Consider the following 65,978-nt stretch of genomic DNA (forward strand, 5'->3'; position numbering starts at 1 on the left):
GGTGCCATAGTTTCGGTGCCAATCTTGCAGTTCTGGCAGCGCTGAAATTTGAAGTTTACATTCAGTCATATTGTGTGTAGCAGAGAGATTCTTGCCATTGTGACGGCCATTTTGGCTCCGCTCTGGCAATTATCAGTTTTTATTCGGTAATTTGAGTATCGCTGCTTGATATTGGTGGCCGCACGTTAATTGGGGCTTCTCTGCGCTCTTTTACCCTTCGTCAATCTACACTTCACCACGTTCAATTACAATTTTACACGTTCAGTTGTGATATTTTAGGAGCAACTCCGCTCTTTGTTCGCCATTTATACCAAAAATGTGCAACTTTTATTTATCCGTTTTGTGTAAAAATTTCTCGTATAATAATCTTACATGTTTCGATAAATTTTCAAATTTCACTCTTATGATATACATAATATGCAAATGTCAATATTGGTACTAAACGGCCATTGTCTTACTGCACTTTATTTCTCGCACAGTTCCGCCATTTTGAGCCCAATGTGATAATGTTGGTTTGTGATATGAAGGTGTTGGTGAGGAATATGAAGGTGTTTGTGAGGAATATGAAGGTGTTTGTGAGGAATATGAAGGTGTTTGTGAGGAATATGAAGGTGTTTGTGAGGAATATGAAGGTGTTTGTGAGGAATATGAAGGTGTTTGTGAGGAATATGAAGGTGTTTGTGAGGAATATGAAGGTGTTTGTGAGGAATATGAAGGTGTTTGTGAGGAATATGAAGGTGTTTGTGAGGAATATGAAGGTGTTTGTGAGGAATATGAAGGTGTTTGTGAGGAATATGAAGGTGTTTGTGAGGAATATGAAGGTGTTTGTGAGGAATATGAAGGTGTTTGTGAGGAGTAGTGTGAGGTGGCGTTACCACAGCTGCCCCTCCTCCTGTCCCGTCAGGATCTGGGGGTTGTATTTCACAATGGCAACGCTCTTGTGCGTTTTACGGGCTATTCATGCCCGTGCCACCTCTTGGGTGGCTTAATCAATCTCGCGACTTATATTATGACAGATTGTGATTGAGAGATGCACAAGTATGGGGAACTGAATGGCCCTATAGTTGCCATTCAGCTGACTTTATAGTTGTCATTCAACTTGGCAACCTCAGGAACAACATGGGTTCCTCCATTAGTTCCCATAAGGTCATTTTGGGTCACTACCAGCATACTAAACTGACAGAACTTACAGCAACTGTTTGGTCAAACGTAACCACCTGCTCAGTCCGACCTTTAAAAGTTCACGTTTTGCACAACTGAATTAGCCCAAGTACCATTCTATTACATTGGAAATGCCGCTGAAGAACCTCCATAATCTATCCAAGCAATCCCAGGCCTCATTTAGGCATAATAATATAGTACACACATCTGCTATACTAGACCTGGGAATGTTTATGATATTTTATAGCATTTTTCTGGGACCGTGAAATTAACAGCATAGACGTGAACATTTTGGGGAGTCCAGCATTACAGATAGAAGGTATGTGGTGTAGGGACCCAGTAGGGAGGACGGGCTGAGTGGTGGCATGACACCACTGTGTCCGCAGGTCTCTGGCTCTCGCAGCTCACTGTGGCACTCTCTCACCATCCACACTATAACCTATGTTACAATATTCCTTACTGTCTCTATTCCACATTGTTTCTCTTCCATACTGTCTCTCTCTATTCCAGACTCTCTCTCTCTATTCCAGACTCTCTCTCTCTATTCCAGACTCTCTCTCTCTATTCCAGACTCTCTCTCTCTATTCCAGACTCTCTCTCTCTATTCCAGACTCTCTCTCTCTATTCCAGACTCTCTCTCTCTATTCCAGACTCTCTCTCTCTATTCCAGACTCTCTCTCTCTATTCCAGACTCTCTCTCTCTATTCCAGACTCTCTCTCTCTATTCCAGACTCTCTCTCTCTATTCCAGACTCACTCTCTCTCTCTCTCTCTCTCTCTCTCTCTCTCTCTCTCTCTCTCCCATACTGCCTGCCTCTCTTCCATACTGCTTCTCTCTCTCTTCCATACTGCCTCTCATTTCCTCCTGTGTGTGTGTGGTAACTGGCAGCGCCGTTTTTTCAGTTAGCTGATGTTTCCTGTGTTTCGAGCTGGATGCTTTGTGACAGGTGTGTGTTCCTCATCAACCAGTGGTGACAGGTGTGTGTTCCCCATCAACCAGTGGTGACAGGTGTGTGTTCCCCCATCAACCAGTGGTGACAGGTGTGTTCCCCATCAACCAGTGGTGACAGGTGTGTGTTCCCCATCAACCAGTGGTGACAGGTGTGTTCCCCATCAACCAGTGGTGACAGGTGTGTGTTCCCCATCAACCAGTGGTGACAGGTGTGTGTTCCCCATCAACCAGTGGTGACAGGTGTGTGTGTTCCCCCATCAACCAGTGGTGACAGGTGTGTTCCCCATCAACCAGTGGTGACAGGTGTGTGTTCCCCATCAACCAGTGGTGATAGGTGTGTGTGTTCCCCCATCAACCAGTGGTGACAGTTGTGTCCCCCATCAACCAGTGGTGACAGTTGTGTCCCCCATCAACCAGTGGTGACAGGTGTGTGTTCTCATCAACCAGTGGTGACAGGTGTGTGTTCCTCATCAACCAGTGGTGACAGGTGTGTGTTCCTCATCAACCAGTGGTGACAGGTGTGTGTTCCTCATCAACCAGTGGTGACAGGTGTGTGTTCCCCATCAACCAGTGGTGACAGGTGTGTGTTCCCCATCAACCAGTGGTGACAGGTGTGTTCCCCATCAACCAGTGGTGACAGGTGTGTGTTCCCCATCAACCAGTGGTGACAGGTGTGTGTTCCCCATCAACCAGTGGTGACAGGTGTGTTCCCCATCAACCAGTGGTGACAGGTGTGTGTTCCCCATCAACCAGTGGTGACAGGTGTGTGTGTTCCCCCATCAACCAGTGGTGAACGTTGTGTCCCCCATCAACCAGTGGTGACAGGTGCGTGTTCCCCATCAACCAGTGGTGACGTTTGTGTTCCTATCAACAAGTGGTGACAGGTGTGTGTTCCCCATCAACCAGTGGTGACAGGTGTGTGTTCCCCATCAACCAGTGGTGACAGTTGTGTCCCCCATCAACCAGTGGTGACAGGTGTGTGTTCCCATCAACCAGTGGTGACAGGTGTGTGTTCCCCATCAACCAGCGGTGACAGGTATGTGTTCCCCATCAACCAGTGGTGACAGGTGTGTTCCCCATCAACCAGTGGTGACAGGTGTGTGTTCCCCATCAACCAGTGGTGACAGGTGTGTGTGTTCCCCCATCAACCAGTGGTGACAGTTGTGTCCCCCATCAAACAGTGGTGACAGGTGTGTGTTCTCATCAGCCAGTGGTGACAGGTGTGTTCCTCATCAACCAGTGGTGACAGGTGTGTGTTCCCCATCAACCAGTGGTGACAGGTGTGTGTTCCCCCATCAACCAGTATCAACTGTTAACGGTAACAGTTAACGCAACACCGTTAAAGTATCAAGTGTTGCCTAGAACCAACTTTACTTTACCGAGTTACTCATCAACCTGCTTCCTAGTGGAGCTACACCCACCGTTGTCACACTACAGACACACGCTACACCCTCCGTTGTCACACTACAGACACGCTACACCCACCGTTGTCACACTACAGACACGCTACACCCATCGTTGTCACACTACAGACACGCTACACCCACCGTTGTCACACTACAGACACGCTACACCCTCCGTTGTCACACTACAGACACGCTACACCCACCGTTGTCACACTACAGACACGCTACACCCACCGTTGTCACACTACAGACACGCTACACCCACCGTTGTCACACTACAGACACGCTACACCCTCCGTTGTCACACTACAGACACGCTACACCCACCGTTGTCACACTACAGACACGCTACACCCACCGTTGTCACACTACAGACACGCTACACCCACCGTTGTCACACCACAGACACGCTACACCCACCGTTGTCACACCACAGACACGCTACACCCACCGTTGTCACACTACAAACACGCTACACCCACCGTTGTCATACTACAGACACGCTACACCCACCGTTGTCACACCACAGACCACACACACTACACCCACCGTTGTCACACTACAGACACGCTACACCCACCGTTGTCACACTACACACACGCTACACCTACCGTTGTCACACCATAGACACGCTACACCCACCGTTGTCACTCCACAGACACACGCTACACCCACCGTTGTCACACCACAGACACGCTACACCCACCGTTGTCACACTCCACAGACACGCTACACCCACCGTTGTCACACCACAGACACACACAAGCTACACCCACCGTTGTCACTCCACAGACACGCTACACCCACCGTTGTCACACCACAGACACACACAAGCTACACCCACCGTTGTCACTCCACAGACACGCTACACCCACCGTTGTCACACCACAGACACACACAAGCTACACCCACCGTTGTCACACTACAGACACACACATGCTACACCCACCGTTGTCACACTACAGACACACACATGCTACACCCACCGTTGTCACACTACAGACACACACATGCTACACCCACCGTTGTCACACTACAGACACACACATGCTACACCCACCGTTGTCACACTACAGACACACACATGCTACACCCACCGTTGTCACACAACGGTGGGTGTAGCGTGTGTCCCCTGAGAGTGTACTGGGCGTGACTACTGTGGAGGGAACAGTAAGCTTTATTAAGCTGGAAATTAGTGAATTGTAGGAAACGAACATTCCTAAATTGTGATCATCGTTAATGAGTGTTTTGTCTCGGTCTCTGCCGTATGTGGACAAAGACTTATAAACACAATGAGGTTGTTCATACGGTCTCTTCTGCCAGACTTGATTCCCACTTGGAGATTTTCTTGCGATTGAAAAGCATCAGCGAAAAAATTATTTTATACATAAATCAATAAAATAAAATTGTGAATTGAAAATTAGTTGTATTATTGATTTTGCAGACATTTATGTATGAAAATGTACGTATTAGTAGTTTTATAGATTTTTTTTACCCCAAAACACACGCGACATCACTCTAAATGTCCATATATGTATTTTTCGAGAAAGTCCACCATTTTGAAAATGGCCGCCATCTTGTATCCTAATCAATTTTCGGGAGGGATCGTTATCCGCAGTTACTTGTATAGTCATAAAGCACAAGTGCGAAAAGTGACACCCTCTTGTCACAAATTGCCGCATCTTGGCTTTTGTCATGTGACCAAACCCAACTATACAGATTAAGGCCGCATGCCAGCGAGGTGCCGTGCTAAGAGCCACTTACGAGGAGAGTGAAGGTAAGGTGCCTGTCCTAGACCTTCGGAAAGGAATGGTGGCTTTTACACTATACTTTAAACTAAGTTAACACAGGACTGTGTCTTAATGCTGCAAGTGAGTGTCCTGATGGGTACCAGCGGAGTGTTGTCAGTGACTGTCAACCGCGCCCTCACACACAGCTCCACTATTAAGCAGGTTGATGAGTAACTCGGTAAAGTAAGGCTGGTTCTAGGCAATAATTAATACTTTAACGGATATGTCAAAGAAATCATTAAAAGGAAGGTGAGCCGCCATGTTACCTCTGACGAAACAGACATTACTGGTGGCAACAGTAATGTATTAGTGGTGGGATACATTACTGGTGCCACCAGTAATGTATTAGTGGTGGGATACATTACTGGTGCCACCAGTAATGTATTAGTGGTGGGATACATTATTGGTGGCAACAGTAATGTATTAGTGGTGGGATACATTACTGGTGGCACCAGTAATGTATTAGTGGTGGGATACATTACTGGTGCCACCAGTAATGTATTAGTGGTGGGATACATTATTGGTGCCACCAGTAATGTATTACTGGTGGGATACATTACTGGTGGCACCGGTAATGTATTACTGGACGGATACATTACTGGTTCCGCCTAGTAAAATATTCTACAGGAACTACTTTTCTATGATTCACAAAACGGAGGAGAGGGTCCTGAAAATCATATATGGATAGAAACGTAATTCCTCCCAACACACACCAGAACATTGAATTAATCTATTACCTATAAGTGAGAATGTGTCTTTTTTTTTGCAGGGATATTCCTGCGCGGGCCCTAAGCCTCTGGCTGGCCCACTAAGTGTTGCTTGTTTCTGTTTTACTTGGGCGGAGTATGAGTATTTATGACTCGTAAGGTCGCTTCACTAAGATGTGTCTGTATAAATTTAGAGGCCAGTCGCTTGGGCCTGGCTGTCGCCTCACCCAACTTGGCAGAGGGAATAGTCTAAGGTGCGGGGTGAACACAGGCTGGTCGGGGTCGCCAGAACTCAAAACAAGAAGAGCGTGCCAGTCACACTCACACCGCCACAACAACTGTTGGCACTGTACACCGTTATGCCTACGAAATATTAAAAGAAAAACAATTTTTTTTCTTATAGAAATATACACCATTATTCATCGATCTTTGGAAAATGAACATAAATTTTCTGTTATTTAAACTAAGGCCATAATCCCATACACCGTGTGAATAATATTGTGACCCTCCCACTCCCAGAGAAGACTGACGACAACTCTCACATTAGAAACTGGGAACTATTATATTGTGTGAATGTCACTTAATATTACAGTGACGCTTGTTCTGTAATTACCGGGTAGTGAAGCGGGTGTGAAGGGCAGGGGGGAGGGAAGTATCAGGTGAAAGCACCAAGCCATTACGATTATACAGCGCATGGAAGGGGTCAGGATAAGGATTTGGGATGGGACGTAGGGGGGGGGGGTAAGGAATGTTGCCCAACCACTTGGACGGTCGGGGATTGAACGTCGACCTGCATGACGGGAGACCGTCGCTCCGCCGTCCACCCCCAAGTGCTTAGGTAAGGGGGAGAGGGAGAATGGTGTGAAGGGGTGGGGGGGAGAACGGGTGTAAAGGGACAGGGAAGAAAGAGGAGGGAGGGAAGGACGAAAGGGGGAGGTGACCAAGATGGTGGGGGAAGTAGGGGAGGAAAGAGACGCATATATTTCCTGAGAGAAGGGGGGGGGCGAGGGGGGTAAACTTGGGGGTAAGGGGTGAGGACCAGGGGGGGGACAGGGGAGCGGAGGAAGTGGTAAAGGGGGACGCGGGGGAAGGGACAAAGGAGCTGGGAACGAGGGGGTGAAGAGGGAGAGAAGAGGGGGTGAGTGGAGGGCCAGAATATCCCGAGCCCCACCGGAACCCTTCCTTAAGATACGTAAGAGAGGGACATAAACAGACCCGGGCGATGCCGGGTACCTCCCTAGTAATCTATACCTATATGCGAGATTGACTGATACTGTCTTCCTGCCTGCCTGCCTGCCTGCCTGCCTACCTGCCTGCCTACCTGCCTGCCTACCTGCCTGCCTACCTGCCTGCCTGCCTGCCTACCTGCCTGCCTACCTGCCTGCCTACCTGCCTGCCTACCTGCCTGCCTGCCTGCCTACCTGCCTGCCTGCCTGCCTGCCTGCCTGCCTGCCTACCTGCCTGCCTACCTGCCTGCCTACTTGCCTGCCTACCTGCCTGCCTACCTGCCTGCCTGCCTACCTGCCTGCCTGCCTGCCTGCCTGCCTACCTGCCTGCCTGCCTACCTGCCTGCCTACCTGCTTGCCTACCTGCCTGCCTACCTGTCTGCCTGCCTACCTGCCTGCCTGTTTATCTATATGGTCAAAGTTGGAGAGCAGGCTCTTGGGGTCCGCCTCATCCAAAATTTTAGGGGAAATGATGTGTGGTACTAGCTGGACACTGACTGTGGTAGGCCTAAGTTGAATACTTAAATATAGTGTGTAACCGCAGCGATTTTCTTGAAATTAGTTGTAAATCTGGGATGAATGTGGGATGTGTTGTCCATAGAGTGTGAAGTTACTGTTAAATACTCCTGCCGCTTATCCGGCCAATTTCTTGATAGTATATTTTCAGAGGGGGGAAGAGGAGTGAAGTGGGGTGACGGGGGAAAGCTAGGGTCTGAGGTGGACAAAGGAGGTGACCAAGGTGGTGGGGAAGAGAGGGGAGGACGAAGGGGGAAACCAAGGTGGTGGGGACAGGGGGGGAGAAATGGTAGGATGGGGGAATGGTGAGAAGATTCACAATGATTTCAGCCCTTATTAATAGCCTTATTAATAATATATTTTCTGAAAGATAGGGGAGGGGGGAAACAGGTGAGGGGCGTGTGAGGAAGGGGGAAGGTGAGGAGGATGCAACGAACTGAGGACAAAGCGTGGAATAAGAGACCCATACAGTTGTTTCAGTCCTTAATAATACATTTTCTGAGAGAGAGGGGGGAGGGGGAAGACGACCGTGGATGGGGGAGAGGGGAAGAAGCTGGAGGGGAAGGGGAGGACTGGGGAATGGATGATGTGGGGGGACCAAAGGGATGGGAATGATGGGGGGAAGAAGAGGGGTGAAATGTGTGGTGGGAGGAGAGACTACCCTGGGCATTGCCACCATAGGTACACTATTAGAGCAAAGGAACTACCAACTTCCTCATAAAAACTTTTCAAACACCAAACGAAACATCTTGAAAAAGACAAATGTTGTCTATGCCTTCACATACCCATTTGGAGGCTATCAGCCATGCACAACGATCTCAGTGTACAGGCAAGACAACATCTCTTTCAAAGTGCTGGACAATGCGCAAACAGCAAGGGACCCATGAAGGAGCGTGTGGTCTCTACACACAACCAGATCACCAGAGATATCCTGACAAGCACTAAAATAATCGGCAGATACAACGACAATATAAGATTGAACATTGGCGAGGAACTGCACATCAAACAAACCCAGTCAACTTCAACAACCAGTTAACACCCGGTTACACACTGCCATCTTCAAAATCAAGACGAAACATCCAACATACTCGCCCGGCCATCATTGAATCATAGGGGATTGGTAACCTGCACCTGGGCCTAATTGATCCACAGTGAGGTACTTCACCTCACTCTCGGTTATATATTCCGCTGCTCCAACCATGTTGTATCCACTTATACTCTGCCTTTGAAAATGTTGACAAGGATCAACGAAACGCATCCCTTAGCGCGGGGGTGGAGAGAGAGGCTATTACAGGTAAGAGACGTGTTGTAAAGGAGTGTGATGTGTGTTGTAGTGTGAGGAAGACTGAATTGTGGTGTTGTGTGAGAGGGTGAGACTGTTTATATTTTATGTTTTTTTTTATAACAGAGATAAATGTTAAAATTATTATTATCTTGTTATTTCTATCTCTTCCTTTTTCTCTTTTCCGCTTTCTCCCTCCCTCTCTCTTTCTGTCTGTCTCTTTCCCCTCTCCCACCTTCCCACTGTCCCTGTCCCTCAGGCCTAGACATGTTGTGCATGGGAGTGGGTGGCATGATTGTTTTTGCCACACGCGTAGCTAGTTTATTAAGCATGTTGTGTTCCCGGTACTGCTCAAGAACACACAGTTCTTGAGCAGTACTATTACCATTAAGGTATAATGGTAGAATCTATATTTAGGCATCATGAGCAAATAACGTTCGATGATATGGCAAAAATAATACTTCACAAATGAGTCAAAGATATTCTGAGGTGTCTCACAGAGGGCAAGTTTGGCATAGTGTCACATGCCACCATTTTAGTTTAAGATTATACCGACCGTCCCATGTTGGGCATGGACCCAAAAATATTTACCTTGACAAATTTTGGTGAAACTAGCCCCAAGCGTCTGCCCCCCAACCTCAGATGAACATATATTTCCAAATATGTGAACTACATAGGTTACCCAGTTGTGCCCAGCTCTCTCTCCACCTTCCCCTACCCTCTTACTCCTCTCTCCCAGTCTCCATACCTATCTTATTTCTTTCCACCTGTCCCACCCTCTCCATCTCCCTCCCCCTCATCTTCCCTTTGTCTTTCCATCTCTTCCCTCTCCATCCCAATGACCTCTCTCAACGCTATTCTTACCTCCCCCTTTCTCCATCTTTGTCCTCTCCTCTTCTCTCCTTCATTTTCTACTAATATTCTCCCCTCTTTTTCATTACCTTTCTCCCCCAACCCGAATGATTACTTTTTTAGTTAACATATTTAGGTACATCTTCATTTGTGCAGCTACCCTAGACTATATGAAGGGGGGAGTATACTGTGTCAACTACCCTAAATTATATGAAGTGGAGTACAGTGTGTCAAAAAAGGCTAACTAGGTGATGCTAAAAAATCCCCATCACACAGGATGGTTAGTCATACAGAGGCATGTGATAAGCGGTCTGCACTGGCAGACTCCGGATGCATTTTGAGAATATCAACAACACAAGATTGAATAAGGAAGGCAGTGGTAATACAAGTCCCCATCTCGCAGGATGGTTAGTCATACAGAGCCATGTGTTTAATAGCCTAACAGAGTACTTTTTTATTTTTTTTTTATTTACATATTAGGTACATCTGCATTAGTGCAGCTACACCATGAAAGCAAGCATCAAAGTCTACGGAAAACACGTACCCGATTTAATTTCAGGCTTCATGAAAATCATAGGATATGGAACTGAGAGTCTGGGACTACCCTGAATGACCTAGGACGCTCAGATACCCTACATGTTCCACGAGTCAAACTTGGGTGAGACTGGCCTAGGAGTCTTAACTCATACTAGTGTGATTACTCTGTGTATCTGAAGTTGGAGCGTAAGGTGGATAAACTACGTTGCTTACACCCGAGTGCTTGGCGGTTATACGTCAAACTTGGACTGGCTTCAGTAGCGGCCTCCAGATTTCCTGTGAAATCAATAAAAAATCCGGTTATATAATTTTTATCAAGTCAGAGTGGTCAAGCGGCTGAAAGTCTCTGTGTCGCGGGTCCGAGTCACCTCAGAGCTCCAGTTAATTTTCTCAGGAACTAGATTGTTAAGTGAGGAGAGGAAAGACCGGAAAAGACTATTCATGAAGCAACAGAGGAAAAATATCAACATAGCGAAGACAGCGACAAGGACGAGTATAGTAGTGGGAAGAAGAACAGTTTCAAGATACTCTATATAGAGACGGCAAGATCAGGAGAAAGGGAGGGAACCCATAGCGACTCCGAAAGTTGGAGAGATGTGTTTTCCAGTGAAAGAGGAGTTAAGAGCTCTTATGAGCTCGACGAAAATTTCAGTAGGACGCGGGACATGAACAAGGCCCTTAGTCAACTACTAAGGAAAGAGAGATCATCATCAAGGGGAACCTAGATAAAACAAAAGTTGTGACATGAAGATTAAGCATCCTACAAGAGGACTGCAGGCTCAATCTTTCGATGAAGTGACGGAGGTGGGCAGGAAAAAAATACCAAGGAGTAAGAGATTTTTTACAGAACAGGAGGCAAGAGGATTGCCAATATAGCCTCTTGGAGAAACGATTATACGAAGAACTCCAACAAGCATTTACGGGAGAGCTCTTCCCCCTCGTCCATGGGCTCGTCACCATTCTCGACTCATCGACACGTCATCACTCATTTTCGGACTGGACAGCCCTGCCTGGCTGCACATCTCCATCGCCTACGGTTGGTAGATCCCCCAACACTGCCAGTGGTGTCCGACCCAGGAGGATACCGTGGAACATCTCCACTGCCCACCATTTCATAACGCTCGCGTCAGACTACAGAGTGCCGTCCGAAGGCTGAATATTCCCCCCTCACGGTTACCATTCTCCGTGACGGGGCCGGTGTGAAAGACGAAACACGTCCGTCATGACATCCTTCAACCATAACTTCCACTGCATTTGTCATGTCTGTGGCCTGAAGAGACTATATGGATCCCATACCTCTTTGCAAATTCCCGGTATCAGGAACCGATCCCTCGATCCCTCAACATTTACGCATCTACTTACGAACCTGTACATATTCTCAATCTTTGGTGGCTGTATGTACATTTATTAAACAATTTACGAGCATCGAAACTTCCCATTGAATTTAATATATTTATAAGCAACTTCCAAGTGCTTCGGAAGCTCATAAAACTGCTCAATAATTGTAAACGAAGCCGCACAGATTGAGAAAGATGTACAGGTTCGTAAATAGCCTGAGTAACCAACTGCTTGATGAACCCGGTCCCTTCCCCAACCGTACAAATACGGCAGAGAAGGGCAAGTGACATGGAAACCTTTAACGAGATCAAAGTCTGGAGGACAGAGACAAGAGAGCTGTCTTAGTTACGGTTAAAGAAGTACCCGAGTGTATTGGTGTTCTGCGGGTGTGCTAGTGTTCTACGAGTGTTCTGCGAGTGTGCTAGTGTTCTTCTAATGTTCTTCGAGTGTACTGGTGTTCTACGAGTGTTCTTTGATTGTACTGGTGTTCTACGAGTGTTCTGCGGGTGTACTAGTAATTTGGAAGCTACAGTAGTGTTCCTGTTGTCACACCAGTACCCAGACTGTTCTACTTGCGCCACTGGCGTTGATCATGCGCCCCTGGCGTTGATCATGGCGCCCCTGGCGTTGATCTTGCGCCCCTGGCGTTTGATCATTCGCCCCTGGCGTTGATCATTCGCCCCTGGCGTTGATCATGCGCCCTGGCGTTGATCATGCACCCCTGGCGTTGATCATGCGCCCCTGGCGTTGAATCATTCGCCCCTGGCGTTTGCCCATACGCCCCTGGCGTTGCACCCGCGTCCCTGGCGTTGCACCCGCGTCCCTGGCGTTGCACCCGCGTCCCCTGGCGTTGCACCTGAGCCCTTATCGTTGCACCTGCGTCCCTGGCGTTGCACTTGCGTCCTGGCATTGCACCTGCGCCCCTGGCGTTGCACCTGCGTCCTTGGCGTTGAATCATGCGCCCCTGGCGTTGATCATTCGCCCCTGGCGTTGACCATACGCCCCTGCGTTGCACCTGCGTCCCTGGCGTTGCACCTGAGCCCCCGGCATTGCACCTGCGCCCCTAGGCGTTGCACCTGCGCCCCTGGCGTTGCACTTGAGCCCCTGGCGTTGCCACCTGCGCCCCTGGCGTTGCACCTGCGTCCCTGGTGTTGCATCTGAGCCCCTGGCGTTGCATCTGAGCCCCTGGCGTTGCACCTGCGTCCCTGGCGTTGCACCTGCGCCCCTGGCGTTGCATCCTGAGCCCCATGCGTTACACCTGCGTCCCTGGCATTGACACCTGAGCCCCTGGCGTTGCACCTGCGTTCCTGGCGTTGCACCTGCGCCCTGGCGTTGCACCTGAGCCCCTGCGTTTCACCTGCGTCCCTGGCGTTGCACCTGAGCCCCTGGCGTTGCACCTGCGTCCCCTGGCGTTGCCACCAGCAGCCCTGGCGTTGATCATGCGCCCCTAGCGTTGCACCTGAGCCCCTGGCATTGCACCTGTGTCCCTGCGTTGCACCTGAGCCCCTGGCATTGCACCTGAGCCCCTGGCATTGCACTTGTGTCCCTGGCGTTGCATCCGCGTCCCTGGCGTTGCACCTGAGCCCCTGGCGTTGCTCCTGCGTCCCTGGCGTTGCACCCGCGTCCCTGGCGTTGCACCTGTGCTCCTGGCGTTGCACCCAAGCCCCTGGCATTGCACCTGAGCCCCTGGCATTGCACCTGCACCCCTGGCGTTGCACCCGCGTCCCTGGCGTTGCAACCTGAGCCCCTGGCGTTGAACCTGCGCCCCTGGCGTTACTCCTGCGTCCCTGACGTTGCACCTGAGCCCCTGGCATTGCACTTGCGTCCCTGTCGTTGCACCTGCCCCCCTGGCGTTGCACCTGCATCCCTGGCGTTGATCATGCCGCCCCTGGCGTTGATCCATTCGCCCCTGGCGTTGACCATACACCCCTGGCGTTGACCATACATTCCTGGCGTTGACCATACGCCCCTGGCGTTGCACCTGCGTCCCTGGCGTTGCCCCTGCATCCTTGGCGTTTGCACCTGCGCCCCTGGCGTTGCACCCGCGACCCTGGCGTTGCACCCGCGTCCCTGGCGTTGCACCTGCGCCCCTGGCGTTGCACATGAGCCCCTGGCGTTACACCTGCGTCCTGGCGTTGCACCTGAGCCCCTGGCGTTGCACCTGCGCCCCTGGCGTTGCACCTGCGTCCCTAGCGTTGCACCTGAGCCCCTGGCATTACACCTGCGTCCCCTGGCGTTGCACCTGCACCCCTGGCGTTGCACCTGCACCCCTGGCGTTGCACCTGCGCCCCTGGCGTTGCACTTACGCCCCTGGCGTTATACCTGCGCCCTGGCGTTGCACCTGAGCCTCTGGCGTTGCACCTGAGCCCCTGGCATTACACCTGCGTCCCTGGCGTTGCACCTGCGCCCCTGGCGTTGCACTTACGCCCCTGGCGTTATACCTGCGCCCCTGGCGTTTGCACCTGCGTCCCTGGCGTTGCACTTGCGTCCCTGGCGTTGCACCTGAGCCCCCTGGCATTGCACCTGAGCCCCTGGCGTTGCACCTGCGTCCCTGGCATTGCACCTGCGTCCCTGGCGTTGCACCTGCGTCCCTGGCGTTGCACCTGTAGCCCCTGGCGTTGCACCTGAGCCCCTGGCGTTTCACCTGAGCCCCTGGCGTTGCACCTGCGTCCCTGGCGTTGCACCTGCGTCCCTGGCGTTGCACCTGCGCCTCTGGCGTTGCACCTAAGCCCCTGGCGTTGCACCTGCGTCTCTGGCGTTTCACCTGCATCCCTGGCGTTGCATCTGCGTCCCTGGCGTTTGCACCTGCGTCCCTGGCATTGCATCTGCGGTCCCTGGCGTTGCACCTGCGTCTCTGACGTTGCACCCTGCGTCCCTGGCGTTACACCTGCGTCCCTGGCGTTGCATCTGCGTCCCTGGCGTTGCACCTGAGCCCCTGGCGTTGCACCTGAGCCCCTGGCGTTACACCTGCGTCCCTGGCGTTGCACCTGCGCCCCTGGCGTTGCACCTGCGTCCCTGGCGTTGCACCTGAGCCCCTGGCGTTGCACCTGCGCCCCTGGCGTTACACCTGCGTCCCTGGCGTTGCACCTGCGTCCCTGGCGTTGCACCTGCGTCCCTGGCATTGCACCTGCGTCCCTGGCTTTGCACCTGCGTCTCTGACGTTGCACCTGCGTCCCTGGCATTGCATCTGCGTCCCTGGCGTTGCACCTGCGTCCCTGGCGTTGTACCTGCACCTCTGGCGTTGCACCTGCGCCTCTGGCGTTGCATCTGAGCCCCTGGCGTTGCACCTGCGTCCCTGGCGTTGCACCTGAGCCCATGGCGTTGCACCTGCGTCCCTGGCGTTGCACCTGAGCCCCTGGCGTTGCATCTGAGGCCCTGGCGTTGCACCTGAGCCCCTGGCGTTGCATCTGAGCCCCTGGCGTTGCACCTGCGTCCCTGGCGTTTTCACCTGCGTCCCTGGCGTTGCATCTGCGTCCCTGGCGTTGCACCTGCGTCCCTGGCGTTGCACCTGAGCCCCTGGCGTTGCACCTGAGCCCCTGGCGTTGCACCTGCGTCGCTGGCGTTGCACCTGAGCCCCTGGCGTTGCATCTGAGCCCCTGGCGTTGCACCTGCGTCCATGGCGTTTCACCTGCGTCCCTGGCGTTGCATCTGCGTCCCTGGCGTTGCATCTGAGCCCCTGGCGTTGCACCTGCGCCCCTGGCGTTGCACCTGAGCCCCTGGCGTTGCACCTGAGCCCCTGGCGTTGCATCTGAGCCCCTGGCGTTGCACCTGCGTCTCTGGCGTTACACCTGCGTCCCTGGCGTTGCACCTGCGCCTCTGGCGTTGCACCTGAGCCCCTGGCGTTGCATCTGCGTCCCTGGCGTTGCACCTGCGTCCCTGGCGTTGCACCTGAGCCCCTGGCGTTGCACCTGAGCCCCTGGCGTTGCACCTGCGTCCCTGGCGTTGCACCTGCGTCCCTGGCGTTGCACCTGAGCCCCTGGCGTTGCATCTGAGCCCCTGGCGTTGCACCTGCGTCCCTGGCGTTGCATCTGCGTCCCTGGCGTTGCATCTGAGCCCCTGGCGTTGCACTTGCGCCCCTGGCGTTGCACCTGAGCCCCTGTCGTTGCACCTGCGTCCCTGGCGTTGCACCTGCGTCCCTGGCGTTGCACCTGCGCCTCTGGCGTTGCACCTGAGCCCCTGGCGTTGCATCTGAGGCCCTGGCGTTGCACCTGAGCCCCTGGCGTTGCATCTGAGCCCCTGGCGTTGCACCTGAGCCCCTGGCGTTGCATCTGAGCCCCTGGCGTTGCACCTGCGTCCCTGGCGTTTCACCTGCGTCCCTGGCGTTGCACCTGCGTCCCTGGCGTTGCATCTGCGTCCCTGGCGTTGCATCTGAGCCCCTGGCGTTGCACCTGCGTCCCTGGCGTTGCACCTGAGCCCCTGGCGTTGCACTTGCGCTTTTCCACTTCCCCAGGTGTTACTTGGGTGATAGTAATGATACCGAGTCATCTGGCGTTTATACCAATCGTTACTTTTTTCTTTTGTTTATTAATACATTAGGTTCATCTATATTTGTACAGCTACCCTAAACTATGTGAAGGAGAGCAGTGTCAAATGTAATTCTGATCAGCTTCCACATATACTTTATACACATACGTACATATACATACGCACACATATACATACACACACACACACACACACACACACACACACACACACACACACACACACACACACACACACACACACACACACACACACACACACACACACACACCTGACACACCATAACATCATCATATGGGGCCTCGTAGCCTGGTGGATAGCGCGCAGGACTCGTAATTCTGTGGCGCGGGTTCGATTCCCGCACGAGGCAGAAACAAATGGGCAAAGTTTCTTTCACCCTAAGTGCCCCTGTTACCTAGCAGTAAATAGGTACCTGGGAGTTAGTCAGCTGTCACGGGCTGCTTCCTGGGGTGTGTGTGTGCGGTGTGGAAAAAAAAAAGTAGTTAGTAAACAGTTTATTGACAGTTGAGAGGCGGGCCGAAAGAGCAAAGCTCAACCCCCGCACAAACACAACTAGTAAACACACACACACAAAAGGAGGACTGCTTGAGGCTTCAAGAAGACCTAGACAAGCTGAATGAATGATCGAACAAATGGTTGCTAGAGTTTAACCCAAGCAAATGTAATGAAGATAGGCGTAGGGAGCAGGAAGCCAGATACTAGGAATCATCTGGGAGATGAAATTCTTCATGAGTCAGAGAGAGTTACATTTTTACATACAAGAGTTTTTACATTCTTGTAAAGCCACTAGTACGCGTAGCGTTTCGGGCAGGTCCTTAACATTAATTTCCCCGGAATACGAACCCGCCGAATCGTTTAACAAGCAGGTACCCATTCATTGAACAGAGGCTACAGTTAAGAATTGGCGCCCGGTCAATCCTCCCCCGGCCAGGATTTGAACCCAAGCCATAGCGCTTGCGAAACGCCAAGCGAGTATCTTACCACTGCGCCACGGGGACTGCAAAAAAAGAGAAAAGACTTGGGGGTTGATATCACGCCAGACCTGTCTCCTGCAGCCCATATCAAGAGGATAACATCACCGGCATATGCCAGGCTGGCCAACATACGAACGGCATTCAGAAACTTGTGTAAGGAATCATTCAGAACTTTGTATACCACATATGTCAGACCAATCCTGGAGTATGCAGCCCCAGCATGGAGTCCATATCTAGTCAAAGATAAGACTAAACTGCAAAAGGTTCAAAGGTTTGCCACCAGACTAGTACCCGAGCTGAGAGATATGAGCTACGAGGAGAGACTACGGGAATTAAACCTCACTTCGCTGGAAGACAGAAGAGTTAGGGGGGATATGATCACCACATTCAAGATTCTCAAGGGAATTGATAGAGGTAGATAAAGACAGTCTATTTAATACAAGGGGCACACGCACTAGGGGACACAGGTGGAAACTGAGTGCCCAAATGAGCCACAGAGATATTAGAAAGAACTTTTTTAGTGTCAGAGTGGTTGACAAATGCAATGCATTAGGAAGTAATGTGGTGGAGGCTGACTCCATACACAGTTTCAAGTGTAGATATGATAGAGCCCAATAGGCTCAGGAACCTGTACACCAGTTGATTGACGGTTGAGAGGCGGGACCAAAGAGCCAGAGCTCAACTCCCGCAAGCACAACTAGATGAGTACACACATACATTTTGGCTCGTGGTTGTGTTGGTGCTGTACTCCCGTCACTGTGTAGTGTGTCACTGGTGATGGCACCGCCACTGTGTAGTGTGTCACTGGTGATGGCACCGCCACTGTGTAGTGTGTCACTGGTGATGGCACCGCCACTGTGTAGTGTGTCACTGGTGATGGCACCGTCACTGTGTAGTGTGTCACTGGTGATGGCACCGTCACTGTGACGAGTGTCACTGGTGATGGCACCGTCACTGTGACGAGTGTCACTGGTGATGGCACCGTCACTGTGTAGTGTGTCACTGGTGATGGCACCGTCACTGTGGCGAGTGTCACTGGTGATGGCACCGTCACTGTGTAGTGTGTCACTGGTGATGGCACCGTCACTGTGTAGTGTGTCACTGGTGATGGCACCGTCACTGTGGCGAGTGTCACTGGTGATGGCACCGTCACTGTGTAGTGTGTCACTGGTGATGGCACCGTCACTGTGTAGTGTGTCACTGGTGATGGCACCGCCACTGTGACGAGTGTCACTGGTGATGGCACCGTCACTGTGACGAGTGTCACTGGTGATGGCACCGTCACTGTGGCGTGTGTCACTGGTGATGGCACCGCCACTGTGTGGGTGTGTCACTGGTGATGGCACCGTCACTGTGTAGAGTGTCACTGGTGATGGCACCGTCACTGTGACGAGTGTCACTGGTGATGGCACCGTCACTGTGTGGGTGTGTCACTGGTGATGGCACCGTCACTGTGTAGTGTGTCACTGGTGATGGCACCGTCACTGTGGCGAGTGTGTCACTGGTGATGCCACCGTCACTGTGTAGTGTGTCACTGGTGATGGCACCGTCACTGTGACGAGTGTCACTGGTGATGGCACCGTCACTGTGTGGGTGTGTCACTGGTGATGGCACCGTCACTGTGTAGTGTGTCACTGGTGATGGCACCGTCACTGTGGCGAGTGTGTCACTGGTGATGCCACCGTCACTGTGTAATGTGTCACTGGTGATGGCACCGTCACTGTGACGAGTGTCACTGGTGATGGCACCGTCACCGTGACGAGTGTCACTGGTGATGGCACCGTCACTGTGACGAGTGTCACTGGTTATGGCACCGTCACTGGTGATGGCACCGTCACTGTGACGAGTGTCACTGGTGATGGCACCGTCACTGTGTGGGTGTGTCACCGGTGATGGCACCGCCACTGTGGCGAGTGTCACTGGTGATGGCACCGTCACTGTGACGAGTGTCACTGGTGATGGCACCGTCACTGTGTAGTGTGTCACTGGTGATGGCACCGTCACTGTGGCGTGTGTCACTGGTGATGGCACCGTCACTGTGGCGGGAGTATCACTGGTGATGGCACCGCCACTGTGTGGGTGTGTCACTGGTGATGGCACCGTCACTGTGTAGAGTGTCACTGGTGATGGCACCGTCACAGTGTAGAGTGTCACTGGTGATGGCACCGTCACTGTGGCGGGAGTATCACTGGTGATGGCACCGTCACTGTGTAGTGTGTCACTGGTGTTAGCACCGTCACTGTGTAGAGTGTCACTGGTGATGGCACCGTCACTGTGTAGTGTGTCACTGGTGTTAGCACCGTCACTGTGTAGTGTGTCACTGGTGATGGCACCGCCACTGTGTAGTGTGTCACTGGTGATGGCACCGTCACTGTGACGAGTGTCACTGGTGATGGCACCGTCACTGTGTAGTGTGTCACTGGTGATGGCACCGTCACTGTGGCGAGTGTCACTGATGATGGCACCGCCACTGTGACGAGTGTCACTGGTGATGGCACCGTCACTGTGGCGAGTGTCACTGGTGATGGCACCGCCACTGTGCAGTGTGTCACTGGTGATGGCACCGTCACTGTGACGAGTGTCACTGGTGATGGCACCGCCACTGTGTAGTGTGTCACTGGTGATGGCACCGTCACTGTGTAGTGTGTCACTGGTGATGGCACCGTCACTGTGGCGTGTGTCACTGGTGATGGCACCGTCACTGTGACGAGTGTCACTGTGACGAGTGTCACTGGTGATGGCACCGCCACTCTGTAGTGTGTCACTGGTGATGGCACCGCCACTGTGGCGTGTGTCACTGGTGATGGCACCGCCACTGTGGCGAGTGTCACTGGTGATGGCACCGTCACTGTGACGAGTGTCACTGGTGATGGCACCGCCACTGTGACGTGTGTCACTGGTAATGGCACCGTCACTGTGACGAGTGTCACTGGTGATGGCACCGCCACTGTGACGTGTGTCACTGGTGATGGCACCGTCACTGTGGCGACAGTGTCACTGGTGATGGCACCGCCACTGTGACGTGTGTCACTGGTGATGGCACCGTCACTGTGGCGACAGTGTCACTGGTGATGGCACCGCCACTGTGACGTGTGTCACTGGTGATGGCACCGTCACTGTGACGAGTGTCACTGGTGATGGCACCGCCACTGTGACGTGTGTCACTGGTGATGGCACCGTCACTGTGGCGACAGTGTCACTGGTGATGGCACCGCCACTGTGACGTGTGTCACTGGTGATGGCACCGTCACTGTGACGAGTGTCACTGGTGATGGCACCGCCACTGTGACGTGTGTCACTGGTGATGGCACCGTCACTGTGGCGTGTGTCACTGGTGATGGCAACTTTCTCTAATGCCTAAACTAAACAGTTTCCAAAGCAATAAATCACATTACCGTGGTTCAACACTGGCAAACATTGACAGCTTTAGCGGCCGCTTGTAAGCTGGCCAGCGGTGGTAGTGTGACGGAGCACAGCTGTATGTGACGGTGGTGACGGAGCACAGGAGCTGTATGTGACGGTGGTGACGGAGCACAGCTCTATGTGACGGTGGTGACGGAGCACAGGAGCTGTATGTGACGGTGGTGACGGAGCACAGCTCTATGTGACGGTGGTGACGGAGCACAGGAGCTGTATGTGACGGTGGTGACGGAGCACAGCTCTATGTGACGGTGGTGACGGAGCACAGGAGCTGTATGTGACGGTGGTGACGGAGCACAGCTCTATGTGACGGTGGTGACGGAGCACAGGAGCTGTATGTGACGGTGGTGACGGAGCACAGGAGCTGTATGTGACGGTGGTGACGGAGCACAGGAGCTGTATGTGACGGTGGTGACGGAGCACAGGAGCTGTATGTGACGGTGGTGACGGAGCACATGAGCTGTATGTGACGGTGGTGACGGAGCACAGGAGCTGTATGTGACGGTGGTGACGGAGCACAGGAGCTGTATGTGACGGTGGTGACGGAGCACAGGAGCTGTATGTGACGGTGGTGACGGAGCACAGGAGCTGTATGTGACGGTGGTGACGGAGCACAGGAGCTGTATGTGACGGTGGTGACGGAGCACAGGAGCTGTATGTGACGGTGGTGACGGAGCACAGGAGCTGTATGTGACGGTGGTGACGGAGCACAGGAGCTGTATGTGACGGTGGTGACGGAGCACAGGAGCTGTATGTGACGGTGGTGACGGAGCACAGGAGCTGTATGTGACGGTGGTGACGGAGCACAGGAGCTGTATGTGACGGTGGTGACGGAGCACAGGAGCTGTATGTGACGGTGGTGACGGTGGTGACGGAGCACAGGAGCTGTATGTGACGGTGGTGACGGAGCACAGGAGCTGTATGTGACGGTGGTGACGGAGCACAGGAGCTGTATGTGACGGTAATGACTGTGTATATCACTATGTTTAGTGATCATCTGGTTATAATGACCCTCCGTTTATACCACTGTGTGTAAACATACTAAACGGTCCCAATGATATGCAAGTTTCACTGATCATTCACACAGTAAATGATCCCTTCATTCTGGTGACCTGATCCCTTCAGGTCTACACTTTCCCCAGCCTTAAGTGGGGCTGTAAGTGTGCACCAACTCCACTAGTGACTTATAAAGTACCATCCTTGGCTAAGCTTGTGCCAAAGGTTCTTCTTAAACAGAAACTGTACTATTCGTGTTAAGATGTTTAGTGTCTATGGACTGTGTGTGCCAGGTGTAATGAACGGTTGTACATTGTGATACCTTGTTGGTAGAGGCTAGTTCGGTGGGGCGCCCACCTGTTGTTAGTGACTGCTGTTAAACGGTCTTCGAGTGATGTTTACAGCTTGGCACCACACCACAGCTGGGTGCTATAACACAGCTTGGCACCACACCACAGCTGGGTACTATAACACAGCTTGGCACCACACCACAGCTGGGTGCTATAACACAGCTTGGCACCACACCACAGCTGGGTGCTATAACACAGCTTGGCACCACACTACAGCTGGGTGCTATAACACAGCTTGGCACCACACCACAGCTGGGTGCTATAACACAGCTTGGCACCACACTACAGCTGGGTGCTATAACACAGCTTGGCACCACACCACAGCTGGGTGCTATAACACAGCTTGGCACCACACCACAGCTGGGTGCTATAGTACAGCTTGGCACCACACCACAGCTGGGTGCTATAGTACAGCTTGGCACCACACCACAGCTGGGTGCTATAACACAGCTTGGCACCACACCACAGCTGGGTGCTATAGTACAGCTTGGCACCACACCACAGCTGGGTGCTATAACACAGCTTGGCACCACACCACAGCTGGGTGCTATAGTACAGCTTGGCACCACACCACAGCTGGGTACAGCACCACAGCTGGGTAACACACCACAGCTTGGCACCACACCACAGCTGGGCACTATAACACAGCTTGGCACCACACCACAGCTTAGCACCACACCACAGCTTGGCACCACACCACAGCTTAGCACCACACCACAGCTGGGTAACACACCACAGCTTGGCACCACACCACAGCTGGGCACTATAACACAGCTTGGCACCACACCACAACTTAGCACCACACCACAGCTTGGCACCACACCACAGCTTAGCACCACACCACAGCTTGGCACCACACCACAGCTTAGCACCACACCACAGCTGGGTACTATAGCACAGTTTGGCACCAGAAAACCTCACCTCTGAGCTCACCAGAAAGACAAAACTAGACGATATCCAAACGACTGCTCCTCGGCCATTTTGTAGAACAATTATTACCAATAAACACAGCAGGTGCCAGAGAATGTCACAGAAAGGTTACCGTGTGGTGCCATTTACACGTATTAATGTTTCATTTCAGCCTCATTGTATTTGAAAGTGAAGAGAAGGGAACTATCAGGAGAAGCGCCTGATAGTTCCCTTCCATTCACTTTAAATTACAATGACGTATTTCAAAGTGAATATAATCTGATTCTGGATGCGAACGTTGAGGGTTCGTACAAGACTCTCCCATTACAACGCTGTCAGCGCTGGAGATTTTATAACTATTTCTGCTTATTACATAACGATGCCCCGGTGGACGTCAACAGTGATATAGCAATACCCTGGTGAAAGTCAACAGTGACATAACAATACAAGACCACCACATATACAGCCAGTGACTTCGCTCGACCTGTGCAGTGCTCGGAGACGCCACTGGTACTCACACCACCACTTCCGAGTTAATACTTTTCACACTCTACAGGTAGCGTCACAAAGCCCCCTGACCCCCGTCACCTGACCCCTTCCCCTGACCCCTAGCCCCTGAACCCGTCCCCTAGCCCCTACCCCTTGAGCTACAAAAAAAAACATTTCGCGACATTGTCTCAAGAGTTCACGAACGCTCAGAGCACGTGGCGCTTCTCGTGCTCACTCCGGGCCGTCTTACGGCGAGACGCAACCACTTAATATAACCGGTTAATCTTGTTAAAGGTCTTGCTGGTAAGGTCAACCTGGTTGGTGTAGGCCTAGTTGACGAGGTCAACCTGGTTGTATGAGAGTCAGCAGAAAGAGTACTCACCAAAGGAGAGGAAGCAGGCGACGGTGGCGGCGAAGCAGAGGGCGGCGAGGCCTTGTGTGGGCCTGCAGGCGCCGCGCCCCTGCAGCAGCAGCAGCATGGTGGACGACACCTGCGTCAGGAGGCCAGGTACACACACCTCACTGTGTCAGGAGGCCAGGTACACACACCTCACTGTGTCAGGAGGCCAGGTACACACACCTCACTGTCAGGAGGCCAGGTACACACACCTCACTGTGTCAGGAGGCCAGGTACACACACCTCACTGTCAGGAGGCCAGGTACACACACCTCACTGTGTCAGGAGGCCAGGTACACACACCTCACTGCGTCAGGAGGCCAGGTACACACACCTCACTGTGTCAGGAGGCCAGGTACACACACACCTCACTGTCAGGAGGCCAGGTACACACACCTCACTGTGTCAGGAGGCCAGGTACACACACCTCACTGTGTCAGGAGGCCAGGTACACACACCTCACTGTGTCAGGAGGCCAGGTACACACACCTCACTGTGCCAGGAGGCCAGGTACACACACCTCACTGTGTCAGGAGGCCAGGTACACACACCTCACTGTCAGGAGGCCAGGTACACACACACCTCACTGTCAGGAGGCCAGGTACACACACCTCACTGTGTCAGGAGGCCAGGTACACACACCTCACTGTGTCAGGAGGCCAGGTACACACACCTCACTGCGTCAGGAGGCCAGGTACACACACCTCACTGTGTCAGGAGGCCAGGTACACACACCTCACTGTGTCAGGAGGCCAGGTACACACACCTCACTGTGTCAGGAGGCCAGGTACACACACCTCACTGTGCCAGGAGGCGAGGTACACACACACCTCACTGTGTCAGGAGGCCAGGTACACACACCTCACTGTCAGGAGGCCAGGTACACACACCTCACTGTGTCAGGAGGCGAGGTACACACACCTCACTGTGTCAGGAGGCCAGGTACACACACCTCACTGTCAGGAGGCGAGGTACACACACCTCACTGTGTCAGGAGGCCAGGTACACACACCTCACTGTCAGGAGGCGAGGTACACACACACCTCACTGTGTCAGGAGGCCAGGTACACACACCTCACTGTCAGGAGGCGAGGTACACACACACCTCACTGTGTCAGGAGGCGAGGTACACACACACCTCACTGTGTCAGGAGGCGAGGTACACACACACCTCACTGTGTCAGGAGGCGAGGTACACACACACCTCACTGTGTCAGGAGGCGAGGTACACACACACCTCACTGTGCCAGGAGGCGAGGTACACACACACCTCACTGTGCCAGGAGGCGAGGTACACACACACCTCACTGTGCCAGGAGGCGAGGTACACACACACCTCACCACTACTCTTTACGACGCCTCACACACACGTTCACTACCAACATTTTCTACACTTCCTACTGACCACTTCGATATGTCTCGTATAGTTCTTTTTTTATCCCAATGGCAGTAATTTGTCTCGGGGCGCTGGTAATATTCTTTGTAAATCACCGGATATTACCCTGGCTTGGGAATATTAATAATCAAGAAAGTTTGGTGCTAAGAAAGCGAAGGTAATTGCTTATACTTTTCAATTTAAGAATTACGTATATTTTTTCTCCTCCTGGAGAAGTGATTTGCATTTAATAATCCATAATCTGGAGGGTTGCCAACTTTGTCATAATACTACATTTTCCACAACGACATCTGGACTGAAAATGAAGCTAACTGTCATTTTCGTTAGTGAGCTAACGAAGAGCTAGAGAGCTAAACCACCATTTAAACACTAGTTCAAACTATTAGAAATTAGAAATTCACACGTTTAGGAATTAGTAAATTTTAAGATATTATTCCAGAGCGCACTTTGTGAACACCTCAATAATTAACCCAAATGATTCAGGACAAAAATTATCGCCGAGCTGCTGGCTTATATTGGTGGACGCTTGCCAGCGGCAGCTACGCAACACACCGCACCCCTCACTAACGACACAATCACCCTACGTCGTTTGGTGCTCTAGGTTAGGGCACCGACTCTGGCACCGTAGCTGGAGGCATCGTCTTGTGTGGCGGCGGTGTGTGGTGGCGGAGGAAGTGGGTTCTTGGCGGCGGCCAAGACGGCCAGCACAGGTGGAGGAGTTGGAATCGCGGTGGCGCCGCCCTGCCACGTGGCTGCCACTGCCGCCGCCCGCTTGCTCTCCAGCACACAGCTGCTCCTGCTGGGGTGGTGGTGCTGGTAGGCGGGCTCTACTCCTCCCTCTCTACCACTAATGCTCACACTACTCCCTGCACTGTTCCCCTGCGCTCCGCAAGCTGTTGTTGCCATAGTGTGGTGGTGTACCTGCCTCACACACTCATCATACATCACTCACACTACCACGGAGACACCACAGCCTCTTACAACCACCATTCACTTGACTATCGTCTGTGTCTTCACCATCACGCCAGCTCCAAGCAGGTTTCACTCCATATACAATAAACAATTCTTCTGGCTCACTATCACCGACCATTAGCTTGTTCCGACGACCAGTTCTAACCCTGATATTATCGTGGTCCCCTCCAGCACCACCACTACACCACAGTCACTACCACCAACACATCACACCTAAAGCCACACCACCACATCAAAACCAGCCCCACCACTCTCATATCAAAGCCACCTTCACCACAACAAATCCAACAAGACCAAATCACCCACAGCAGAACCAAAACAACAAAATCAGCCCCACAGGAACACCACCACCACAGCAGACCCGCCACCACAACAGACCCACCACCACAACAGACCCACCACCACAGCAACACCACCACCCCCACAGCAGACCCGCCACCACAACAGACCCACCACCACAGCAACACCACCACCACAGCAACACCACCACCACAGCAACACCACCACCCCCACAGCAGACCCGCCACCACAGCAACACCACCACCCCCACAGCAGACCCGCCACCACAGCTTCAACACTAAGCGTCACCAGTCACCCACTCTGGACTAGCGAGCACGTGGTGGGAGGTGCAGCCGGACTAGGGAGCACGTGGTGGGAGGTGCAGCTGGACTAGCGAACACGTGGTGGGAGGTGCAGCTGGACTAGGGAGCACGTGGTGGGAGGTGCAGCTCGACTAGCGAACACGTGGTGGGAGGTGCAGCTGGACTAGCGAGCACGTGGTGGGAGGTGCAGCTGGACTAGGGAGCACGTGGTGGGAGGTGCAGCTCGACTAGCGAACACGTGGTGGGAGGTGCAGCTGGACTAGCGAACACGTGGTGGGAGGTGCAGCTGGACTAGCGAACACGTGGTGGGAGGTGCAGCTGGACTAGCGAGCACGTGGTGGCAGGTGCAGCTGGTGCAACTGTTGATTGTTGACATCGGGTTCTCATCAGCCCACTCGCAAAAGTCTTGTGTCCCGGTGCACGGCGCTAACTTCATCTTACGCCTACAACTACAGCTTAATTATATTGGTTAAATATATATTTTTTCAAATCCGGTTAATATTAGGACCAGATGATCTTGGTCGTCACATAAGTTTTCATCACTAGCCGGACAACACACACTGCCAGTTGGTCGGTTAGGTTCCGTAGCCTGGCGCAGGCCACTTGTTGACATGTGAGCAACACTGCCGCGGGAAGAGTTCGCGAGTGAGACAATCTACGAGTCGTCTGTGTAGGCTAGCGAGCCTTGCCTCACTCCACGTCTCTTAGTGAAGCATGTCTCCGTTAACGTGCTCATTTAACTGGCGGCTGAGGCACTGCGCCCAAAGTTAGGTGGGAGAGAGGCAGAGTGTGGGTATTGTGGGAGTTCTGTACAGTAAGGGTGGGTATTATGGGAGCTTTGTTGAATAACTGTATGTATTGTGGGAGCTCTGTAGAGTAAAGGTGGATATTTTGGGAGCTCTGTTAAGTGTGGGTATTGTGGGAGCTGTGTAGAGTAGGTGTGGGTATTCTGGGAGCACACTGTTAAGTGTGGGCATTGTGGGAGGTGTAAGAACGCTGGCTCTGAACCTCAAGAGAACTACGCTAACATTGGCAAACCAAACATATAATCAAAATCAAATACTACAGACTGGAAGGTGGCTAAAAATAATGTGAACTTAATTGCCAGCCTTAGAAAGTTAGATTATAATACTGAAAAATATGTGCATGGTTCTCGTGGGTTAAGATGACGAGCATCCAGTAGCATGTGGAAATTAAATATTCAAAGATAAGAGAGTTAGCTTGATATAAGTGCCGGGGGGTGGGGGGGGGGGAGAGAGGGTTATGTCAGGAGTAGTAGGAGTATGGGCGTGTGTGTGTGTGTGAAGGAGAGCATGAGATGCTAAGACAGCTGGCGAGGGGGGATGAGAGAGGCTGGAGACAGCAACGGTCGGCACCAGTGTCAAGGGGAGAGTGCCGGACCAGCGGCCTGGCGCCCGAGTCAGGCGGGAGATGAGCAGTGCGCGTGCAGACTCCACCGACTCCCCCACAATACTACCGCTGCTCGCCTCTACTGCTGCTGCACCCACACGCCCGCCACACGCATCCTGCCCTCACACACACACACTCACGGGTGCATACACGCGCACACATGCACGGGTGCATGCACGCACACACACGCACGGGTGCATGCACGCACACACACGCACGGGTGCACACACGCACGGGTGCATACACGCGCGCACACACGCACCACGATCAGGTGACAAAGATTAAGCAAGAAAGAGATGCATGGGCGGACTGCATTTTTTGGGGGGACTGTCGGAAAGCCTTTGACACAGTACCCCATAAAAGGTTGATGCATAAGCTGGAGAAACAGGGAGGAGTAACTGGTAGGGCGCTCCAGTGGATAAGGGAGTACCTAAGCAATAGAAAGCAGAGAGTTACAGTGAGGGGTGAGACCTCAGATTGGCGTGAAGTCACCAGCGGAGTCCCACAGGGCTCTGTACTCTGGCCTATCCTGTTTCTGATATACGTAAATGATCTCCCAGAAGGTATAGACTCATTCCTCTCAATGTTTACTGACGACGCCAAAATTATAAGAAGGATTAAGACAGAGGAGGACACTTTGAGGCTTCAAGAAGACTTGGACAAGCTGCAGGAATGGTGGAACAAATGATTGTTAAGAGTTTAACCCAAGCAAATGTAATGTAATGAAGATAGGTGTAGGGAGTAGGAGACCAGATACAAGGTATCTTTGGGAGATGAAATACTTCAAGAGTCAGAGAGAAAGACCTGGGGGTTGATATCACACCAGACCTGTCCCCTGAAACCCATATCAAGTGGATAACATCAACGGCATATGCCAGGTTGGCTAACATAAGAACGGCCTTCAGAAACTTGTGGAAGGAATCTTTCAGAACTTTGTATACACATACGTCAGACCAATCCTGGAGTATGAGACTCCAGCATGGAGTCCATATCTAGTCAAGCATAAGACTAAAATGAAAAAGGCTCAAAGGTTTGCCACCAGAATATTGCCCGAACTGAGGGGTATGAGCTACGAGGAGAGACTACGGGAATTAAACCTCACGTCACTGGGAGACAAAGGAGTTAGAGGGGACATGATCACCACATACAAGATTCTCAGAGGATAGGATAGATAAAGACAGGCTATTTAACACAAAGAGCATACGCACTAAGGGACAAAGCTGGAAACTGAGTGCCCAAATGAGCCATAGAGACGTTAGAAAGTTTTTATCAGTGTCAGAGTACAACCCGTTCTCGCAGATTCGTAAAGTCAATATTGACTTATTAACTACGTGCATAGGTGACATACTTAACATAATAGATACCCTTAAAAAGATTCATAGAAAACACCGACCTTACCTAACCTTGTTAGTATTTTAAGATAAGCATCTTATTGCTTCGTAATTACAATTATTACTTAACCTATACCTATTATAGGTTAGGTAATAATTGTAATTACGAAGCAATAAGATGCTTATCTTAAAATACTAACAAGGTTAGGTAAGGTCGGTGTTTTCTATGAATCTTTTTAAGGGTATCTATTATGTTAAGTATGTCACCTATGCACGTAGTTAATAAGTCAATATTGACTTTACGAATCTGCGAGAACGGGTTGGAGTAGTAGACATATGGAATGCATTAGGAAGTGATGTGGTAGAGGCTGACTCCATATACAGCCTCAAGTGTAGATATGATAGAGCCCAGTAGTTAATTGACAGTTAAGAGGCGGGACCAAAGAGCCAGAGCTCAACCCCCGCAAGCACAACTAGGTAAGTACGGGTGCATACATGCACACACGCACAGGTGCATACACGCACACACGCACGAGTACATACGCACGCACACGCACGGGTGAATACACGCACGCACACTCTGTGCCTCCCACTCTCCATGGTGTATAACAGATCACTGGTAACAGGTAAACTGCCAAAAATTTGGAAGGCGGTAAGCGTCATCCCGATATACAAGAAGGGAGGATAGACAGGAGGCACTGAACTACAGGCCAGTGTCCCAGTGTCCCTAACTTGCATACCATGCAAGCTAATGGGGAAAATTGTGCGAAAAAGCTAGTGGAACATCTGGAGCGAAGGAACTTTGTAACACAACACCAACATGGTTTCAGGGATGGCAAGTCATGCCTCACAGGATTAATTGAATTCTACGACCAGACAACAAGAATCAGACAAGAAAGAGAGGGGTGGGCAGACTGCATAATTTTTGGATTGCCAGAAAGCCTTTGACACAGTGCCACACCAGAGACTGGTGCGAAAACTGGAGATGCAGGCAGGAGTGAAAGGGAAGGTACTCCCTTATCCAATGGAGTACCTTCCCTTTCACTCCTGCAGTAAGTAACAGAAGGCAGCGAGTCACAGTGAGGGGGTGAGGTCTCAGATTGGCGAGAAGTCACCAGTGGGGTCCCGCAGGGTTCAGTCCTTGGACCCATACTGTTACTTATATATGTAAATGATCTTCCAGATGGTATAGAATCATTCCTCTCATTGTTTGTTGATGATGCAAAAATTATGAGGAGGATTAAGATGGAGGAAGACAGTATGAGAGTATAAAATGACCTAGACAGACTGAATGAATGGTCCAACAAATGGCTACTAAAGTTCAACCCGAGTAAATGTAAGGTAATGAAACTAGGCAGTGGGAACAGGAGGCCAGACACAGGATGCAGAATGGGAGATGAAGTCCTTCATGAAACGGACAGAGAGAAGGATCTAGGAGTTGATATCACACCAAACCTGTCTTCTGAAACCTACATCAAAAGAATAACATCTGCGGCGTATGCGAGGCTGGCTAACATCAGAACTGCCTTCAGGAACCTGTGTAAGGAATCATTCAGAACCTTGTATGCCACATATGTAAGACCAATCCTGGAGTATGCGTCCCCAGTATGGAGCCCGTACCTTGTCAAGCACAAGGCGAAGCTTGAAAAAGCTCAGAGATATGCCACTAGGCTAGTCCCAGAACTAAGAGGCATGAGTTACGAAGATAGGCTGCGGGAAATGCAACTCACTAGAAGACAGAAGAGTATGGGGAGACATGAACACTACCTACAAAATTCTCAGAGGAATTGACAGGGTAGATAAAGATAAACTGTTTAGCACGGGTGGTACGCGAATAAGAGGACACAGGTGTCGTCTTGTTCCTCTGCAACTGAGTACCCAAATGAGCCACAGGGACGTTAGAAAGAACTTTTTCAGTGTCAGAGTAGTTAACAGATGGAATGCATTAGGCAATGATGTGGTGGAGGCTGACTCCATACACAGTTTCAAATGTAGATATGATAGAGCCCAGTAGGATCAGGAATCTGTACATCAGTTGATTGACAGTTGAGAGGCGGGACCAAAGAGCCAGAGCTCAACCCCCCACAAGCACAATTAGGTGAGTACAAACGCTCACTCACGGGTGCAAACACGCATGCGCATGGGGAGCAAAGTTAGTAGACGTTATAGACAGGAATTTCCTAACACAACAAGTGAAGGAAGACACAAGAGAAAAAGAAGGGGATACACCGAGCCTATTAGACCTGATTTTCATCTAAAATGTAGAAGACATCGAGAATTTGGAACATGAAATACCACTAAGAGCCAGTGACCATTGTGTCCTAGTCTTTGACTACATGATGGAACTTAAACTTGTGACCAAGGGACAAGAGGTCTGGGAAAGGAGAGTTGACTACAGGAAAGGGGACTATAGTAGGATAAGGAACTATCTGGGAGAAGTGTAGTGGGGGGAGGGGAAGAAATTAGAGGAAAAACAGTCCAAGACATGATGGACCTAGTCATACGGAAATGCCAGGAAGCCGAAAAGAGATTTATACTAATAGTAAAGGAAAAAAGCAGGAGGGAATATAATAACCCATGGTTTAATAGGCAGTGTCAGAAAGCAAAAATGAGAAGCAGGAGGGAGTGGAGGAAGTACAGAAGACACAGGACAGAGGACAACAGGATTAGATGCAACAGACCCAGGACCGATTACATTAACATACGAAGAGGTATCGGAAAGAAATTATGAAAATGATATTGCGATCAAAGCGAAAAAGCAACCTAGATTACTACACAGTCATATAAGAAGAAAAATGTCGGTGAACGACCAAGTGACAAGACTAAGGAAAACAAAGGGGGCATATACAGAAAGTGACAAGGAAATCTGCGAGGCACTGAATGCCAGTTTCCATGGAGTGTTCACAACCGAGCCTGAGCAGCTCCCATTGTTAGATGAGATTACCCTTGATGAATGACTATCAGATATAGAGGTGACAGCAAAGGAGGTAATGAAACAGTTGACAACACCGGATGCAACTAAAGTGGTTGGACCAGACAAAGTATCAGCGTGGATACTAAAAGAGGCAGCATAGGCACTCAGCGTGCCTCTGGTAATGATCTTTAATGAGTCACTTATATCGGGAGAATTGCCCAGTTGCTGGAAAAAGGCAAATGTAGTACCGATTTTCAAAAAAAGGAGATAGGTAGGAGGCACTTAACCACAGAACCGTATCACTGACAAGCATCCCCTGCAAAATACTTGAAAGAATAATTAGGCTAAGACTGGTTGCACACCTGGAGAGCATTAGGTTTGTAAACAATCATCAACATGGATTCTGGAAAGGGAAATCATGCCCAACAAACCTTTTGGAATTCTATGATAAAATAACAAGGATAAGGCAGGACAGAGAAGGATGAACAGACTGCATATTTCTGGAGTGCCAAAACGCCTTTGATACAGTACCGCACATGAGACTGCTATTCAAACTTGAGAGGCAGGCAGGAGTAAGCGGAAAGGCTCTAGCATGGGTAAGGAACTACCTAGCAGGAAGCAGCCAGAGAGTAACGGTAAGGGACGAGAAGTCGGACTGGCGAACAGTAACGAGTGGAGTACCTCAAGGATCGGTGCTGGGACCAATTCTATTTCCAATATACGTAAATGACATGTTTACAGGAGTAGAGTCCAACATGTCGATGTTCGCGGATGACGCAAAATTAATGAAGAGAGTTGTGACAGATGAGGATTGTTGGATCTTCATCTGTAGGATTTTTGTTACACAACCCCAAGAAGCAGCCTGTAGCAGCTGTCTAACTCCCAGGTATCTATTTACTGCTAGGTGAACAATGGCATCAGAGTGAAAGAATCTCTGGCCATTTGTTTCCGCCTCCACCGGGGACCGAACCCGGAACCTTAGGACTACGAATCCCAAGTGTTGTCCACTCAGCTGTCAGGCCACTGACAGGATAGGATGAAGGGGGGGAAACAGATTCTTGAATCAGAGGAGGAGAATGTCCCAGCAGCATACAGAACTGAAAATCTATTGACAGAAGCACACGTTAGAAGAATGGAACCATTAAATAATAGCCCATAAATTTAATGACAATCAGGTAAAGAGGTGAGGTGGATTTAACATTTTCCAACAGATTATAAAGAATATCTGTAAATCAAGCAAAATGTACGCTAAGTCTGGTGTCAAGCTTAGTTCCAGTCTTACGGTCCTCACACTGTCAGTCTTCCACGTCTTATAAGACAAACAGGAATACAAGTCCCAGACTTACGGGCTCACCATAGCCCGTGCTACATGGACACTTCGTTCTGAGTAGCTAAATCTAAAACAACAACAAGAAGTCCCAGTTTCATGTCATTCTTCGGTAAAGACTAAATTAAATATGAAAATTATCTGTTAAATTACAATGTGAGATCACCAAGGTCTTCCATTGGGCAATAAGTAGGGAAACCATTCAAGCAACTGGAGGAGATAAGACGGCACACCCACACAACGTCTCACCATGATTATAAAGAGGCACAGTGTAAGCACTGTGTAGATATCACCTTATAATATTGAATTCCTCAGTTAACAGGAAATACTTAAGAGTGTTGTAATGTAGTGCAATATACAGGAAGGAAGGAGGACGAGAACAACAGCAACCAGTATGCTTAGCATGCATCTCGTAGAGGTTGCTCAGTGCGCGTCCAAGGAAGCTCATACAACACTAAAATAATATGGAATCAGCAAAGGAAAATCTGGCTTTGACAAACTTCAGAATTCTACAATACGATGATAGAAAATAAGGAATCTGAAAAGACTGCATCTTCCTTGTCAGAAACATTCAACAGCATCCACTCCAGCCAGAGAAGGTGGTTGGTGTATGTAGAGATAACTGTGTTGAGGGAGTACATCTCGGGAGGGAAACAGAGGGTCACACTGCAACGGGAGGCAACAGTAGGGAAAGAAGCACAACGAGGGTCGCTACTAGCTCCCATACTGTTAATAATGTACTTTAACCACCAAAAATATATTCTGCAAAATTTGGCAAAATGAACTACGTACACTCCAGATGTACACACAGAAATCACAAATAGTCATTCAAATAGTCAAATAGTCATGCATCAAATGAACAAATCCACAAGGGCCGTGACGAGGGTTCGAACCTACGTCCGAGAGCATCCCAGACGCTGCCTTAATCGACTGAGCTACAACACGTTATAAGAACTGCAACCGGGAAATCATCCTGATTTGCCAACGGATCCTGCAGCCCCTCCGAGACACAAACCAAGGTTTTACGCAATTCCCCCCCCCCCCCCTCCCCATGCACCCGAGCTATGTCAATAGGCTGTTCTACCTCTTCGCCCTTACTTCATTACACAATTGCAATTCTTATACCATGTCGTAACTCAGTCGATTAAGGCAGCGTCTGGAATCCTCTCGGACGTAAGTTCGAACCCTCGTCACGGTCATTGTGGATTTGTTTACTCCAGATGTAATTTTGAAAGTGGCCACTAAACTTTAACCCAGATAAATGCAAAGGCACGTGGATAGAAACACGAGAGAGAAGTCCCTTACATCAGTAAAAATGAAGAGTCCTGCGTCAGGGGAAAGACACGGACGTAGATCTGGCCATGAAATACTTCAGACAAACATTACCAGACTGCGACCCATACACCAGACCACCAGCCAGGAGGCCTGGGGCCAGAGACCGGGCCGCGGGGAGTACGTCCCGAGTACGTTGATACTCGGAATTCTGGAAAGGTAACCACAAGCTATGCCTCTGGTGGTGATAAGACTTCGTGAACTTGAAAAAGAAGCCTTGCGAGCGCTACATACAACAGACGCGACAGTCTTGAGTATGCACACCCGGCATGGAACCCCACCTGAAAATGAAACAAAAACAAAGTAGAAAAGTTCTGAAGATGCCCGCCAAAGACCGTCCCAGAGCTGATAGGAAAGACTGGGGGAACGTCCCTCACCACAATGGACGAAAGACGAAACAGAGTAGACATGATAACGACATACAAATGTCCGAGCAAACGTGACAGTAGACACAAGAAATATTCACAGCACAGAAGAGCAGAACGAGGAGACATAGATGAACATTATATACCAATCAGTAACAAATACCGGAAAATCTTTCCCATGATAAAATTTGTTAAAGATCACAAAATATGTCACATTTGCATATATAACAATAAGACAAGAGCATAACCATTCCACTATAACAATAAAATTGGAATGCGGGGCTTAGGAGCTGACGCCTGTCACCTGTAATCACACCTAGGTGAGCACACACGCTTATCTATACACCTCTTGATCACCTATAAACATGAGCTCCACACACGCTCTCCGCTACACTCACACACCACGCTCACAGCTACACGCACACACCACGCTCACAGCTACACACACACACCACGCTCACAGCTACACTCACACACCACGCTCTCCGCTACACTCACACGCCACGCTCACAGCTACACTCACACACCATCTCACTTCTACGATCAGGTGACACAGATTAAGCAAGAAAGAGAGGGCTGGGCGGACTGCATTTTCTTGGATTGTCGGAAAGCCTTTGACACAGTACCGCATAAGAGGCTGGTACATAAGCTGGAGAGACAGGCAGGTGTAGCTGGTAAGGTGCTCCAGTGGATAAGGGAGTATCTAAGCAATAGGAAGCAGAGAGTTACGGTGAGGGGTGAGACCTCCGATTGGCGTGAAGTCACCAGTGGAGTCCCACAGGGCTCTGTACTCGGTCCTATCTTGTTTCTGATATATGTAAATGATCTCCCGGAGGGTATCGATTCATTTCTCTCAATGTTTGCGGACGATGCTAAAATTATGAGAAGGATTAAAACAGAAGAGGACTGTTTGAGGCTTCAAGAAGACCTAGACAAGCTGAAGGAATGGTCGAACAAATGGTTGTTAGAGTTTAACCCAACCAAATGTAATGTAATGAAGATAGGTGTAGGGAGCAGGAGGCCAGATACAAGGTATCATTTGGGAGAGGAAATTCTTCAGGAGTCAGAGAAGGAAAAAGACTTGGGGGTTGATATCACGCCAGACCTGTCTCCTGCAGCACATATCAAGCGGATAACATCAGCGGCATATGCCAGGCTGGCCAACATACGAACGGCATTCAGAAACTTGTGTAAAGAATCATTCAGAACTTTGTATACCACATATGTCAGGCCAATCCTGGAGTATGCAGCCCCAGCATGGAGTCCATATCTAGTCAAGGATAAGACTAAACTGGAAAAAGTTCAAAGGTTTGCCACCAGACTAGTACCCGAGCTGAGAGGTATGAGCTACGAGGAGAGACTACGGGAATTAAACCTCACTTCGCTGGAAGACAGAAGAGTTAGGGGGGACATGATCACCACATTCAAGATTCTGAAGGGGATTGATAGGGTAGATAAAGACAGTCTATTTAACACAAGGGGAACACGCACAAGGGGACACAGGTGGAAACTGAGTGCCCAAATGAGCCACAGAGATATTAGAAAGAACTTTTTTAGTGTCAGAGTGGTTGACAAATGGAATGCATTAGGGGGTGATGTGGTGGAGGCTCACTCCATACACAGTTTCAAGTGTAGATATGACAGAGCCCGATAGGCTCAGGAATCTGTACACCTGTTGATTGACGGTTGAGAGGCGGGACCAAAGAGCCAGAGCTCAACCCCCGCAAACACAACTAGGTGAGTACAACTAGGTGAGTACACCACGCTCACAGCTACACTCACACACCACGCTCTCCGCTACACTCACACGCCACGCTCACAGCTACACTCACACACCAAGTTTCAAGTGTAGATATGATAGAGCCCAATAGGCTCAGGAATCTGTACACCAGTTGATTGACGGTTGAGAGGCGGGACCAAAGAGCCAGAGCTCAACCCCCGCAAGCACAATTAGGTGAGTACACCACGCTCACAGCTACACTCACACACCACGCTCACAGCTACACTCACACACCACGGTCACAGCTACACTCACACACCACGCTCACAGCTACACTCACACGCCACGCTCACAGCTACACTCACACACCACGCTCACAGCTACACTCACACACCACGCTCTCCGCTACACTCACACACCACGCTCACAGCTACACTCACACGCCATGCTCACAGCTACACTCACAGCTACACTCACACACCACGCTCACAGCTACACTCACACACCACGCTCACAGCTACACTCACACACCACGCTCTCCGCTACACTCACACACCACGCTCATAGCTACACTCACACGCCACGCTCACAGCTACACTCACACACCACGCTCACAGCTACACTCACACGCCATGCTCACAGCTACACTCACACACCACGCTCACAGCTACACTCACACGCCACGCTCACAGCTACACTCACACACCACGCTCACAGCTACACTCACACGCCATGCTCACAGCTACACTCACACACCACGCTCACAGCTACACTCACACACCACGCTCACAGCTACACTCACACGCCATGCTCACAGCTACACTCACACGCCATGCTCACAGCTACACTCACACACCACGCTCACAGCTACACTCACACGCCATGCTCACAGCTACACTCACAGCTACACTCACACACCACGCTCACAGCTACACTCACACGCCATGCTCACAGCTACACTCACAGCTACACTCACACACCACGCTCACAGCTACACTCACACACCACGCTCACAGCTACACTCACACGCCACGCTCACAGCTACACACACACGCCACGCTCACAGCTACACTCACACACCACGCTCACAGCTACACTCACACACCACGCTCACAGCTACACTCACACACCACGCTCACAGCTACACTCACACACCACGCTCACAGCTACACTCACACACCACGCTCACAGCTACACTCACACGCCATGCTCACAGCTACACTCACAGCTACACTCACACACCACGCTCACAGCTACACTCACACACCACGCTCACAGCTACACTCACACACCACGCTCACAGCTACACTCACACACCACGCTCACAGCTACACTCACACACCACGCTCACAGCTACACTCACACACCACGCTCACAGCTACACTCACACACCACGCTCACAGCTACACTCACACACCACGCTCACAGCTACACTCACACACCACGCTCACAGCTACACACACACGCCACGCTCACAGCTACACTCACACACCACGCTCACAGCTACACTCACACACCACGCTCACAGCTACACTCACACACCACGCTCACAGCTACACTCACACACCACGCTCACAGCTACACTCACACGCCATGCTCACAGCTACACTCACAGCTACACTCACACACCACGCTCACAACTACACTCACACGCCACGCTCACAGCTACACTCACACGCCACGCTCACAGCTACACTCACACGCCACGCTCACAGCTACACTCACACACCAAGTTTCAAGTGTAGATATGATAGAGCCCAATAGGCTCAGGAATCTGTACACCAGTTGATTGACGGTTGAGAGGCGGGACCAAAGAGCCAGAGCTCAACCCCCGCAAGCACAATTAGGTGAGTACACCACGCTCACAGCTACACTCACACACCACGCTCACAGCTACACTCACACACCACGCTCACAGCTACACTCACACACCACGCTCACAGCTACACTCACACGCCACGCTCACAGCTACACTCACACACCGCGCTCACAGCTACACTCACACACCACGCTCTCCGCTACACTCACACACCACGCTCACAGCTACACTCACACACCACGCTCACAGCTACACTCACACACCACGCTCACAGCTACACTCACACACCACGCTCACAGCTACACTCACACACCACGCTCACAGCTACACTCACACGCCATGCTCACAGCTACACTCACACGCCATGCTCACAGCTACACTCACAGCTACACTCACACACCACGCTCACAGCTACACTCACACACCACGCTCACAGCTACACTCACACACCACGCTCACAGCTACACTCACACACCACGCTCACAGCTACACTCACACACCACGCTCACAGCTACACTCACGCACCACGCTCACAGCTACACTCACACACCACGCTCACAGCTACACACACACGCCACGCTCACAGCTACACACACACGCCACGCTCACAGCTACACTCACACACCACGCTCACAGCTACACTCACACACCACGCTCACAGCTACACTCACACACCACGCTCACAGCTACACTCACACACCACGCTCACAGCTACACTCACACGCCATGCTCACAGCTACACTCACAGCTACACTCACACACCACGCTCACAACTACACTCACACGCCACGCTCACAGCTACACTCACACGCCACGCTCACAGCTACACTCACACGCCACGCTCACAGCTACACTCACACACCACGCTCACAGCTACACTCACACACCACGCTCACAGCTACACTCACACGCCACGCTCACAGCTACACTCACACACCACGCTCACAGCTACACTCACACGCCACGCTCACAGCTACACTCACACACCACGCTCACAGCTACACTCACACACCACGCTCACAGCTACACTCACACGCCATGCTCACAGCTACACTCACAGCTACACTCACACACCACGCTCACAACTACACTCACACGCCACGCTCACAGCTACACTCACACGCCACGCTCACAGCTACACTCACACGCCACGCTCACAGCTACACTCACACGCCATGCTCACAGCTACACTCACACGCCACGCTCACAGCTACACTCACAGCTACACTCACACACCACGCTCACAACTACACTCACACGCCATGCTCACAGCTACACTCACACGCCACGCTCACAGCTACACTCACACGCCACGCTCACAGCTACACTCACACGCCATGCTCACAGCTACACTCACACGCCACGCTCACAGCTACACTCACAGCTACACTCACAGCTACACTCACACACCACGCTCACAGCTACACTCACACACCACGCTCACAGCTACACACACACGCCACGCTCACAGCTACACTCACACACTACGCTCACAGCTACACTCACACACCACGCTCACAGCTACACTCACAGCTACACTCACACACTACGCTCACAGCTACACACACACACACCACGCTCACAACTACACGCACACGCCACGCTCACAGCTACACTCACACGCCACGCTCACAGCTACACGCACACGCCACGCTCACAACTACACGCTCACAGCTACACGGTTTCCAAGCATCAACGTGGATTCAACAAATGAAATCCTGCTTTACAAACTTATTAAGAGTTCTATGACAAGATGTCAACTGAACAGGGGAAAAAGAGCTGGGTTGGCTTCATTTTCCTAGATTGCCTAGAGATGGTTTATCAATCAGGAAGAGTGTTAAAATGAGCATAGGGTAAAGGAGTACCTTTCAGGAAGAAGGCAAAGGGTCATATTATGAGGAGACTAATCAGACTTGAGAAATGTAACTACTTGAGTTCCTCAAAGGTCGGTACTAGGAGGACCCATCCAGTTTCAGATTTATGTAAATGATTTTACAGTGGCAGTAAGCTCATGAAACGGCAGAATGAAAAGTGATTTAACAGCGGCACAAAGCTCATAAATGATTGGTAATGACGCTAAGCTAATGAAACAAATCGGAACTGAGGAAGGCTGCAATACATCGTGTTATAATCGCCGTCTAATTCAGTCCTTTTTAACATCGAGTCATTTATTCCCACCACAATGAGATACTAGACGGCACAAAGAAGGATGATGAAAAGTGCAGGAGGCACAACTTTGTTGTAAAAAAACTGTTTTATGGAATTAGCTGGAGGGAAGTAGCAGCAAGAGGTTAAACAAAATGCCGCCGCGAGTAACTGGCAGAGCACCAGTTCCCATTTGATGCGGTGACACTGGTCTACACTCTAGAGGGTATACAATGAGAGACATGATTGGTTGGAGCTGCAATGTTGCAGCCAGTGAGCGAGAGATGCAGTGACGTCCCCAGCGAGTACCAGGTGAGCAGATTGGCGAGCAGGGTTACTGACCTCGCGGACTTGACCAGGTGAGGACGCATGCGTCAGTGCTCCGCGAGTTTATCGCTAGTTCGCGGTCGTGCGACACGTCAAGCTTACCAGAAGAAGCAAGAGTACTTCCCAGCAACAAGAGTAGCTGACAACCTAGGGGAACAAAGGTGGATATGTGCAAAGTGACTGTGCAGAACGACTGTTTATAGTAACAGACCGCGGTTGTTACGAATTCAGTTATTAATTACCCGATTCTTACTAAGAATTAACTGTGAAATAATTACATATTTTCCCCCACTCAGTTTATTGGTAGGATGAAATTGCATACAATTATGTTTACTATATGAGTATTTTGTTATGTATTTGTATCATGCTGTCGCGTGTCAGTAATGATAGTACTCTCTTATATATCTTGTGGGTTTATCATGGATGAGAGGAGTCAGTATGGCGTCTCTTGGTGGACACGACCATGTAAGGAAGTCTTGCCCCCCCCCCTCCGCCCCCCCAGCAGTGGTGGGCGCGTCGTGCCCAAGTTAGCATCACTGACAGACCCTGTGTTTCTTGGTATTGTATTTATATTACTGAATTAGTTTTCGGTATTATGCTAATTGTACATATTAATGTTTATATTTGTGTTTAGAGTGATCATTCACAGTATGTCAGTGTGAATGAATTCGTATCTGATATATTTTGGTAACTGTGGACGCCAGGCGTCCAGGGTGCGGGAAGTGTCAGTAGTGTCGGGTGGACGGAGAAGGCTGCACGTGCTGCGTCCAGCCATCTGGAACACAATGAACAGTTTGTTCATTGTGTTCGACAGTGAGTCTGGTCACAGTCATATTATATGCCATCTATCTTGTATAGTATAGTCACTGATCAGTGCTTAGGTGTTATTTCACTCCATTGTGTTATAAAGATATTTCTGGACGCTTATTTTTTGTAACTATGATAGTGTGCTATTGTTCACACAGTATACTGATGTTGTCATTTAAACAGTTGGGTTTTACTTCTTTCCCCTAGACATTATTTTATAATTGTGAGGTCATTTTACATAATTTACAACTGTACGGCAATATGAACCTTACCTTGGTGGATGGGGTGTAACAACGGTCAAAAGAGGGACGTAATTAAGTCACGCTCTGTCATTGGCGTTTAATACGAAGAGTGAGAGTTGCCTGTCAAATGCCAAGAGTTGTCCCAACTTTACAAGTTAGTCGTTAAGTCGATCCAGAGAAGGTGATACACGATATCACCTGGAAGGTGATACACGACAGGAAGAGACTTGTGACATTTCAACAAGACAAGTACAGTGACAAAACCCTTTCCGCCAGGAGCGAGACCAGTGATTACTGGGAATGTTTACTTGCCAGGCTGCCAGGACATTTATCTCAGTGACAGTGAATGTGATAAATGTTGGCCCAACTAGTGAAGACAGTGGTCGTGTGACTCCAAACCGTCGTAGTTTATCAGCGTGTACGACACTTCCCAAAAACTATCAAAAGACGCGAAGTCTCGTGGGGCGACAGGTTGTTATGGGAGTATAGCACTAAACAAGGCGGGGAAGAACCCAGTGAATGAGACCTATATCGTTCCCGAGGGAACGAAGGCAATCGGGAACTTTTTTGAGAGGAACCCTCTAAATGATCAACGACAACGTCGAGGTTGTGTTGTTGGTGTTGATTTAGGGGCGACGACGATCGAGGGATCGGATGCGTCCCGGCCTACCCATTAAGGGTCAATCGCGAAGCCCGGAAGGTGAAATATCAAGCCAAATCGCGAAACAAGTGACGACAATCACTAGAAACTCCAAGACCCGCCAACCCCCGGCACCTCTCGGCCAAGCCGGCCCCCGAACACCGTCACCCCACCGGGAGACAGAACATGTAAAAAAAAAATAAGTCTATCACCAATCCCGTGACCCAAGGCGATATGTGCACCAAGCGTCGTACAACCGGACCATTGAATGGGGATGGCAAACGGCAGTATGAAAGCCAAAAAGCGAAAACAGGACGTTATCCGGCGGCTCCCAGGCGGAGATGGTGTCCAGACGTCCGTTCGTCGTCAAGGTTGAACCAGGAGTCCCATCGAGGTTGTGTGGAGGGAGAAGAGGAGCCTAGAAAACACCTGTGACGTTACAAATCAGCTGTGGAGGAGTCACGTCATCGAAGTCATCAGCCAGATACCCACACCCACGTACAGACTGGCGAAGCGACTCAACGGCTTGCTTACTCTTTATGTCCCTTGCGCCTTCAGCCTGAAGTCTCCAAAGGAATTTGTTGACTTACTGCGGGGAACACGGGCCACAGGGATAAGAGCCTCGTTGGAAGTAGAGTCACTGTTTACCAACGTACCTGTGGATGAAACAATCGGGATGATAGCGGGCAGAGTGTATCGTGATCTGGCCTGTGCTCCTCTTGACATACCAGAAAACATTCTAAGGAAACTACTCCAAGCTTGTACTAAAGAGGCACCCTTCTTGAGCCCGGATGGCACATGTATAAGCAAGTAGATGGGGTCGCCATGGGTTCTCCCCTAGGTGTCCTGTTTGCGAACTTCTACATGGGTACCATCCAACAAAAGGTCTTAGTCGACATGAACTTGAAACCGGCCATATACTGCAGGTATGTTGACGACATTTTTACACAGGTGCCAGATGTCAGACATCTGCAGGAGCTGAAGGAGCCATTTGAGTGGAATTCTGTGTTGCGTTTCACTTACGAGATGGAGAAGGATGGGAAGCTGCCCTTTCTAGATGTAACAGTCATGGAAAGGAGCGGAGGTTTCCACACTGCAGTCTACACTAAGGAAACAAACATAGGAATGTGCCTCAATGCCAACAGTGACTGCCAAGACAGGTACAAGAGGAGTGTCATTAACGTTTATGTCGACCGTGCTCTCAGCCACAGCTCAGGATGGAAGCAAGTCGATGAAGAACTCTGTAGGGTAAGGCAGGTCCTAGTCAACAACGGCTTCTCCAATGGTTTCGTTGAAGACATCATAAGAAGGAAGGTGAAACGCCATGCAACCTCTGAAGAGACAACTAACACAACACCTGTACCCCCTATTAGACTATTTTACAGGAACTTCTTTTCCACAGCTCATAAAACGGAGGAAAGGGTCCTGAAAGATATTGTTAATAGAAACGTTATCCCTACAGATATAAATCAGAAGATACAACTGACGATTTACTATAAAACCAAGAAAACGGCCAACCTACTCATGAGAAACTCTCCAGACACAAAGCAGAACGCTTTAAAAGAGACCAACGTCGTCTATGCCTTCAAATGCCCTCTTGGGGACTGTAAGCCTCAAAAAACTCAGTATATAGGCAAGACAACAACATCTCTTTCCAGGCGTTTAACGATGCATAAGCAACAGGGCACCATTAAGGAACATATAATCTCTTCCCACAACCAAACCATCACCAGAGAAATCTTAACAAACAACACAGAAATCATCGATAGATACAGTGATAGCAGGCGGCTTGACATCTGCGAGGCACTACACATCGAAAAGTCAACACCAGCAATCAACAGCCAATTAATGCACAACTATATTCTACCCACTTCAAGACTCCGCTCCAATATAGAAGCATCAAGAAATATTGGCCAATAGGCCCTCTGCAATTACTTCCATTCTTACCTTCAATACCCATTGTTTCGTGTTCTGGCTTGTGTTGAAAGTTTGTTTTCACCTCATCCAAAACTGTTGTAACATATCACCTCACTCAAATGCAGGTATAAAAAATCGAAGATGTTTAAGATCTATTCAGTTACAGTTGTGTGTGTAAACTAAAGTGTTTGAAAATGTAATAAGTTTTACGAAACGCGCTCAAGTGTCGCGTCAGACTAGAAATAAAAATAAATTTTGGAGAATTGATTTTTCAATTACTATCAACAGTGAAAAGAAACATAAGAAAGATCTAGAAAATTCGTGTTAGAATTATTAATCTTACTTATTCGGTCATATTTAATAATATATGTCTACAGGAAAGACTGCTACCAATATATATATATATATATATATATATATATATATATATATATATATATATATATATATATATATATATATAATATTCTAACATATATATATATGAAGGATTCGAACCTTAGAAAGCCAGGTGCATAATACACGCGCTAACATAACCAGTACCGTAACCGCTTGACCATGACAGATTGTTAAAAGGGTTGAGAGCCGGGAGGCTTATCCTCAACAGTCAACCCCCAACAACACCAGTCAAGGCAAGAGATCACCTGTTCGCTTTCTAAGGTTCGAATACTTCACGGAGACAAGTTCTTCGGTTACATATAACTTGTGCATTTATGTGTCGTATATTTCAGGTTTGTGTTTTCTCCAATAGTGACTTATTGCATGACAACAAACAGGTTATTGTTTCAGCAAGGTAACGTTAATCTGATTGGGGCTGTGAGTGGTCGTTAAGTTTAACAGTGGATGAAGCTGGTGCTCGCAAATTATTATTGTGAATTTGTTATTCTTTAGTGAATATTGGTATCACTTTTAAATATTGTGTTTCCATGCACATCTATTTGAAGCATGCTACACTTTGAGCTACACGAGACTTTAAAATGTTTACATCTCCCGAGTATAGGATTGACAAATTTTGCTGTGCAGGATAGTGGGTCTAGGCTACACGTCAACTGAAGACGGTCGTCAAGGAAACTGATGCCCGCCTGGTCCAATCTTAACAGGTGTTAGACAAGATGTTACCGACGTCGCCACGAGAAGCCTCAGCCAAAACAGGGTCTACGACATCGGGGTGTCCTAGTCTCACAAATATCTTGCAAGCCATCTTTGGTGTGATCGGTGTTTTGGGAGTTGACTTCTTTGGCTCTGGGTGTAGAGGCGTCAACCCCGATTACTACGGAACGGCAGTGACTCGCCGAGCGTGACGGCCACCAGTACACGTCTCCGTAACGTCTCTTGCTCTACCTGACCATCCTTCAGTGACAGTGTGTCAGACAGTCCTTGGAGGAGCTGCTGAGGTGACTGTGTTTCTGGAGCACAAAGGGGTAAAGTACAGACTCCGATTATGGGGACAGAGGAGTGTGTGGGGAAGAAGAGACTTCCTCCACCCTCCTCCGTCCGTAACAACTGGAAGATGAACTAAATAATCTAAATATGAGAAATTGTTATTAGACTTTAACCCTGGCAAACAGCATGGCAACGAGGAGAGTTGTGTGAGCAGGAAGATCTCAAATACAGAATAGAATGAAGGGAAAGCAACTTCTCACTTCTCTAAGAGACAGAGACTTAAGCAAAATAGCTCGAGTACTACCACCCAAGTGTTCCATATATACAGCCTTTGTGAGACACATTTGAGTAAGCTGCCCGCCATGAACGCCTACCTAAAGAAATAAAACTAAAAAAGGACAAAAATATCCAAGAAGGTTCGTTCCTGAGCTAAGGGGACAGAGCTATGAGGAGAGACTGAGGGAACTGGACTTCACTACACTGGAAGAAAGAAGAAATAGTCAAAACACGATAACGACATAAAATATAGTAAGAGGAATTGACACAGTAGATATAGAAGCAATATCTGTTCCAAGTGAGGAACAGTTGAACATGGGGACATAACTGGAAACACAGACGAGTCACATGTGAGAAATAACTATTAGTCTAAGAGTCGAAAAGAAGTGGAAAAGACTAGATGAGGAAGTTGTTGAAGCCAATTACACACACACACACACATACACACACACACACACACACACACACACACACACACACACACACACACACACACACACACACACACACACACACACACACACACACACAGTTCTAAATGCAAATATGATAAGAAAAACGAACGAAAAGAGTTACTGCATTGAACTACTGATGGTTAAAATTCGAGGCTTAAGAGCAGAAACTGAACCCTGCAAGCACAACTAGGTGAGTACATGGAGGTGAGCGCGCACACGCGCACACGCGCCCTCCCCCTCCCTCTAACAACAATGGCAGACTTCACCTGACTCACTTCATCAGTCCCCAACCCTCACCCTACTCTTCCCCCCTCACCCAACTAAAGACCTAATTATGCTGTTTGAGTAACCGTTGTAAACAAGTGAGGGGCGGCATGGGAGGGAACGGGGGCCGGGATAGGTAAAAGGCAAGGAACAGGGTAGGGATAGATCGGGAGATCGAAGTGGGGGAAGTAGGTGGGGGGTTGGGCCTGAAGCACAGTGGACGGGGGGGGGGGGAATTGCAGGAACAAGGTGGGAAGGGTAGTGCAGGAACAAGCTGGCTTGTACCTGGATGGGGTTCTGGGAGTTGTTCTACTCCCCAAGCCCGGTCCGGGGCCAGGCTTGACTTCCAGGAGCTTGGTCCAACAAGCTGTTGCTTGGAGCGGCCCGCAGGCCTACATAACCGGGCCCACAGCCCGGTTTGTCTGGGACTTCTTGAAGAAAACTATCTAGTTTTTTTCCTTGACGCTGTCCACGGTTGTTCCGGCAATATTTCTTATGCTCGCTGGGAGGATGTTAAACCAACCGTGGTTTATAGTGTTCTCTGATTGTGCCTATGGCATCCCTGCTCTTCACTGGTTCTATTCTGCATTTTCTTCCATATCGTTCACTCCAGTATGTTATTTAACTGTGTAGATTTCGGACTTAGCCCTCCAGTATTTTCCATGTGTATATTATTTGATACCTTTCGCGTCCGCTTTCTAGGGAGTACATTTGGAGAGCTTTGAGAAGATCCTAATAGTTAAGGTGCTTTATCGTGTCTATGTAAGCCGTATATGTTCTCTGTATTCCCTTTATTTCAGCAATCTTTCCTGCTCTGAAGGGGGAAGCGAGTATCGAGCTCAAGACAGGACAGCACAAGAGATTTGAATAGTACAACCATTGTGATGGGATCCCTGGGTTTGATGGTTCTCGTAATTCATCCTATCATTTTTCTGGCTGATGCTATATTTGTTTGGTTATGCTCCTTAAATGTTAGGTCGTCGGACATCATTATTCCTAAATCCTTGACATGCTGTTTTCCTACTATGGGCAGATTTGGGTGTGTTTGTACCCAGCATTTTATTTAAGGTCCTCATTTTTACCGTACCTGAGCACCTGGAATATATTACTACTAAACATCATGTTATTTTCTGCTGTCCAGTCGAAAACTTTATTGATATTTGCTTGTAGTTTATGTCTTCAGCAGAGGTAATTTTCATGCTGATTTTTGTGTCATCTGCAAAAGATGGTACGAAGCTGTGATTTGTATTTTTGTCTATATCTGATATGACAATAATAAAAAGCAGTGTTGCAAGGACTGTGCCCAGAGGTACAGAGCTTTTAACTGCGTTTTGATTCGATTTTATTTAGTTGACTGTTACTCTTTGTTTTCTGTTCGACAGAAAATTGAATATCCACCGTCCTACTTTACCCGTTATTCCCGTTGACTTCACTGTGTGTGCTATCACTCCATGGTTACATTTATCAAATGCCTTTGCGATGACCGGGTATACCATATCTGCGTTCTGTTTTTCTTCTAATGCCTCGGTAATTTTGTCGTAGTGGTCACGTACCTACGAAAGACATCGTACCACTACGGGCTCACCATAGCCCGTGCTACTTGGGATTTTTTGTTCCAGGTAGCGAATCTTTAACAACAACAACAACGAAAGACATGATCTTCCCGCTCTAAATCCATGGTGACCTGGGTTGTGAAGGTCACTGATCTCCATGAAATTGGAGACCTGACTCCTAATCACTCTCTCAAATACTTTCATTATGTGGGACGTTAGTGCAACTGGTCTATAATTCTTAGCCAATGCTTTACTACCTCCCTTGTGTAGAGGGGCAATGTCTGCTGCTTTAAGCGCATTTGGTATCTCCCCCGTGTCCAAGCTCTTCCTCCACACTACACTGAGTGCCTGTGCTACTGGCACTTTGCATCTCTTTATAAATATTGAATTCCACGAGTCTGGACCCGGGGATGAATGCACGGGTATGCTGTCAATTTTTCTTTCAAAATCTGCAGCGTTCCTGTTGATATCAGTTATATTTTCAGTGGTTTGGATATCAAGAATAAAGAAGCTGTCCGGATCTTCTACTTTCATGTTGTTTATTGGAGTGCTAAACATTTCCTCGTACTGCTTTTTCAGGATTTCACTAATTGTCATCCTCTGTATGAACCTTCACTTGTAAGAATTGGTCCAATACTGATTAGTTTTTGCTTTTGATTTCGCATATGTGAAGAAATATTTTGTGTTTTTCTTTATCTTTTGTATAACTTTCTGTTCTAATTGCATTTCTTCAATCTGATACGAATGTTTCAGTCTCTGTTCGATTTCCTCAATCTCCCTGTTTAAATTATTTCTACTTTGTAGGGATAGTCGTGTCTGCTTAAGCATTTCCGTTATATTTTCCTTTTTGTAGTGCCGTCTGCGCTCTCTAAGTTGGTGCTCTTTCTAGCTTTCTGCAAAGGAACATGTTTCAGACAGCCTTTATATGCTTCAGAAGCCAGCTGTTCTGTTCCTTGTGTGGGATTTCTATTATTTAGAACAGTTTCCCATTGAATGTTTGTAAGTTACCCGTTTATTTTTCCCCAGTCTATCCTTTTATTATTATATTGAATTTATTGAAAAACCTCTCTCACTTTACACACAGAAATCACACTAACGTGATGCATCAAATGAACAAATCCACAAGGGCCGTGACGTGTCGTAGCTCAGTCGATTAAGGCAGTGTCTGGGATGCTCCCGGACGCAGGTTCGAATCCTCGTCACGGCCGTTGTGGATTTGCTCTCTCCCTTGATCATTGTTTTAGGTCTATTACGAGTATTGATGTTAGCTTGCACTGAAATGAGCTTGTGATCTGAGTATGTGTTACCTGAGATTGTAATGTCACTTATTAAGTCTTCATTATTTGTGAAGATCAGATCAAGAATATTTTCATTCCTAGTTGGCTCTTATCTGCTGGTTGAGTGAAAACTTGTCACAGAATCTAAGTAGTTTTCCAGTCTGTGGTTGATTATATCCAGATAGATTTGCTGGTATAATACTATTATAAGTGGAAGTTATCATCCTAGGCAGGTAGAGGTCTGCTAGGACGATAATATCAAGTGTTGGGTTTGCCAGAATATCAAAACTATTCTCTCTCTTTTTGTTTACCTGTTTGGTTAACTCCTCAGCCATTGCATCAGGTGGTTTGTATAGTAGAATAATTAGGGGCATTTTCTCTATTTTCACTCCCTGTACTTCTACCACCTCATTTGTAGAGTAGAGGAACTCGAAGGCGGGAGGGGGAAGGTGGAGGCACGAGGTGGGAGGGGGGGAGGGGGAGGCACGAGGGGGGGAGGGGGAGGCAAGAGGGGGAGAGGGGGGAGGGGGTGCAGGACTTAACTAAGGTCTAAGGCGTGTGCTTGGGAGTCACCAGTGTGCAGGTTTGAATCCTCTTCATTACATACCTAGGACGAGGGTGAGACGTGAGGAAGATCAGGGGGGAAGGGTTGCTAGGAAGATCAGGGGGGAGGGTTGCTAGGAAGATCAGAGGGGGTTGCTAGGAAGATCAGGGGGGGTTGCTAGGAAGATCAGGTGGGGAGGGTTGCTAGGAAGATCAGGGGGGGGGGTTGCGAGGAAGATCAGGGGGGAGGGTTGCTAGGAAGATCAGGGGGGGAGGGTTGCTGGGAAGATCAGGTAGGGAGGGTTGCTGGGAAGATCAGGGGGGGAAGTTGCGAGGAAGATCATGGGGGAGGGTTGCTGGGAAGATCAGGTGGGGAGGGTTGCTGGGAAGATCAGGTGGGGAGGGTTGCTGGGAAGATCAGGTGGGGAGGGTTGCTGGGAAGATCAGGGGGGGGTTGCGAGGAAGATCATGGGGGAGGGTTGCTAGGAAGATCAGGGGGGAGGGTTGCTAGGAAGATCAGGGGGGGGAGGGTTGCTAGGAAAATCAGGGGGGAGGGTTGCTAGGAAGATCAGGGGGGGTTGCTAGGAAGATCAGGGGGAGGGTTGCGAAGAAGATCAGGGGGGAGGGTTGCTAGGAAGATCAGGGGGGAGGGTTGCGAAGAAGATCAGGGGGGAGGGTTGCTAGGAAGATCAGGGGGGGAGGGTTGCTAGGAAGATCAGGGGGGAGGGTTGCTAGGAAGATCAGGGGGGAGGGTTGCTAGGAAGATCATGGGGGAGGGTTGCTAGGAAGATCATGGGGGAGGGTTGCTAGAAAGATCATGGGGGAGGGTTGCTAGGAAGATCAGGGGGAGGGTTGCTGGGAAGATCAGGGGGGAGGGTTGCTAGGAAGATCAGGAGGGAGGGTTGCTAGGAAGATCAGGGGGGAGGGTTGCTAGGAAGATCAGGGAGGAGGGTTGCTGGGAAGATCAGGTGGGGAGGGTTGCTGGGAAGATCAGGGGGGGGGGGGTTGCGAGGAAGATCAGGGGGAGGGTTGCTAGGAAGATCAGGGGGGAGGGTTGCTAGGAAGATCAGGGAGGGAGGGTTGCTAGGAAGATCAGGGAGGGAGGGTTGCTAGGAAGATCAGGGGGGAGGGTTGCTAGGAAGATCAGGGGGGAGGGTTGCTAGGAAGATCAGGGGGGGGAGGGTTGCTAGGAAGATCAGGGGGGAGGGTTGCTAGGAAGATCAGGGGGGGAGGGTTGCTAGGAAGATCAGAGGGGGAGGGTTGCTAGGAAGATCAGGGGAGGAGTGTTGCTAGGAAGATCAGGGGGGGAGGGTTGCTAGGAAGATCAGGGGGGGAGGGTTGCTAGGAAGATCAGGGGGGGAGGGTTGCTAGGAAGATCAGGGGGGAGGGTTGCTAGGAAGATCAGGGGGGGGTTGCTAGGAAGATCAGGGGGGGAGAGTTGCTGGGAAGATCAGGGTGGGAGGGTTGCTAGGAAGATCAGGGGGGAGGGTTGCTAGGAAGATCAGGGGGGAGGGTTGCTAGGAAGATCAGGGGGGGAGGGTTGCTAGGAAGATCAGGGGGGGAGGGTTGCTGGGAAGATCAGGGGGGAGGGTTGCTAGGAAGATCAGGGGGGAGGGTTGCTAGGAAGATCAGGGGGGAGGGTTGCTAGGAAGATCAGGGGGGGAGGGTTGCTAGGAAGATCAGGGGGGGAGGGTTGCTAGGAAGATCAGGGGGGAGGGTTGCTAGGAAGATCAGGGGGGAGGGTTGCTAGCAAGATCAGGGGGGGGGAGGGTTGCTAGCAAGATCAGGGGGGGAGGGTTGCTAGCTAGGAAGATCAGGGGGAGGGTTGCTGGGAAGATCAGGGGGGGGAGGGTTGCTAGGAAGATCAGGGGGGAGAGGGTTGCTAGGAAGATCAGGGGGGGGTTGCTAGGACGATCAGGGGGGGAGGGTTGCTGGGAAGATCAGGGGGGGGGGAGGGTTGTGCTGGGGCAGGAGTCTACCAGCCGGTGTTGACGGAGATAGAGCGTGTGTGAATGAGCCGGTGTAGCCTCAGGCTCCACCATTCACAAAACCCGCCTATGTTTACACTCCAAATTCCATCAAAAAGAGGATGGAAGGAGGAATCTTTTTATTATCATCATCTTTTCTTCTTCCCCTCCGTCGCTGTGTTGCATCTTTGGGGCTGTTTGAGTGACTTGTGGCGCTCCTCTTGTTGGGGGTAGTGGGTGGTGGTGGTAGTGGGTGATGGTGATGGTGGTAGTGGGTGGTGGTGGTAATGGTGGAAGTGGATGGTGGTAGTGGGTGGTGGTGATGGTGGTAGTGAGTGGTGTTATTCGTGGTGGTGGTGAGTGGTTCCGACATTATGGTGCCAGAGTTAACTTCAAACTAGTACTTATTATACTTCAAATATATTTTAACATCGAGCATATATTAGGTGGTGTCCTCTCATTACATATAAACTATAACAAAGTCAAAGCACTGTTTATATATCTCCAGTTGACCAACAAACTGGGCCACATGTGACGTGTTGTTGATTTAAGGGCGACGACGATCGTGGGATCGGATGCGTCTCGGCGGACCTGTGAAGGGTTAATCGCGAAGCCTAATGGCGAAATGAATGTCGCTTTACAGCAGAAACTAATTTGCATCGCGGCCAATAAACACAGATGGGGAGCTGACCGGGGAGCCCCAGAAGTCCCTCAGGGTGACAAGCACCGGCCCTGCCCCACACAGAGAACACTAGGTAGCAAAACCAAAAACTCGGCCCCCAACCAAAACGCAAAAGTCATCTAGTGCCCTCCGACAGAGCAGACGCCAACCGTGGTCACACCCGGAGCCCACCAAGTCCCGGCACCTCTCGGCCAAGCCGGCGCCGGACACCGTCTCCCCGCCGGAAGAACCAGCCAAAAAACGTTCAAACTATCCTGTGATCCAAGGCGATATGTGCGCCAGGCGTCTTAACAATTCGGACCATTGAATAAGAATGCCAAACGACAGCATCAAAAGCCAAATACGCAAAGAAACAAAACGTGTTCCTGCGGCCCCCGGGCGGAGCAGATGTCCAGACGTCCGCTCGTCGTTAAGGTTTAACCTGGAGTCGAGTGTCAGTGTTATCCCACCGGTCATTTACACCTCATAGCACCTTCTCTTTGTTGTGCACACGTGACCTGTGCGTATACCTCGCGCAACACACACCCAAACACAAAAATTCCTCGCAGCAACACCAACAATCAGCTGACGCCATAAATACAACATCCACCCTACAGGGCGTCAGGGTAACTTAACCCCAACACACAAACGAGCATTCTTCGAACCTTGTCACTTTCAATACTGACGCGCCATGGTGACGTACCACAGTGACGCGCCACGGTGACGTATCATTACTAATTAATAAACACCGAGTTAAGTGGCAAAAGAACCATCCAACCTTTGTTTACGGGCTCGGGTAGCTTGGCACTGGGCTTCTGGACCCGCATCCTAACAGAGAACAAATAATTATAGATGGCAGAAGTCTAAACGAAAGTCTGGTCAGTGCCCGATTTAAAATGTCACTTGACCCCTTATGATACTGGCCTTTGTCGGAATTATGAAAACTTTAATATAAAAACTTGTCTTTTGAGCTCTGGTCGTTTTCCTTAAGTTGTCGTCCGCGTGGCGCTAGTTGATCTAGCTAGAGCTTGATACTTGTAGAGCTTTCGTGATTGGTGTCCGGTATTTGATGACGTGCTGTGGTCACTACTCTTTAATGTTGAACTGTTTATAACCACTTAAGTTACAAATTTACACCTGATGAGTTCTGATTATCAAAGTTGGACGGTTAGTAGTCATATTCTTGGGTCTCAGGTGTCATGGCGGCCGACTGGAGGTCCACAGCTGTCATGGCGGCCGACTGGAGGTCCACAGCTGTCATGGCGGCCGACTGGAGGTCCACAGCTGTCATGACGGCCGACTGGAGGTCCACAGCTGTCATGACGGCCGACTGGAGGTCCACAGCTGTCATGACGGCCGACTGGAGGTCCACAGCTGTCATGACGGCCGACTGGAGGTCCACAGCTGTCATGGCGGCCGACTGGAGGTCCACAGCTGTCATGGCGGCCGACTGGAGGCCCACAGCTGTCATGGCGGCCGACTGGAGGTCCACAGCTGTCATGGCGGCCGACTGGAGGTCCACAGCTGTCATGGCGGCCGACTGGAAGTCCACAGCTGTCATGGCGGCCGACTGGAGGTCCACAGCTGTCATGACGGCCGACTGGAGGTCCACACTTGTCATGGCGGCCGACTGGAGGTCCAGAGATGTCATGGCGGCCGACTGGAGGTCCACAGCTGTCATGACGGCCGACAGGAGGTCCAGAGATGTCATGGCGGCCGACTGGAAGTCCACAGCTGTCATGACGGCCGACTGGAGGTCCACAGCTGTCATGACGGCCGACTGGAGTTCCACAGCTGTCATGACGGCCGACTGGAGGTCCACAGCTGTCATGACGGCCGACTGGAGGTCCAGAGATGTCATGGCGGCCAACTGGAAGTCCACAGCTGTCATGACGGCCGACTGGAGGTCCACAGCTGTCATGACGGCCGACTGGAGGTCCACAGCTGTCATGGCGGCAGACTGGAGATCCACAGATGTCATGGCGGTCGACTAAGCTGTCATGGCGGCAGACAGGAGGTCCACAGATGTCATGGCGGCCGACTGGAAGTCCACAGCTGTCATGACGGCCGACTGGAGGTCCACAGCTGTCATGCCGGCCGACTGGAAGTCCACAGCTGTCATGACGGCCGACTAAGCTGTCATGGCGGCAGACTGGAGGTCCACAGATGTCATGGCGGCCGACTGGAAGTCCACAGCTGTCATGACGGCCGACTAAGTTGTCATGGCGGCCGACTGGATGCCCACAGCTGTCATGGCGGCCGACTGGAGGTCCACAGCTGTCATGGCGGCCGACAGGAGGTCCACAGCTGTCATGACGGCCGACTGGAGGTCCACAGCTGTCATGGCGGCCGACTGGAGGTCCACAGCTGTCATGGCGGCCGACTGGAGGTCCACAGCTGTCATGACGGCCGACTGGAGGTCCACACCTGTCATGACGGCCGACTGGAGGTCCACAGCTGTCATGACGGCCGACTGGAGGTCCACAGCTGTCATGACGGCCGACTGGAGGTCCACAGCTGTCATGACGGCCGACTGGAGGTCCACAGCTGACATAGCGGCCGACTGGACGCCAACAGCTGTCATGGCGGCCGACTGGATGTTCCTCCGGCTATTTTCATTTTATGCCGGCCCTAAGAAAAGCATTCAATTTTAACATGTTCATTAAAAGTAAAAATTTTCTTAAATATAAATTATTCTGTATTAGCATATTGTACATATTTAGACGAAGGTTAGGTGTTGGTTCTTTGGCAATTATTTGTATATGAAGTACGTGGGTGAAGCATTTACAGAGCGGAGATTCAAACAGAGGTCGTCAGATAAGCACTGTTCAAGACTTCAAGAAATGTTCTAACGTCATCAGTTGTGGGTAGTGTGCAAAGCGGTTTTTAATTTTTATGCACCGGGGTTTGGCGGCTGCATGGAATCACTTTCAGTCTTTGCTGATGAGGACTTTGCTGGCCGAGCTTGTTGTTGTTGTTGTTATAGATTCAGCTACTTGGAACAAGTTCCAAGTAGCACGGGCTATGGTGAGCCCGGCATTTAACTGTGTGTTCCCGAGGTTCCCAGCTTGGGTTAGCATACAACCATACCCTTGTGGTAAGGTTGTGTGCTAACCCATGCTGGGAACCCATACCTTTCGCTTCCTGCAGGTCGGTGTTCAATCCCCGACCGTCCAAGTGGTTGGGCACCATTTCTTTCCACCCTTCCCATCCCAAATCCTTATCCTGACCCCTTCCCAGTGCTATATAGACGTAATGGCTTGGTGCTTTTCCCCTGATAATTCCCTTCCCTCCATGCTGAATCAACGTTAATGACGTTAATTTAACGCTGAATTGGCATTGCTCTTGTTTACTGACTTCTTTGGGATACTGGAACTGGTGACTTGTGTGTACATGACCCTGACGGGTGTGTGTACATGACCCTGGAGGGTGTGTGTACATGACCCTGGAGGGTGTGTGTACATGACCCTGGAGGGTGTGTACATGACCCTGGAGGGTGTGTGTACATGACCCTGGCGGGTGTGTGTACATGACCCTGGAGGGTGTGTGTACATGACCCTGGAGGGTGTGTGTACATGACCCTGGAGGGTGTGTGTACATGACCCTGGAGGGTGTGTGTACATGACCATGGAGGGTGTGTGTACATGACCCTGGAGGGTGTGTGTACATGACCATGGAGGGTGTGTGTACATGACCCTGGAGGGTGTGTGTACATGACCCTGGAGGGTGTGTGTACATGACCCTGGCGGGTGTGTGTACATGACCCTGGCGGGTGTGTGTACATGACCCTGGCGGGTGTGTGTACATGACCCTGGCGGGTGTGTACATGACCCTGGTGGGTGGGTGTACATGACCCTGGTGGGTGGGTGTACATGAGCCTGGCGGGTGTGTACATGACCCTGGCGGGTGTGTACATGACCCTGGTGGGTGGGTGTACATGACCCTGGTGGGTGGGTGTACATGACCCTGGCGGGTGTGTACATGACCCTGGTGGGTGTGTGTACATGACCCTGGCGGGTGTGTACATGACCCTGGTGGGTGGGCGTACATGACCCTGGTGGGTGTGTGTACATGACCCTGGTGGGTGTGTACATGACCCTGGTGCGTGGGTGTACATGACCCTGGCGGGTGTGTACATGACCCTGGTGGGTGGGTGTACATGACCCTGGTGGGTGTGTGTACATGACCCTGGCGGGTGTGTGTACATGACCCTGGCGGGTGTGTGTACATGACCCTGGCGGGTGTGTGTACATGACCCTGGCGGGTGTGTACATGACCCTGGTGGGTGTGTGTACATGACCCTGGCGGGTGTGTACATGACCCTGGTGGGTGGGTGTACATGACCCTGGTGGGTGTGTGTACATGACCCTGGTGGGTGTGTACATGACCCTGGTGGGTGGGTGTACATGACCCTGGCGGGTGTGTACATGACCCTGGTGGGTGGGTGTACATGACCCTGGTAGGTATGTGTACATGACCCTGGCGGGTGTGTGTACATGACCCTGGCGGGTGTGTGTACATGACCCTGGCGGGTGTGTGTACATGACCCTGGCGGGTGTGTGTACATGACCCTGGCGGGTGTGTGTACATGACCCTGGCGGGTGTGTACATGACCCTGGTGGGTGGGTGTACATGACCCTGGTGGGTGGGTGTACATGAGCCCTGGCGGGTGTGTGTACATGACCCTGGCGGGTGTGTACATGACCCTGGTGGGTGGGTGTACATGACCCTGGTGGGTGTGTGTACATGACCCTGGCGGGTGTGTACATGACCCTGGTGGGTGTGTGTACATGACCCTGGCGGGTGTGTACATGACCCTGGTGGGTGGGCGTACATGACCCTGGTGGGTGTGTGTACATGACCCTGGTGGGTGTGTACATGACCCTGGTGCGTGGGTGTACATGACCCTGGCGGGTGTGTACATGACCCTGGTGGGTGGGTGTACATGACCCTGGTGGGTGTGTGTACATGACCCTGGCGGGTGTGTGTACATGACCCTGGTGGGTGTGTGTACATGACCCTGGCGGGTGTGTGTACATGACCCTGGCGGGTGTGTACATGACCCTGGTGGGTGTGTGTACATGACCCTGGCGGGTGTGTACATGACCCTGGTGGGTGGGTGTACATGACCCTGGTGGGTGTGTGTACATGACCCTGGTGGGTGTGTACATGACCCTGGTTGGTGGGTGTACATGACCCTGGCGGGTGTGTACATGACCCTGGTGGGTGGGTGTACATGACCCTGGTAGGTATGTGTACATGACCCTGGCGGGTGTGTGTACATGACCCTGGCGGGTGTGTGTACATGACCCTGGCGGGTGTGTGTACATGACCCTGGCGGGTGTGTACATGACCCTGGCGGGTGTGTGTACATGACCCTGGCGGGTGTGTGTACATGACCCTGGCGGGTGTGTACATGACCCTGGTGGGTGTGTGTACATGACCCTGGTGGGTGTGTGTACATGACCCTGGCGGGTGTGTGTACATGACCCTGGCGGGTGTGTGTACATGACCCTGGCGGGTGTGTGTACATGACCCTGGCGGGTGTGTACATGACCCTGGCGGGTGTGTACATGACCCTGGTGGGTGGGTGTACATGACCCTGGTGGGTGGGTGTACATGACCCTGGTGGGTGTGTGTACATGACCCTGGCGGGTGTGTACATGACCCTGGCGGGTGTGTGTACATGACCCTGGTGGGTGTGTGTACATGACCCTGGCGGGTGTGTGTACATGACCCTGGCGGGTGTGTACATGACCCTGGCGGGTGTGTGTACATGACCCTGGTGGGTGTGTACATGACCCTGGCGGGTGTGTGTACATGACCCTGGCGGGTGTGTACATGACCCTGGTGGGTGGGTGTACATGACCCTGGTGGGTGGGTGTACATGACCCTGGCGGGTGTGTACATGACCCTGGCGGGTGTGTACATGACCCTGGTGGGTGGGTGTACATGACCCTGGTGGGTGGGTGTACATGACCCTGGTGGGTGGGTGTACATGACCCTGGCGGGTGTGTACATGACCCTGGTGGGTGTGTGTACATGACCCTGGCGGGTGTGTACATGACCCTGGTGGGTGGGTGTACATGACCCTGGTGGGTGGGTGTACATGACCCTGGTGGGTGTGTGTACATGACCCTGGTGGGTGTGTACATGACCCTGGTGGGTGTGTGTACATGACCCTGGTGGGTGTGTGTACATGACCCTGGTGGGTGTGTACATGACCCTGGTGGGTGGGTGTACATGACCCTGGCGGGTGTGTACATGACCCTGGTGGGTGGGTGTACATGACCCTGGTGGGTGTGTGTACATGACCCTGGCGGGTGTGTGTACATGACCCTGGCGGGTGTGTGTACATGACCCTGGCGGGTGTGTGTACATGACCCTGGCGGGTGTGTGTACATGACCCTGGTGGGTGTGTGTACATGACCCTGGCGGGTGTGTGTACATGACCCTGGTGGGTGTGTGTACATGACCCTGGAGGGTGGGTGTACATGACCCTGGCGGGTGTGTGTACATGACCCTGGCGGGTGTGTACATGACCCTGGCGGGTGTGTACATGACCCTGGCGGGTGTGTACATGACCCTGGCGGGTGTGTGTACATGACCCTGGTGGGTGTGTGTACATGACCCTGGCGGGTGTGTGTACATGACCCTGGCGGGTGTGTGTACATGACCCTGGCGGGTGTGTACATGACCCTGGTGGGTGTGTGTACATGACCCTGGCGGGTGTGTACATGACCCTGGCGGGTGTGTGTACATGACCCTGGTGGGTGTGTGTACATGACCCTGGCGGGTGTGTACATGACCCTGGCGGGTGTGTGTACATGACCCTGGTGGGTGTGTGTACATGACCCTGGTGGGTGTGTGTACATGACCCTGGCGGGTGTGTGTACATGACCCTGGCGGGTGTGTACATGACCCTGGCGGGTGTGTACATGACCCTGGGGGTGTGTGTACATGACCCTGGCGGGTGTGTGTACATGACCCTGGCGGGTGTGTACATGACCCTGGAGGGTGTGTGTACATGACCCTGGAGGGTGTGTGTACATGACCCTGGCGGGTGTGTGTACATGACCCTGGTGGGTGTGTGTACATGACCCTGGCGGGTGTGTACATGACCCTGGTGGGTGTGTACATGACCCTGGTGGGTGTGTGTACATGACCCTGGCGGGTGTGTACATGACCCTGGCGGGTGTGTACATGACCCTGGCGGGTGTGTGTACATGACCCTGGTGGGTGTGTGTACATGACCCTGGCGGGTGTGTACATGACCCTGGCGGGTGTGTGTACATGACCCTGGCGGGTGTGTGTACATGACCCTGGCGGGTGTGTGTACATGACCCTGGCGGGTGTGTACATGACCCTGGCGGGTGTGTACATGACCCTGGTGGGTGTGTACATGACCCTGGTGGGTGTGTGTACATGACCCTGGCGGGTGTGTACATGACCCTGGCGGGTGTGTGTACATGACCCTGGTGGGTGGGTGTACATGACCCTGGTGGGTGGGTGTACATGACCCTGGTGGGTGGGTGTACATGACCCTGGCGGGTGTGTGTACATGACCCTGGCGGGTGTGTACATGACCCTGGCGGGTGTGTGTACATGACCCTGGCGGGTGTGTACATGACCCTGGCGGGTGTGTACATGACCCTGGTGGGTGTGTGTACATGACCCTGGGGGTGTGTACATGACCCTGGCGGGTGTGTACATGACCCTGGCGGGTGTGTACATGACCCTGGCGGGTGTGTACATGACCCTGGTGGGTGTGTACATGACCCTGGTGGGTGTGTGTACATGACCCTGGCGGGTATGTACATGACCCTGGCGGGTGTGTGTACATGACCCTGGTGGGTGGGTGTACATGACCCTGGTGGGTGGGTGTACATGACCCTGGTGGGTGGGTGTACATGACCCTGGCGGGTGTGTACATGACCCTGGCGGGTGTGTGTACATGACCCTGGCGGGTGTGTACATGACCCTGGCGGGTGTGTGTACATGACCCTGGAGGGTGGGTGTACATGACCCTGGTGGGTGTGTGTACATGACCCTGTAGGGTGGGTGTACATGACCCTGGCGGGTGTGTACATGACCCTGGTGGGTGTGTGTACATGACCCTGGAGGGTGGGTGTACATGACCCTGGCGGGTGTGTACATGACCCTGGCGGGTGTGTGTACATGACCCTGGAGGGTGGGTGTACATGACCCTGGCGGGTGTGTGTACATGACCCTGGAGGGTGGGTGTACATGACCCTGGCGGGTGTGTACATGACCCTGGTGGGTGTGTACATGACCCTGGTGGGTGTGTACATGACCCTGGAGGGTGTGTACATGACCCTGGTGGGTGTGTACATGACCCTGGAGGGTGTGTACATGACCCTGGTGGGTGTGTACATGACCCTGGTGGGTGTGTACATGACCCTGGTGGGTGTGTACATGACCCTGGAGGGTGTGTACATGACCCTGGAGGGTGGGTGTACATGACCCTGGCGGGTGTGTACATGACCCTGGTGGGTGTGTGTACATGACCCTGGTGGGTGTGTACATGACCCTGACGGGTGTGTACATGACTCTGGTGTGTGGGTCTACATGACCCTGGTGGGTGTGTACATGACCCTGGCGGGTGTGTACATGACCCTGGCGGGTGTGTGTACATGACCCTGGTGGGTGTGTACATGACCCTGACGGGTGTGTACATGACCCTGGTGGGTGTGTACATGACCCTGGTGGGTGTACATGACCCTGGTGGGTGTGTACATGACCCTGACGGGTGTGTACATGACTCTGGTGTGTGGGTCTACATGACCCTGGTGGGTGTGTACATGACCCTGGCGGGTGTGTACATGACCCTGGCGGGTGTGTACATGACCCTGGCGGGTGTGTGTACATGACCCTGGAGGGTGTGTACATGACCCTGGCGGGTGTGTACATGACCCTGGTGGGTGTGTACATGACCCTGGTGGGTGTGTACATGACCCTGGCGGGTGTGTACATGACCCTGGTGGGTGTACATGACCCTGGCGGGTGTGTACATGACCCTGGTGGGTGTACATGACCCTGGCGGGTGTGTACATGACCCTGGTGGGTGTACATGACCCTGGCGGGTGTGTACATGACCCTGGTGGGTGTACATGACCCTGGCGGGTGTGTACATGACCCTGGTGGGTGTACATGACCCTGGCGGGTGTGTGGGATAACTACGTACCTAAACCTCTTCCTGGTAACAGGCCCAAGTAACATATTCTGACGAATCTGCACAATTATAAAAATGTTACTGGTGAGAGTTCACCCACATCACTCAATAAATTATAATCAACACTCAATAATACAAGACACCTCATTAAATGATTCAGGCAGTTTAAATCTGCATAACTACCACAACTTTCTATTAAGATCACACATTAACTCCTATGGAAACAATTGAATGTAAACATGCACACACTCCTAAACAATATTTATTCCTTTTCGCCTGTTGCATTTATAATTCAATTATGTCAAGCGAAAATAGCATTGCATCACAAATGTCATACTGTAAAACTGTTCTGCTTTTACAAATACATAAACATCAAATTTATCACAATAAAATAATCATCAGGACAATGAAAATGTCCCTATTGAAGAGTTCTTATAAATTCCAAAATATAATATAAATCTCGAGTGTCTTATTCAAGTTCACTTATTATGATAATTCAATACCTCAAGCTCTATAAAGGAAATAAATAACCGGACCCAAAAAAGATGAAATGAAAGTGACGAGGCTTCGGTCCGTTGTGCAATATTGTGATGGCTTTCACCTTGCGGGGCTTCCAACTCCTCTCGTGTCTCCCCACGAACGCTGGCTACATCCTTCTCAGTCATGCCTGGTCATTTATACTCTCTGAACTCTCGTATTGACTGCCGGCTGGCTATCCTAACGATATCCATTAAGTGGCCACTTATGCCTTGACCGAGGTCAAGGTTCATTAAGCACTTATAAATGTAAACACAAACCGTAACAGTCCCTATTTTCCGCTTGTTACAACTTGTAATAAAGTTGTTACATCTTGCCTTAACGTGTTTATGACGTATTAGAACGTTGTTACAACTTGCTATATTGGTTGTTATAACTGGTTAGGAGGTGTTAAAACTTGTTTGAACGTTGTACCAACGTCGTAGTTTCGCTGTGTTTTTGCTAGGTATACACGTCCACTTACGAAACCTGTGGATCTTTTCTCGATCATGACGGCTTTGTATTGATTACACACTTTATAATCTTGGAAACTTTGCAACCCAAGCTCTTCATTGTTACAAATAACCTTGTAGCGCTTCGGAGCTTATAAACTGTTCAGTACAAAGTAAGTCGCAATGATTCAGGAAAGATGTACAGGACATATTTTCTCAACAAATATTTTATATTTTGTATATTTTCTCAAAGATGTACAGGTTTCGTAGGTGGACTCTAGAGGGTTTGATAAGTCCTGGCCCATTTCATTGCTGGTTGGTCCATATGGTGAGTGCGAAGTCTAATTGCTATTTTTTTTAATGATGAAATATGATTATACATGAAGTACGGTGCTTTCACTGAGGCTTAGCGTTTTATCCTCATTATTACTATATATTTGAATACATTGAATAATTTTTACAATGTCGTATATAAAAAATAATAAACTAATTAAAGAATATCCTATTTTATATTACCTCTACGTCGTTACTTAACGTCTAGACGCACGGTGGTAGTGTTTGGTGGTGGTTACCTGTCACTGTCTACGTCTGTCTGTCTCTAACCCTGTCCATGGAGGACAGAAGAAAATGTATATATGCTGGTTAGCATTGTGAATATGTGGCCACGTCTGTGGTAGAAAATAATAACAATAATAATAATAAAAAACTGTCTACGGGGCTACAAGGGGGGGGGGGGGAGGTCTAGTTCTTTATGCCCCGCCTGATGCCCCGCCTGATGCCCCGCCTGATGCCCCGCCTGATGCCCCGCCTGATGCCCCGCCTGATGCCCCGCCTGATGCCCCGCCTGATGGCCCTCTTGAACCTGTTGCCTCGTAATTGAACTATTTTGACGGTCGAATTCTTTGGTGATTTTGACTTAAAGATGTGCATGAAGGGGGTTTCATAACATTCTTTCAGTGCACTTCAGTCGTTGACCGCCCGTACAGGGCGGTACACCCTTGTGTAAAAGGGGGGTGTATACACAGTGATTTTATATATATATATATATATATATATATATATATATATATATATATATATATATATATATATATATATTGGACAACACCCACCAGTGGGACTCGAACCCAGAAAGCACAACTACCTTCCAGTAGCTGGCATAACTAGTATGCTTTAACCCACTACGCCATCAGACCTTACAAAAGAAGTAGATAGTTCGAGATATATATCTCAAACATCTCTACCTCCCGAAGGCACCAGATGAGTGAGGGGTCAGTCTGCATTTTTCGTCAAGCCACTGTCAATGTGAGAGAACTCGTGTCCAGCTTATAAGCCTATACTTGCATAAACCACAAGTGAAGATAAACAATCTTTGGACAACACCCACCAGTGGGACTCGAACCCAGAAAGCACAACTACCTTCCAGTAGCTGGCATAACTAAAAACTAAACTAAAAACCATAACTAAAGGTAGTTGTGCTTTCTGGGTTCGAGTCCCACTGGTGGGTGTTGTCCAAAGATTGTTTATCTTCACTTGTGGTTTATGCAAGTATAGGCTTATAAGCTGGACACGAGTTCTCTCACATTGACAGTGGCTTGATGAAAAATGCAGACTGACCCCTCACTCATCTGGTGCCTTCGGGAGGTAGAGATGTTTGAGATATATATCTCGAACTATCTACTTCTTTTGTAAGGTCTGATGGCGTAGTGGGTTAAAGCATACTAGTTATGCCAGCTACTGGAAGGTAGTTGTGCTTTCTGGGTTCGAGTCCCACTGGTGGGTGTTGTCCAAAGATTGTTTAACTTCACTTGTGGTTTATGCAAGTATAGGCATATATATATATATATATATATATATATATATATATATATATATATATATATATATATATAAAATATATTATTACTATATTTTGGTAGCAGTCTTTCTTGTAAACATATGTTATTAAATATGACCGAAAAAGTAAGATTAATAATTTTAACACGAATTTTCTGAATATTTCTTATGTTTCTTTTTACTGTTGATGGTAATTGAAAAATCAATTCTCCAAAATTCATTTTTATTTCTAGTCTGACGCGACACTTGAACGCGTTTCGTAATAACTTATTACATTTTCAAAAACTTTAGTTTACACAGACGCAACTGTAACCTGAAAACACTAAACAGAGTTTTACTATTCTATCATTTAAACAGCTTTCGTCTTATATACTCGCATTTCGGTGAGGTGATATGTTACAACAGTTTTGTATGAGGTGAACAAAACTTTCAACACAAGACAGAGCAAACTTTCAACACAAGACAGAACACGGTGCAATGGGTATAGAATGGAAGTAACTGCATAGGGCATATTGGCTCATACTTCCTC

At 50.4% G+C, this 65,978-nt stretch overlaps 3 protein-coding genes across 3 annotated transcripts; all 3 read right to left on the bottom strand.

The window, feature by feature from the left end:
• Nucleotides 1-18,542: 18,542 nt before the first annotated feature.
• On the bottom strand, nt 18,543-49,601 carry LOC138363197 (uncharacterized). Its single transcript, XM_069322193.1, has 2 exons — nt 49,399-49,601; nt 18,543-20,226 (listed from the first exon to the last, which is right to left on the bottom strand). Exons 1-2 carry the CDS (start codon nt 49,599-49,601, stop codon nt 18,543-18,545), a joined length of 1,887 nt encoding a protein of 628 aa, XP_069178294.1.
• A 5,019-nt stretch (nt 49,602-54,620) lies between these two features.
• LOC138363198 (uncharacterized protein slr1819-like) lies at nt 54,621-55,433 on the bottom strand. Its single transcript, XM_069322194.1, has one exon. The coding sequence runs from the start codon at nt 55,431-55,433 to the stop codon at nt 54,621-54,623; it is 813 nt and encodes a 270-aa protein (XP_069178295.1).
• Nucleotides 55,434-55,664: 231 nt separating this feature from the next.
• LOC138363199 (uncharacterized protein slr1819-like) lies at nt 55,665-56,036 on the bottom strand. Its single transcript, XM_069322195.1, has one exon. It carries the CDS (start codon nt 56,034-56,036, stop codon nt 55,665-55,667), a length of 372 nt encoding a protein of 123 aa, XP_069178296.1.
• Between the last annotated feature and the right edge of the window lie 9,942 nt (nt 56,037-65,978).

The sequence above is a fragment of the Procambarus clarkii genome, chromosome 10 (assembly GCF_040958095.1).
Source record: "Procambarus clarkii isolate CNS0578487 chromosome 10, FALCON_Pclarkii_2.0, whole genome shotgun sequence".
Classification (NCBI taxonomy): Eukaryota; Metazoa; Arthropoda; class Malacostraca; order Decapoda; family Cambaridae; genus Procambarus; species Procambarus clarkii.

Bases quoted from the DNA above. Each gene is read 5' to 3' on its own strand.
- LOC138363197 (XM_069322193.1), bottom strand. From the start codon at position 49,601: ATGACAATTAGTGAAATCCTGAAAAAGCAGTACGAGGAAATGTTTAGC. The intron at 20,227-49,398 runs GTGGAATTCAAT...CTGTCGCCACAG, and splicing joins TCATCCCCGGGTCCAGACTC to TGACGGTGCCATCACCAGTG.
- LOC138363198 (XM_069322194.1), bottom strand. From the start codon at position 55,433: ATGACATCTGTGGATCTCCAGTCTGCCGCCATGACAGCTGTGGACCTC.
- LOC138363199 (XM_069322195.1), bottom strand. From the start codon at position 56,036: ATGACAGCTGTTGGCGTCCAGTCGGCCGCTATGTCAGCTGTGGACCTC.